Consider the following 68,078-nt stretch of genomic DNA (forward strand, 5'->3'; position numbering starts at 1 on the left):
AAGGGGGCGCCTTGTCGGATGTCCGGCGACCCGACGGCCGGGAACCCTCCTCAGGCTGCCGCACCCACACGCGGGCGCGACCCTTTCGGTCTTCGAGAGCGAGGCCTCCCCGAGATAGGCAGCTCGGCTTCAAGCCGGACTCTTGGAGGCAAGGCTCTGGTTCTCTCTCGCGTCGTGCAGGCTCAGGGTGGAGAAGGCCTCCTTCTCCGGGGGAGCGATGTGCGCGGGGACGGTGTGGGCATCGCACACTGACTTCGTTCTCCCAGGGAGGCAGAGGGACCTTACCTCCGGCCTTCACACACACTCTGAGGTAGCAGACCGCCGCTTCCCCGCGGACGGCAGCAGACGCCGAGCGGGCAGAGGCGGGCCGCTCCACCCGGGCGCTCGCCGACCCCCCACCCCCCCCAGCAAGCGGGCCGCTTCCTCTCTCATCCACGCTTCTCTCAACACGGACGCTGTTCGGGGGAGAACGTTTTCCCCGGAGAGCGGTGTTGCTCTGAACTCAGGGCCCCGTTGGCTCGATCGGCGTCCGAGCCCCTGTGCCAAACGACTCTGTCTCCCTGAAACCTGCTGCCGCCCCAGAGGTGCTGGCGGCAGGCACAGGTCCCTGAGGTGGAGGCCAAAGCTCTCGGGGTGGGTGAACCTTCGCCAGCCTCTGACGGGAGGCTTTTTGGCTGTCGGGGAAACCGGAGCTGACTGGGCCTCCTCCGTGATGCTCCTTCATGGAGCCGAGGCGTTCGCGCCTTGCTCTGTGCCTCTAGGTGTCAGGACTACCTCTCTCCTCACGGGACTGAGTGTGGCGTGCGGGGCAACTGCGTGGGCCCGAAGTGCTCCCGTGGCACTTCTTTGGGCCTCCCACCCCACCCCCGACCGCACCGGCCCCCGGCCCGTCTTGGGCAGGCCTCCCTGCTCAGGGCGCCTCCAAGGGTGTATGGATGCCCCAAGGAGGGCGTCGCCGTCCTGTCCTCTCTGCGAGACGGATATGCAGCCCGGTGCTATTCTAGTGCTTGCTCCGGGGGAGGGGGCCGACCGACGGCGAGGGTCCGGTGAGAGAAGCGGGGCTGCTGTCAGAAGGACTCCCGCGCCATCAGTCCTGGAGTGTGTGTGTTCTGCTGTGGGTTCCGCGGTCACGGTAGCGGCCGGACGGAGCCGGGTTCGCCGCCCTTGTGCGGGGCTCCTGGGAGGCCGAGGGAAGGGGCCGCCTTGTCGGTTGTCCGGCGACCCGACGGCTGGGAGCCTGCCTCGGGCTTCAACAGCAAGACGCGGGCGCGGCTCTTTCTCGCTTCGGAAGAGAGGCATGCACGCGAAAGGCAGCTCGGCTCCAAGCGTCACTCATGGAGGTAAGGCGCTGGTTCTCTCACGTGGTGTGCAGGCTCGGGTTGGGGAAGGCATCGTCCGTGGAGCGATGTGGGCAGGGATGGCGTGGGCATCCCACACCGACTTCTTTCTCACAGGGGCGGCAGAGGGACGTCACCTCGGGCGTTCACACACACTCTGAGGTAGCAGACCGCCGCTTCCCCGCGAACGGCAGCTGACGCCGAGCGGGCAGAGGCGGGCCGCTCCGCCCGGGCGCTCGCCCCTCGGGAAGCGGGCCGCTTCCTCTCTCACCCACGCTTCTCTCTCTGCGGACGCTGTTCGGGGGAGAACGCTCTTCCCGGAGAACGGCGTTGCTCTGAATTCAGGGCCCGGCTGGCTCGATCGGCGTCCGGGCCCCTGTACGAAACGACTCTGTGTCCCTGTAACCGGCTGTCGCACCAGAGGTGCTGGCGGCACCCACGGGTCCCTGCGGGTGGAGTCCAAAGTCCTCGGGGGTGTGCGTCCATTCGCCAGCGTCGGAGGGGAGGCCCCTTGCCTTCCGGGGGGGGGAGGGGTGTTGGGTAACAGGAGCTGAATGGGCCACCTCCGTGAGGCTCGTTCCTGGAGCCTTGCTCGGTGCTTCTGGGTGTCACGACTGCTTCTCTCTTCGCGGGACCGTGTGTGGCATGCCGGGCAGTGGCGTCGTCCGGAAGTTCTCCCGGGGCACGGGTTTTGCTCCTCCACCCCGAAGCCCCGCCGGCCCCGCGCACCGCCCTCCCAGGCTGGCCCCCCTGCCCAGGGCGCCTCCCAGGAGGTGTTCCTGAAGGAGGGCTTCGCCGTCCTGACCTCTGCGCGAGACCGGTATGCAACACGCTGTGTTCCTCATGCTTGCTCCAGTGGGGCCGACCGCCGGCGAGGGGCAGGCACAGAGAAGCGGGGCTGCGGTCAGAAGGACACCTGCGCCCTCAGACGTGCAGTGGGTGTGCGGCATGGGGCGCACGGTCCCGGTAGCAGCAGGAGCCCGTTTCGGCGCCCTTGTGCGGGGCTTCTGTGAGGCCGAGGGAAGGGGCGCCATCTGGGAAGTCCTCCGACGCGAGGGCCGGGAACCTTCCTCCGGCTGCAGCACCAACAGGCGGGCGCGCGACTCTTTCTCTCTTCGCGAGAGCGGCCTGCACGCCAAAGGCATCTCGGCTTCGGGTTTGTGGCTTGGAGGTAAGGCTCTGGCTCACTCTCGCCTTGTCCAGGCTCGACTCTGAGAAGGCATCCCCTTACGTGCAAGCGACCTTTGCGGTTAGGGCGTGTGCACGTCCCACCCTGACTTCTTTCTCACGGCGAGGCCGAGGGACTTGGGCTCAGGCGTTGACACACACACTCGGAGTCAGGAAACTGCTTCCCCGTGTACGGCGCCAGGTGCTGGGCAGGCAGAGGCCGCCCCCTCAGCCCGGGCGCTCCCCCGTCAGGAAGCGGGCCCCTTCCCCTCTCATGCACGCTTCTCTCTTCGCGGACGCTGTTCGGGGGAGAACGCTTTCCCCAGAGAACCGTGTTGCTTTTGAACTCAGGGCCCGCTCGCTCGACCGGCTTCCCAGCCCCTGTGCGGAAGGACTCTGTCTCCCTGAAACACGCTGTCGCCCCAGAGGTGCTGGCGGCGCCCACCTGTCCCTTGGGCGGAGGCCAAAGCCCTCGGGGTGTGTGTCCGTTCGCCAGCGCCGGCGTCTGGCGGAAGGCTCTTTGGCTTTAGGGCCCACGAGCTGACTGGGCCTCCTCCGTGGAGCTCGTTCCTGGAGCTGAGGAGTTTGTGCCTCGCTCTGTTGCTGCTGGGTGTCCCGACTGCTTCTCTCTCCACGGGCTGAGTATGGTGGGCGGGGCCAGGGCGTCGTGCCGAAGTGCTCCCGACGCACTTGTTTTGCGCTGCCTGCCCTCCCGGCTGCCCTCCCAGTCCCCACCCGGGTTCGGGAAGGCCTCCCTGCTCAGGGCGCCTCCGAGGACGGATGCCCCAAGAGGAGCGCGTCGCCGTCCGGTCCTCTCCGCGAGACGGGGGACGAAGCACCATGCTTTCGCGAAGCCTGCTCCGGGGGGGGGGGGCCGACCAACGGCCCCGTTCAGGCTGAGAGAAGCGGGCCTGCTGTCAAGAAGGACTCCGGTACAAACCGTCCTGGAGTGTGTGTTCCGCGGTGGGCCCCGCGGCCACGGTCGCAGCGGGAGCGGGTTTCGACGCCCTTGTGCGGGGCTCCTGGGAGGCCGAGGGAAGGGGGCGCCTTGTCGGATGTCCGGCGACCCGACGGCCGGGAACCCTCCTCAGGCTGCCGCACCCACACGCGGGCGCGACCCTTTCGGTCTTCGAGAGCGAGGCCTCCCCGAGATAGGCAGCTCGGCTTCAAGCCGGACTCTTGGAGGCAAGGCTCTGGTTCTCTCTCGCGTCGTGCAGGCTCAGGGTGGAGAAGGCCTCCTTCTCCGGGGGAGCGATGTGCGCGGGGACGGTGTGGGCATCGCACACTGACTTCGTTCTCCCAGGGAGGCAGAGGGACCTTACCTCCGGCCTTCACACACACTCTGAGGTAGCAGACCGCCGCTTCCCCGCGGACGGCAGCAGACGCCGAGCGGGCAGAGGCGGGCCGCTCCACCCGGGCGCTCGCCGACCCCCCACCCCCCCCAGCAAGCGGGCCGCTTCCTCTCTCATCCACGCTTCTCTCAACACGGACGCTGTTCGGGGGAGAACGTTTTCCCCGGAGAGCGGTGTTGCTCTGAACTCAGGGCCCCGTTGGCTCGATCGGCGTCCGAGCCCCTGTGCCAAACGACTCTGTCTCCCTGAAACCTGCTGCCGCCCCAGAGGTGCTGGCGGCAGGCACAGGTCCCTGAGGTGGAGGCCAAAGCTCTCGGGGTGGGTGAACCTTCGCCAGCCTCTGACGGGAGGCTTTTTGGCTGTCGGGGAAACCGGAGCTGACTGGGCCTCCTCCGTGATGCTCCTTCATGGAGCCGAGGCGTTCGCGCCTTGCTCTGTGCCTCTAGGTGTCAGGACTACCTCTCTCCTCACGGGACTGAGTGTGGCGTGCGGGGCAACTGCGTGGGCCCGAAGTGCTCCCGTGGCACTTCTTTGGGCCTCCCACCCCACCCCCGACCGCACCGGCCCCCGGCCCGTCTTGGGCAGGCCTCCCTGCTCAGGGCGCCTCCAAGGGTGTATGGATGCCCCAAGGAGGGCGTCGCCGTCCTGTCCTCTCTGCGAGACGGATATGCAGCCCGGTGCTATTCTAGTGCTTGCTCCGGGGGAGGGGGCCGACCGACGGCGAGGGTCCGGTGAGAGAAGCGGGGCTGCTGTCAGAAGGACTCCCGCGCCATCAGTCCTGGAGTGTGTGTGTTCTGCTGTGGGTTCCGCGGTCACGGTAGCGGCCGGACGGAGCCGGGTTCGCCGCCCTTGTGCGGGGCTCCTGGGAGGCCGAGGGAAGGGGCCGCCTTGTCGGTTGTCCGGCGACCCGACGGCTGGGAGCCTGCCTCGGGCTTCAACAGCAAGACGCGGGCGCGGCTCTTTCTCGCTTCGGAAGAGAGGCATGCACGCGAAAGGCAGCTCGGCTCCAAGCGTCACTCATGGAGGTAAGGCGCTGGTTCTCTCACGTGGTGTGCAGGCTCGGGTTGGGGAAGGCATCGTCCGTGGAGCGATGTGGGCAGGGATGGCGTGGGCATCCCACACCGACTTCTTTCTCACAGGGGCGGCAGAGGGACGTCACCTCGGGCGTTCACACACACTCTGAGGTAGCAGACCGCCGCTTCCCCGCGAACGGCAGCTGACGCCGAGCGGGCAGAGGCGGGCCGCTCCGCCCGGGCGCTCGCCCCTCGGGAAGCGGGCCGCTTCCTCTCTCACCCACGCTTCTCTCTCTGCGGACGCTGTTCGGGGGAGAACGCTCTTCCCGGAGAACGGCGTTGCTCTGAATTCAGGGCCCGGCTGGCTCGATCGGCGTCCGGGCCCCTGTACGAAACGACTCTGTGTCCCTGTAACCGGCTGTCGCACCAGAGGTGCTGGCGGCACCCACGGGTCCCTGCGGGTGGAGTCCAAAGTCCTCGGGGGTGTGCGTCCATTCGCCAGCGTCGGAGGGGAGGCCCCTTGCCTTCCGGGGGGGGGAGGGGTGTTGGGTAACAGGAGCTGAATGGGCCACCTCCGTGAGGCTCGTTCCTGGAGCCTTGCTCGGTGCTTCTGGGTGTCACGACTGCTTCTCTCTTCGCGGGACCGTGTGTGGCATGCCGGGCAGTGGCGTCGTCCGGAAGTTCTCCCGGGGCACGGGTTTTGCTCCTCCACCCCGAAGCCCCGCCGGCCCCGCGCACCGCCCTCCCAGGCTGGCCCCCCTGCCCAGGGCGCCTCCCAGGAGGTGTTCCTGAAGGAGGGCTTCGCCGTCCTGACCTCTGCGCGAGACCGGTATGCAACACGCTGTGTTCCTCATGCTTGCTCCAGTGGGGCCGACCGCCGGCGAGGGGCAGGCACAGAGAAGCGGGGCTGCGGTCAGAAGGACACCTGCGCCCTCAGACGTGCAGTGGGTGTGCGGCATGGGGCGCACGGTCCCGGTAGCAGCAGGAGCCCGTTTCGGCGCCCTTGTGCGGGGCTTCTGTGAGGCCGAGGGAAGGGGCGCCATCTGGGAAGTCCTCCGACGCGAGGGCCGGGAACCTTCCTCCGGCTGCAGCACCAACAGGCGGGCGCGCGACTCTTTCTCTCTTCGCGAGAGCGGCCTGCACGCCAAAGGCATCTCGGCTTCGGGTTTGTGGCTTGGAGGTAAGGCTCTGGCTCACTCTCGCCTTGTCCAGGCTCGACTCTGAGAAGGCATCCCCTTACGTGCAAGCGACCTTTGCGGTTAGGGCGTGTGCACGTCCCACCCTGACTTCTTTCTCACGGCGAGGCCGAGGGACTTGGGCTCAGGCGTTGACACACACACTCGGAGTCAGGAAACTGCTTCCCCGTGTACGGCGCCAGGTGCTGGGCAGGCAGAGGCCGCCCCCTCAGCCCGGGCGCTCCCCCGTCAGGAAGCGGGCCCCTTCCCCTCTCATGCACGCTTCTCTCTTCGCGGACGCTGTTCGGGGGAGAACGCTTTCCCCAGAGAACCGTGTTGCTTTTGAACTCAGGGCCCGCTCGCTCGACCGGCTTCCCAGCCCCTGTGCGGAAGGACTCTGTCTCCCTGAAACACGCTGTCGCCCCAGAGGTGCTGGCGGCGCCCACCTGTCCCTTGGGCGGAGGCCAAAGCCCTCGGGGTGTGTGTCCGTTCGCCAGCGCCGGCGTCTGGCGGAAGGCTCTTTGGCTTTAGGGCCCACGAGCTGACTGGGCCTCCTCCGTGGAGCTCGTTCCTGGAGCTGAGGAGTTTGTGCCTCGCTCTGTTGCTGCTGGGTGTCCCGACTGCTTCTCTCTCCACGGGCTGAGTATGGTGGGCGGGGCCAGGGCGTCGTGCCGAAGTGCTCCCGACGCACTTGTTTTGCGCTGCCTGCCCTCCCGGCTGCCCTCCCAGTCCCCACCCGGGTTCGGGAAGGCCTCCCTGCTCAGGGCGCCTCCGAGGACGGATGCCCCAAGAGGAGCGCGTCGCCGTCCGGTCCTCTCCGCGAGACGGGGGACGAAGCACCATGCTTTCGCGAAGCCTGCTCCGGGGGGGGGGGGCCGACCAACGGCCCCGTTCAGGCTGAGAGAAGCGGGCCTGCTGTCAAGAAGGACTCCGGTGCAAACCGTCCTGGAGTGTGTGTTCCGCGGTGGGCCCCGCGGCCACGGTCGCAGCGGGAGCGGGTTTCGACGCCCTTGTGCGGGGCTCCTGGGAGGCCGAGGGAAGGGGGCGCCTTGTCGGATGTCCGGCGACCCGACGGCCGGGAACCCTCCTCAGGCTGCCGCACCCACACGCGGGCGCGACCCTTTCGGTCTTCGAGAGCGAGGCCTCCCCGAGATAGGCAGCTCGGCTTCAAGCCGGACTCTTGGAGGCAAGGCTCTGGTTCTCTCTCGCGTCGTGCAGGCTCAGGGTGGAGAAGGCCTCCTTCTCCGGGGGAGCGATGTGCGCGGGGACGGTGTGGGCATCGCACACTGACTTCGTTCTCCCAGGGAGGCAGAGGGACCTTACCTCCGGCCTTCACACACACTCTGAGGTAGCAGACCGCCGCTTCCCCGCGGACGGCAGCAGACGCCGAGCGGGCAGAGGCGGGCCGCTCCACCCGGGCGCTCGCCGACCCCCCACCCCCCCCAGCAAGCGGGCCGCTTCCTCTCTCATCCACGCTTCTCTCAACACGGACGCTGTTCGGGGGAGAACGTTTTCCCCGGAGAGCGGTGTTGCTCTGAACTCAGGGCCCCGTTGGCTCGATCGGCGTCCGAGCCCCTGTGCCAAACGACTCTGTCTCCCTGAAACCTGCTGCCGCCCCAGAGGTGCTGGCGGCAGGCACAGGTCCCTGAGGTGGAGGCCAAAGCTCTCGGGGTGGGTGAACCTTCGCCAGCCTCTGACGGGAGGCTTTTTGGCTGTCGGGGAAACCGGAGCTGACTGGGCCTCCTCCGTGATGCTCCTTCATGGAGCCGAGGCGTTCGCGCCTTGCTCTGTGCCTCTAGGTGTCAGGACTACCTCTCTCCTCACGGGACTGAGTGTGGCGTGCGGGGCAACTGCGTGGGCCCGAAGTGCTCCCGTGGCACTTCTTTGGGCCTCCCACCCCACCCCCGACCGCACCGGCCCCCGGCCCGTCTTGGGCAGGCCTCCCTGCTCAGGGCGCCTCCAAGGGTGTATGGATGCCCCAAGGAGGGCGTCGCCGTCCTGTCCTCTCTGCGAGACGGATATGCAGCCCGGTGCTATTCTAGTGCTTGCTCCGGGGGAGGGGGCCGACCGACGGCGAGGGTCCGGTGAGAGAAGCGGGGCTGCTGTCAGAAGGACTCCCGCGCCATCAGTCCTGGAGTGTGTGTGTTCTGCTGTGGGTTCCGCGGTCACGGTAGCGGCCGGACGGAGCCGGGTTCGCCGCCCTTGTGCGGGGCTCCTGGGAGGCCGAGGGAAGGGGCCGCCTTGTCGGTTGTCCGGCGACCCGACGGCTGGGAGCCTGCCTCGGGCTTCAACAGCAAGACGCGGGCGCGGCTCTTTCTCGCTTCGGAAGAGAGGCATGCACGCGAAAGGCAGCTCGGCTCCAAGCGTCACTCATGGAGGTAAGGCGCTGGTTCTCTCACGTGGTGTGCAGGCTCGGGTTGGGGAAGGCATCGTCCGTGGAGCGATGTGGGCAGGGATGGCGTGGGCATCCCACACCGACTTCTTTCTCACAGGGGCGGCAGAGGGACGTCACCTCGGGCGTTCACACACACTCTGAGGTAGCAGACCGCCGCTTCCCCGCGAACGGCAGCTGACGCCGAGCGGGCAGAGGCGGGCCGCTCCGCCCGGGCGCTCGCCCCTCGGGAAGCGGGCCGCTTCCTCTCTCACCCACGCTTCTCTCTCTGCGGACGCTGTTCGGGGGAGAACGCTCTTCCCGGAGAACGGCGTTGCTCTGAATTCAGGGCCCGGCTGGCTCGATCGGCGTCCGGGCCCCTGTACGAAACGACTCTGTGTCCCTGTAACCGGCTGTCGCACCAGAGGTGCTGGCGGCACCCACGGGTCCCTGCGGGTGGAGTCCAAAGTCCTCGGGGGTGTGCGTCCATTCGCCAGCGTCGGAGGGGAGGCCCCTTGCCTTCCGGGGGGGGGGAGGGGTGTTGGGTAACAGGAGCTGAATGGGCCACCTCCGTGAGGCTCGTTCCTGGAGCCTTGCTCGGTGCTTCTGGGTGTCACGACTGCTTCTCTCTTCGCGGGACCGTGTGTGGCATGCCGGGCAGTGGCGTCGTCCGGAAGTTCTCCCGGGGCACGGGTTTTGCTCCTCCACCCCGAAGCCCCGCCGGCCCCGCGCACCGCCCTCCCAGGCTGGCCCCCCTGCCCAGGGCGCCTCCCAGGAGGTGTTCCTGAAGGAGGGCTTCGCCGTCCTGACCTCTGCGCGAGACCGGTATGCAACACGCTGTGTTCCTCATGCTTGCTCCAGTGGGGCCGACCGCCGGCGAGGGGCAGGCACAGAGAAGCGGGGCTGCGGTCAGAAGGACACCTGCGCCCTCAGACGTGCAGTGGGTGTGCGGCATGGGGCGCACGGTCCCGGTAGCAGCAGGAGCCCGTTTCGGCGCCCTTGTGCGGGGCTTCTGTGAGGCCGAGGGAAGGGGCGCCATCTGGGAAGTCCTCCGACGCGAGGGCCGGGAACCTTCCTCCGGCTGCAGCACCAACAGGCGGGCGCGCGACTCTTTCTCTCTTCGCGAGAGCGGCCTGCACGCCAAAGGCATCTCGGCTTCGGGTTTGTGGCTTGGAGGTAAGGCTCTGGCTCACTCTCGCCTTGTCCAGGCTCGACTCTGAGAAGGCATCCCCTTACGTGCAAGCGACCTTTGCGGTTAGGGCGTGTGCACGTCCCACCCTGACTTCTTTCTCACGGCGAGGCCGAGGGACTTGGGCTCAGGCGTTGACACACACACTCGGAGTCAGGAAACTGCTTCCCCGTGTACGGCGCCAGGTGCTGGGCAGGCAGAGGCCGCCCCCTCAGCCCGGGCGCTCCCCCGTCAGGAAGCGGGCCCCTTCCCCTCTCATGCACGCTTCTCTCTTCGCGGACGCTGTTCGGGGGAGAACGCTTTCCCCAGAGAACCGTGTTGCTTTTGAACTCAGGGCCCGCTCGCTCGACCGGCTTCCCAGCCCCTGTGCGGAAGGACTCTGTCTCCCTGAAACACGCTGTCGCCCCAGAGGTGCTGGCGGCGCCCACCTGTCCCTTGGGCGGAGGCCAAAGCCCTCGGGGTGTGTGTCCGTTCGCCAGCGCCGGCGTCTGGCGGAAGGCTCTTTGGCTTTAGGGCCCACGAGCTGACTGGGCCTCCTCCGTGGAGCTCGTTCCTGGAGCTGAGGAGTTTGTGCCTCGCTCTGTTGCTGCTGGGTGTCCCGACTGCTTCTCTCTCCACGGGCTGAGTATGGTGGGCGGGGCCAGGGCGTCGTGCCGAAGTGCTCCCGACGCACTTGTTTTGCGCTGCCTGCCCTCCCGGCTGCCCTCCCAGTCCCCACCCGGGTTCGGGAAGGCCTCCCTGCTCAGGGCGCCTCCGAGGACGGATGCCCCAAGAGGAGCGCGTCGCCGTCCGGTCCTCTCCGCGAGACGGGGGACGAAGCACCATGCTTTCGCGAAGCCTGCTCCGGGGGGGGGGGGGCCGACCAACGGCCCCGTTCAGGCTGAGAGAAGCGGGCCTGCTGTCAAGAAGGACTCCGGTGCAAACCGTCCTGGAGTGTGTGTTCCGCGGTGGGCCCCGCGGCCACGGTCGCAGCGGGAGCGGGTTTCGACGCCCTTGTGCGGGGCTCCCGGGAGGCCGAGGGAAGGGGGCGCCTTGTCGGATGTCCGGCGACCCGACGGCCGGGAACCCTCCTCAGGCTGCCGCACCCACACGCGGGCGCGACCCTTTCGGTCTTTGAGAGCGAGGCCTCCCCGAGATAGGCAGCTCGGCTTCAAGCCGGACTCTTGGAGGCAAGGCTCTGGTTCTCTCTCGCGTCGTGCAGGCTCAGGGTGGAGAAGGCCTCCTTCTCCGGGGGAGCGATGTGCGCGGGGACGGTGTGGGCATCGCACACTGACTTCGTTCTCCCAGGGAGGCAGAGGGACCTTACCTCCGGCCTTCACACACACTCTGAGGTAGCAGACCGCCGCTTCCCCGCGGACGGCAGCAGACGCCGAGCGGGCAGAGGCGGGCCGCTCCACCCGGGCGCTCGTCGCACCCCCACCCCCCCCAGCAAGCGGGCCGCTTCCTCTCTCATCCACGCTTCTCTCAACACGGACGCTGTTCGGGGGAGAACGTTTTCCCCGGAGAGCGGTGTTGCTCTGAACTCAGGGCCCCGTTGGCTCGATCGGCGTCCGAGCCCCTGTGCCAAACGACTCTGTCTCCCTGAAACCTGCTGCCGCCCCAGAGGTGCTGGTGGCAGGCACAGGTCCCTGAGGTGGAGGCCAAAGCTCTCGGGGTGGGTGAACCTTCGCCAGCCTCTGACGGGAGGCTTTTTGGCTGTCGGGGAAACCGGAGCTGACTGGGCCTCCTCCGTGATGCTCCTTCATGGAGCCGAGGCGTTCGCGCCTTGCTCTGTGCCTCTAGGTGTCAGGACTACCTCTCTCCTCACGGGACTGAGTGTGGCGTGCGGGGCAACTGCGTGGGCCCGAAGTGCTCCCGTGGCACTTCTTTGGGCCTCCCACCCCACCCCCGACCGCACCGGCCCCCGGCCCGTCTTGGGCAGGCCTCCCTGCTCAGGGCGCCTCCAAGGGTGTATGGATGCCCCAAGGAGGGCGTCGCCGTCCTGTCCTCTCTGCGAGACGGATATGCAGCCCGGTGCTATTCTAGTGCTTGCTCCGGGGGAGGGGGCCGACCGACGGCGAGGGTCCGGTGAGAGAAGCGGGGCTGCTGTCAGAAGGACTCCCGCGCCATCAGTCCTGGAGTGTGTGTGTTCTGCTGTGGGTTCCGCGGTCACGGTAGCGGCCGGACGGAGCCGGGTTCGCCGCCCTTGTGCGGGGCTCCTGGGAGGCCGAGGGAAGGGGCCGCCTTGTCGGTTGTCCGGCGACCCGACGGCTGGGAGCCTGCCTCGGGCTTCAACAGCAAGACGCGGGCGCGGCTCTTTCTCGCTTCGGAAGAGAGGCATGCACGCGAAAGGCAGCTCGGCTCCAAGCGTCACTCATGGAGGTAAGGCGCTGGTTCTCTCACGTGGTGTGCAGGCTCGGGTTGGGGAAGGCATCGTCCGTGGAGCGATGTGGGCAGGGATGGCGTGGGCATCCCACACCGACTTCTTTCTCACAGGGGCGGCAGAGGGACGTCACCTCGGGCGTTCACACACACTCTGAGGTAGCAGACCGCCGCTTCCCCGCGAACGGCAGCTGACGCCGAGCGGGCAGAGGCGGGCCGCTCCGCCCGGGCGCTCGCCCCTCGGGAAGCGGGCCGCTTCCTCTCTCACCCACGCTTCTCTCTCTGCGGACGCTGTTCGGGGGAGAACGCTCTTCCCGGAGAACGGCGTTGCTCTGAATTCAGGGCCCGGCTGGCTCGATCGGCGTCCGGACCCCTGTACGAAACGACTCTGTGTCCCTGTAACCGGCTGTCGCACCAGAGGTGCTGGCGGCACCCACGGGTCCCTGCGGGTGGAGTCCAAAGTCCTCGGGGGTGTGCGTCCATTCGCCAGCGTCGGAGGGGAGGCCCCTTGCCTTCCGGGGGGGGAGGGGTGTTGGGTAACAGGAGCTGAATGGGCCACCTCCGTGAGGCTCGTTCCTGGAGCCTTGCTCGGTGCTTCTGGGTGTCACGACTGCTTCTCTCTTCGCGGGACCGTGTGTGGCATGCCGGGCAGTGGCGTCGTCCGGAAGTTCTCCCGGGGCACGGGTTTTGCTCCTCCACCCCGAAGCCCCGCCGGCCCCGCGCACCGCCCTCCCAGGCTGGCCCCCCTGCCCAGGGCGCCTCCCAGGAGGTGTTCCTGAAGGAGGGCTTCGCCGTCCTGACCTCTGCGCGAGACCGGTATGCAACACGCTGTGTTCCTCATGCTTGCTCCAGTGGGGCCGACCGCCGGCGAGGGGCAGGCACAGAGAAGCGGGGCTGCGGTCAGAAGGACACCTGCGCCCTCAGACGTGCAGTGGGTGTGCGGCATGGGGCGCACGGTCCCGGTAGCAGCAGGAGCCCGTTTCGGCGCCCTTGTGCGGGGCTTCTGTGAGGCCGAGGGAAGGGGCGCCATCTGGGAAGTCCTCCGACGCGAGGGCCGGGAACCTTCCTCCGGCTGCAGCACCAACAGGCGGGCGCGCGACTCTTTCTCTCTTCGCGAGAGCGGCCTGCACGCCAAAGGCATCTCGGCTTCGGGTTTGTGGCTTGGAGGTAAGGCTCTGGCTCACTCTCGCCTTGTCCAGGCTCGACTCTGAGAAGGCATCCCCTTACGTGCAAGCGACCTTTGCGGTTAGGGCGTGTGCACGTCCCACCCTGACTTCTTTCTCACGGCGAGGCCGAGGGACTTGGGCTCAGGCGTTGACACACACACTCGGAGTCAGGAAACTGCTTCCCCGTGTACGGCGCCAGGTGCTGGGCAGGCAGAGGCCGCCCCCTCAGCCCGGGCGCTCCCCCGTCAGGAAGCGGGCCCCTTCCCCTCTCATGCACGCTTCTCTCTTCGCGGACGCTGTTCGGGGGAGAACGCTTTCCCCAGAGAACCGTGTTGCTTTTGAACTCAGGGCCCGCTCGCTCGACCGGCTTCCCAGCCCCTGTGCGGAAGGACTCTGTCTCCCTGAAACACGCTGTCGCCCCAGAGGTGCTGGCGGCGCCCACCTGTCCCTTGGGCGGAGGCCAAAGCCCTCGGGGTGTGTGTCCGTTCGCCAGCGCCGGCGTCTGGCGGAAGGCTCTTTGGCTTTAGGGCCCACGAGCTGACTGGGCCTCCTCCGTGGAGCTCGTTCCTGGAGCTGAGGAGTTTGTGCCTCGCTCTGTTGCTGCTGGGTGTCCCGACTGCTTCTCTCTCCACGGGCTGAGTATGGTGGGCGGGGCCAGGGCGTCGTGCCGAAGTGCTCCCGACGCACTTGTTTTGCGCTGCCTGCCCTCCCGGCTGCCCTCCCAGTCCCCACCCGGGTTCGGGAAGGCCTCCCTGCTCAGGGCGCCTCCGAGGACGGATGCCCCAAGAGGAGCGCGTCGCCGTCCGGTCCTCTCCGCGAGACGGGGGACGAAGCACCATGCTTTCGCGAAGCCTGCTCCGGGGGGGGGGGGCCGACCAACGGCCCCGTTCAGGCTGAGAGAAGCGGGCCTGCTGTCAAGAAGGACTCCGGTGCAAACCGTCCTGGAGTGTGTGTTCCGCGGTGGGCCCCGCGGCCACGGTCGCAGCGGGAGCGCGTTTCGACGCCCTTGTGCGGGGCTCCTGGGAGGCCGAGGGAAGGGGGCGCCTTGTCGGATGTCCGGCGACCCGACGGCCGGGAACCCTCCTCAGGCTGCCGCACCCACACGCGGGCGCGACCCTTTCGGTCTTCGAGAGCGAGGCCTCCCCGAGATAGGCAGCTCGGCTTCAAGCCGGACTCTTGGAGGCAAGGCTCTGGTTCTCTCTCGCGTCGTGCAGGCTCAGGGTGGAGAAGGCCTCCTTCTCCGGGGGAGCGATGTGCGCGGGGACGGTGTGGGCATCGCACACTGACTTCGTTCTCCCAGGGAGGCAGAGGGACCTTACCTCCGGCCTTCACACACACTCTGAGGTAGCAGACCGCCGCTTCCCCGCGGACGGCAGCAGACGCCGAGCGGGCAGAGGCGGGCCGCTCCACCCGGGCGCTCGCCGACCCCCCACCCCCCCCCAGCAAGCGGGCCGCTTCCTCTCTCATCCACGCTTCTCTCAACACGGACGCTGTTCGGGGGAGAACGTTTTCCCCGGAGAGCGGTGTTGCTCTGAACTCAGGGCCCCGTTGGCTCGATCGGCGTCCGAGCCCCTGTGCCAAACGACTCTGTCTCCCTGAAACCTGCTGCCGCCCCAGAGGTGCTGGCGGCAGGCACAGGTCCCTGAGGTGGAGGCCAAAGCTCTCGGGGTGGGTGAACCTTCGCCAGCCTCTGACGGGAGGCTTTTTGGCTGTCGGGGAAACCGGAGCTGACTGGGCCTCCTCCGTGATGCTCCTTCATGGAGCCGAGGCGTTCGCGCCTTGCTCTGTGCCTCTAGGTGTCAGGACTACCTCTCTCCTCACGGGACTGAGTGTGGCGTGCGGGGCAACTGCGTGGGCCCGAAGTGCTCCCGTGGCACTTCTTTGGGCCTCCCACCCCACCCCCGACCGCACCGGCCCCCGGCCCGTCTTGGGCAGGCCTCCCTGCTCAGGGCGCCTCCAAGGGTGTATGGATGCCCCAAGGAGGGCGTCGCCGTCCTGTCCTCTCTGCGAGACGGATATGCAGCCCGGTGCTATTCTAGTGCTTGCTCCGGGGGAGGGGGCCGACCGACGGCGAGGGTCCGGTGAGAGAAGCGGGGCTGCTGTCAGAAGGACTCCCGCGCCATCAGTCCTGGAGTGTGTGTGTTCTGCTGTGGGTTCCGCGGTCACGGTAGCGGCCGGACGGAGCCGGGTTCGCCGCCCTTGTGCGGGGCTCCTGGGAGGCCGAGGGAAGGGGCCGCCTTGTCGGTTGTCCGGCGACCCGACGGCTGGGAGCCTGCCTCGGGCTTCAACAGCAAGACGCGGGCGCGGCTCTTTCTCGCTTCGGAAGAGAGGCATGCACGCGAAAGGCAGCTCGGCTCCAAGCGTCACTCATGGAGGTAAGGCGCTGGTTCTCTCACGTGGTGTGCAGGCTCGGGTTGGGGAAGGCATCGTCCGTGGAGCGATGTGGGCAGGGATGGCGTGGGCATCCCACACCGACTTCTTTCTCACAGGGGCGGCAGAGGGACGTCACCTCGGGCGTTCACACACACTCTGAGGTAGCAGACCGCCGCTTCCCCGCGAACGGCAGCTGACGCCGAGCGGGCAGAGGCGGGCCGCTCCGCCCGGGCGCTCGCCCCTCGGGAAGCGGGCCGCTTCCTCTCTCACCCATGCTTCTCTCTCTGCGGACGCTGTTCGGGGGAGAACGCTCTTCCCGGAGAACGGCGTTGCTCTGAATTCAGGGCCCGGCTGGCTCGATCGGCGTCCGGGCCCCTGTACGAAACGACTCTGTGTCCCTGTAACCGGCTGTCGCACCAGAGGTGCTGGCGGCACCCACGGGTCCCTGGGGGTGGAGTCCAAAGTCCTCGGGGGTGTGCGTCCATTCGCCAGCGTCGGAGGGGAGGCCCCTTGCCTTCCGGGGGGGGAGGGGTGTTGGGTAACAGGAGCTGAATGGGCCACCTCCGTGAGGCTCGTTCCTGGAGCCTTGCTCGGTGCTTCTGGGTGTCACGACTGCTTCTCTCTTCGCGGGACCGTGTGTGGCATGCCGGGCAGTGGCGTCGTCCGGAAGTTCTCCCGGGGCACGGGTTTTGCTCCTCCACCCCGAAGCCCCGCCGGCCCCGCGCACCGCCCTCCCAGGCTGGCCCCCCTGCCCAGGGCGCCTCCCAGGAGGTGTTCCTGAAGGAGGGCTTCGCCGTCCTGACCTCTGCGCGAGACCGGTATGCAACACGCTGTGTTCCTCATGCTTGCTCCAGTGGGGCCGACCGCCGGCGAGGGGCAGGCACAGAGAAGCGGGGCTGCGGTCAGAAGGACACCTGCGCCCTCAGACGTGCAGTGGGTGTGCGGCATGGGGCGCACGGTCCCGGTAGCAGCAGGAGCCCGTTTCGGCGCCCTTGTGCGGGGCTTCTGTGAGGCCGAGGGAAGGGGCGCCATCTGGGAAGTCCTCCGACGCGAGGGCCGGGAACCTTCCTCCGGCTGCAGCACCAACAGGCGGGCGCGCGACTCTTTCTCTCTTCGCGAGAGCGGCCTGCACGCCAAAGGCATCTCGGCTTCGGGTTTGTGGCTTGGAGGTAAGGCTCTGGCTCACTCTCGCCTTGTCCAGGCTCGACTCTGAGAAGGCATCCCCTTACGTGCAAGCGACCTTTGCGGTTAGGGCGTGTGCACGTCCCACCCTGACTTCTTTCTCACGGCGAGGCCGAGGGACTTGGGCTCAGGCGTTGACACACACACTCGGAGTCAGGAAACTGCTTCCCCGTGTACGGCGCCAGGTGCTGGGCAGGCAGAGGCCGCCCCCTCAGCCCGGGCGCTCCCCCGTCAGGAAGCGGGCCCCTTCCCCTCTCATGCACGCTTCTCTCTTCGCGGACGCTGTTCGGGGGAGAACGCTTTCCCCAGAGAACCGTGTTGCTTTTGAACTCAGGGCCCGCTCGCTCGACCGGCTTCCCAGCCCCTGTGCGGAAGGACTCTGTCTCCCTGAAACACGCTGTCGCCCCAGAGGTGCTGGCGGCGCCCACCTGTCCCTTGGGCGGAGGCCAAAGCCCTCGGGGTGTGTGTCCGTTCGCCAGCGCCGGCGTCTGGCGGAAGGCTCTTTGGCTTTAGGGCCCACGAGCTGACTGGGCCTCCTCCGTGGAGCTCGTTCCTGGAGCTGAGGAGTTTGTGCCTCGCTCTGTTGCTGCTGGGTGTCCCGACTGCTTCTCTCTCCACGGGCTGAGTATGGTGGGCGGGGCCAGGGCGTCGTGCCGAAGTGCTCCCGACGCACTTGTTTTGCGCTGCCTGCCCTCCCGGCTGCCCTCCCAGTCCCCACCCGGGTTCGGGAAGGCCTCCCTGCTCAGGGCGCCTCCGAGGACGGATGCCCCAAGAGGAGCGCGTCGCCGTCCGGTCCTCTCCGCGAGACGGGGGACGAAGCACCATGCTTTCGCGAAGCCTGCTCCGGGGGGGGGGGGCCCACCAACGGCCCCGTTCAGGCTGAGAGAAGCGGGCCTGCTGTCAAGAAGGACTCCGGTGCAAACCGTCCTGGAGTGTGTGTTCCGCGGTGGGCCCCGCGGCCACGGTCGCAGCGGGAGCGGGTTTCGACGCCCTTGTGCGGGGCTCCTGGGAGGCCGAGGGAAGGGGGCGCCTTGTCGGATGTCCGGCGACCCGACGGCCGGGAACCCTCCTCAGGCTGCCGCACCCACACGCGGGCGCGACCCTTTCGGTCTTCGAGAGCGAGGCCTCCCCGAGATAGGCAGCTCGGCTTCAAGCCGGACTCTTGGAGGCAAGGCTCTGGTTCTCTCTCGCGTCGTGCAGGCTCAGGGTGGAGAAGGCCTCCTTCTCCGGGGGAGCGATGTGCGCGGGGACGGTGTGGGCATCGCACACTGACTTCGTTCTCCCAGGGAGGCAGAGGGACCTTACCTCCGGCCTTCACACACACTCTGAGGTAGCAGACCGCCGCTTCCCCGCGGACGCCAGCAGACGCCGAGCGGGCAGAGGCGGGCCGCTCCACCCGGGCGCTCGCCGACCCCCCACCCCCCCCAGCAAGCGGGCCGCTTCCTCTCTCATCCACGCTTCTCTCAACACGGACGCTGTTCGGGGGAGAACGTTTTCCCCGGAGAGCGGTGTTGCTCTGAACTCAGGGCCCCGTTGGCTCGATCGGCGTCCGAGCCCCTGTGCCAAACGACTCTGTCTCCCTGAAACCTGCTGCCGCCCCAGAGGTGCTGGCGGCAGGCACAGGTCCCTGAGGTGGAGGCCAAAGCTCTCGGGGTGGGTGAACCTTCGCCAGCCTCTGACGGGAGGCTTTTTGGCTGTCGGGGAAACCGGAGCTGACTGGGCCTCCTCCGTGATGCTCCTTCATGGAGCCGAGGCGTTCGCGCCTTGCTCTGTGCCTCTAGGTGTCAGGACTACCTCTCTCCTCACGGGACTGAGTGTGGCGTGCGGGGCAACTGCGTGGGCCCGAAGTGCTCCCGTGGCACTTCTTTGGGCCTCCCACCCCACCCCCGACCGCACCGGCCCCCGGCCCGTCTTGGGCAGGCCTCCCTGCTCAGGGCGCCTCCAAGGGTGTATGGATGCCCCAAGGAGGGCGTCGCCGTCCTGTCCTCTCTGCGAGACGGATATGCAGCCCGGTGCTATTCTAGTGCTTGCTCCGGGGGAGGGGGCCGACCGACGGCGAGGGTCCGGTGAGAGAAGCGGGGCTGCTGTCAGAAGGACTCCCGCGCCATCAGTCCTGGAGTGTGTGTGTTCTGCTGTGGGTTCCGCGGTCACGGTAGCGGCCGGACGGAGCCGGGTTCGCCGCCCTTGTGCGGGGCTCCTGGGAGGCCGAGGGAAGGGGCCGCCTTGTCGGTTGTCCGGCGACCCGACGGCTGGGAGCCTGCCTCGGGCTTCAACAGCAAGACGCGGGCGCGGCTCTTTCTCGCTTCGGAAGAGAGGCATGCACGCGAAAGGCAGCTCGGCTCCAAGCGTCACTCATGGAGGTAAGGCGCTGGTTCTCTCACGTGGTGTGCAGGCTCGGGTTGGGGAAGGCATCCTCCGTGGAGCGATGTGGGCAGGGATGGCGTGGGCATCCCACACCGACTTCTTTCTCACAGGGGCGGCAGAGGGACGTCACCTCGGGCGTTCACACACACTCTGAGGTAGCAGACCGCCGCTTCCCCGCGAACGGCAGCTGACGCCGAGCGGGCAGAGGCGGGCCGCTCCGCCCGGGCGCTCGCCCCTCGGGAAGCGGGCCGCTTCCTCTCTCACCCACGCTTCTCTCTCTGCGGACGCTGTTCGGGGGAGAACGCTCTTCCCGGAGAACGGCGTTGCTCTGAATTCAGGGCCCGGCTGGCTCGATCGGCGTCCGGGCCCCTGTACGAAACGACTCTGTGTCCCTGTAACCGGCTGTCGCACCAGAGGTGCTGGCGGCACCCACGGGTCCCTGGGGGTGGAGTCCAAAGTCCTCGGGGGTGTGCGTCCATTCGCCAGCGTCGGAGGGGAGGCCCCTTGCCTTCCGGGGGGGGGAGGGGTGTTGGGTAACAGGAGCTGAATGGGCCACCTCCGTGAGGCTCGTTCCTGGAGCCTTGCTCGGTGCTTCTGGGTGTCACGACTGCTTCTCTCTTCGCGGGACCGTGTGTGGCATGCCGGGCAGTGGCGTCGTCCGGAAGTTCTCCCGGGGCACGGGTTTTGCTCCTCCACCCCGAAGCCCCGCCGGCCCCGCGCACCGCCCTCCCAGGCTGGCCCCCCTGCCCAGGGCGCCTCCCAGGAGGTGTTCCTGAAGGAGCGCTTCGCCGTCCTGACCTCTGCGCGAGACCGGTATGCAACACGCTGTGTTCCTCATGCTTGCTCCAGTGGGGCCGACCGCCGGCGAGGGGCAGGCACAGAGAAGCGGGGCTGCGGTCAGAAGGACACCTGCGCCCTCAGACGTGCAGTGGGTGTGCGGCATGGGGCGCACGGTCCCGGTAGCAGCAGGAGCCCGTTTCGGCGCCCTTGTGCGGGGCTTCTGTGAGGCCGAGGGAAGGGGCGCCATCTGGGAAGTCCTCCGACGCGAGGGCCGGGAACCTTCCTCCGGCTGCAGCACCAACAGGCGGGCGCGCGACTCTTTCTCTCTTCGCGAGAGCGGCCTGCACGCCAAAGGCATCTCGGCTTCGGGTTTGTGGCTTGGAGGTAAGGCTCTGGCTCACTCTCGCCTTGTCCAGGCTCGACTCTGAGAAGGCATCCCCTTACGTGCAAGCGACCTTTGCGGTTAGGGCGTGTGCACGTCCCACCCTGACTTCTTTCTCACGGCGAGGCCGAGGGACTTGGGCTCAGGCGTTGACACACACACTCGGAGTCAGGAAACTGCTTCCCCGTGTACGGCGCCAGGTGCTGGGCAGGCAGAGGCCGCCCCCTCAGCCCGGGCGCTCCCCCGTCAGGAAGCGGGCCCCTTCCCCTCTCATGCACGCTTCTCTCTTCGCGGACGCTGTTCGGGGGAGAACGCTTTCCCCAGAGAACCGTGTTGCTTTTGAACTCAGGGCCCGCTCGCTCGACCGGCTTCCCAGCCCCTGTGCGGAAGGACTCTGTCTCCCTGAAACACGCTGTTGCCCCAGAGGTGCTGGCGGCGCCCACCTGTCCCTTGGGCGGAGGCCAAAGCCCTCGGGGTGTGTGTCCGTTCGCCAGCGCCGGCGTCTGGCGGAAGGCTCTTTGGCTTTAGGGCCCACGAGCTGACTGGGCCTCCTCCGTGGAGCTCGTTCCTGGAGCTGAGGAGTTTGTGCCTCGCTCTGTTGCTGCTGGGTGTCCCGACTGCTTCTCTCTCCACGGGCTGAGTATGGTGGGCGGGGCCAGGGCGTCGTGCCGAAGTGCTCCCGACGCACTTGTTTTGCGCTGCCTGCCCTCCCGGCTGCCCTCCCAGTCCCCACCCGGGTTCGGGAAGGCCTCCCTGCTCAGGGCGCCTCCGAGGACGGATGCCCCAAGAGGAGCGCGTCGCCGTCCGGTCCTCTCCGCGAGACGGGGGACGAAGCACCATGCTTTCGCGAAGCCTGCTCCGGGGGGGGGGGGCCGACCAACGGCCCCGTTCAGGCTGAGAGAAGCGGGCCTGCTGTCAAGAAGGACTCCGGTGCAAACCGTCCTGGAGTGTGTGTTCCGCGGTGGGCCCCGCGGCCACGGTCGCAGCGGGAGCGGGTTTCGACGCCCTTGTGCGGGGCTCCTGGGAGGCCGAGGGAAGGGGGCGCCTTGTCGGATGTCCGGCGACCCGACGGCCGGGAACCCTCCTCAGGCTGCCGCACCCACACGCGGGCGCGACCCTTTCGGTCTTCGAGAGCGAGGCCTCCCCGAGATAGGCAGCTCGGCTTCAAGCCGGACTCTTGGAGGCAAGGCTCTGGTTCTCTCTCGCGTCGTGCAGGCTCAGGGTGGAGAAGGCCTCCTTCTCCGGGGGAGCGATGTGCGCGGGGACGGTGTGGGCATCGCACACTGACTTCGTTCTCCCAGGGAGGCAGAGGGACCTTACCTCCGGCCTTCACACACACTCTGAGGTAGCAGACCGCCGCTTCCCGGCGGACGGCAGCAGACGCCGAGCGGGCAGAGGCGGGCCGCTCCACCCGGGCGCTCGCCGACCCCCCACCCCCCCCAGCAAGCGGGCCGCTTCCTCTCTCATCCACGCTTCTCTCAACACGGACGCTGTTCGGGGGAGAACGTTTTCCCCGGAGAGCGGTGTTGCTCTGAACTCAGGGCCCCGTTGGCTCGATCGGCGTCCGAGCCCCTGTGCCAAACGACTCTGTCTCCCTGAAACCTGCTGCCGCCCCAGAGGTGCTGGCGGCAGGCACAGGTCCCTGAGGTGGAGGCCAAAGCTCTCGGGGTGGGTGAACCTTCGCCAGCCTCTGACGGGAGGCTTTTTGGCTGTCGGGGAAACCGGAGCTGACTGGGCCTCCTCCGTGATGCTCCTTCATGGAGCCGAGGCGTTCGCGCCTTGCTCTGTGCCTCTAGGTGTCAGGACTACCTCTCTCCTCACGGGACTGAGTGTGGCGTGCGGGGCAACTGCGTGGGCCCGAAGTGCTCCCGTGGCACTTCTTTGGGCCTCCCACCCCACCCCCGACCGCACCGGCCCCCGGCCCGTCTTGGGCAGGCCTCCCTGCTCAGGGCGCCTCCAAGGGTGTATGGATGCCCCAAGGAGGGCGTCGCCGTCCTGTCCTCTCTGCGAGACGGATATGCAGCCCGGTGCTATTCTAGTGCTTGCTCCGGGGGAGGGGGCCGACCGACGGCGAGGGTCCGGTGAGAGAAGCGGGGCTGCTGTCAGAAGGACTCCCGCGCCATCAGTCCTGGAGTGTGTGTGTTCTGCTGTGGGTTCCGCGGTCACGGTAGCGGCCGGACGGAGCCGGGTTCGCCGCCCTTGTGCGGGGCTCCTGGGAGGCCGAGGGAAGGGGCCGCCTTGTCGGTTGTCCGGCGACCCGACGGCTGGGAGCCTGCCTCGGGCTTCAACAGCAAGACGCGGGCGCGGCTCTTTCTCGCTTCGGAAGAGAGGCATGCACGCGAAAGGCAGCTCGGCTCCAAGCGTCACTCATGGAGGTAAGGCGCTGGTTCTCTCACGTGGTGTGCAGGCTCGGGTTGGGGAAGGCATCGTCCGTGGAGCGATGTGGGCAGGGATGGCGTGGGCATCCCACACCGACTTCTTTCTCACAGGGGCGGCAGAGGGACGTCACCTCGGGCGTTCACACACACTCTGAGGTAGCAGACCGCCGCTTCCCCGCGAACGGCAGCTGACGCCGAGCGGGCAGAGGCGGGCCGCTCCGCCCGGGCGCTCGCCCCTCGGGAAGCGGGCCGCTTCCTCTCTCACCCACGCTTCTCTCTCTGCGGACGCTGTTCGGGGGAGAACGCTCTTCCCGGAGAACGGCGTTGCTCTGAATTCAGGGCCCGGCTGGCTCGATCGGCGTCCGGGCCCCTGTACGAAACGACTCTGTGTCCCTGTAACCGGCTGTCGCACCAGAGGTGCTGGCGGCACCCACGGGTCCCTGGGGGTGGAGTCCAAAGTCCTCGGGGGTGTGCGTCCATTCGCCAGCGTCGGAGGGGAGGCCCCTTGCCTTCCGGGGGGGGGAGGGGTGTTGGGTAACAGGAGCTGAATGGGCCACCTCCGTGAGGCTCGTTCCTGGAGCCTTGCTCGGTGCTTCTGGGTGTCACGACTGCTTCTCTCTTCGCGGGACCGTGTGTGGCATGCCGGGCAGTGGCGTCGTCCGGAAGTTCTCCCGGGGCACGGGTTTTGCTCCTCCACCCCGAAGCCCCGCCGGCCCCGCGCACCGCCCTCCCAGGCTGGCCCCCCTGCCCAGGGCGCCTCCCAGGAGGTGTTCCTGAAGGAGCGCTTCGCCGTCCTGACCTCTGCGCGAGACCGGTATGCAACACGCTGTGTTCCTCATGCTTGCTCCAGTGGGGCCGACCGCCGGCGAGGGGCAGGCACAGAGAAGCGGGGCTGCGGTCAGAAGGACACCTGCGCCCTCAGACGTGCAGTGGGTGTGCGGCATGGGGCGCACGGTCCCGGTAGCAGCAGGAGCCCGTTTCGGCGCCCTTGTGCGGGGCTTCTGTGAGGCCGAGGGAAGGGGCGCCATCTGGGAAGTCCTCCGACGCGAGGGCCGGGAACCTTCCTCCGGCTGCAGCACCAACAGGCGGGCGCGCGACTCTTTCTCTCTTCGCGAGAGCGGCCTGCACGCCAAAGGCATCTCGGCTTCGGGTTTGTGGCTTGGAGGTAAGGCTCTGGCTCACTCTCGCCTTGTCCAGGCTCGACTCTGAGAAGGCATCCCCTTACGTGCAAGCGACCTTTGCGGTTAGGGCGTGTGCACGTCCCACCCTGACTTCTTTCTCACGGCGAGGCCGAGGGACTTGGGCTCAGGCGTTGACACACACACTCGGAGTCAGGAAACTGCTTCCCCGTGTACGGCGCCAGGTGCTGGGCAGGCAGAGGCCGCCCCCTCAGCCCGGGCGCTCCCCCGTCAGGAAGCGGGCCCCTTCCCCTCTCATGCACGCTTCTCTCTTCGCGGACGCTGTTCAGGGGAGAACGCTTTCCCCAGAGAACCGTGTTGCTTTTGAACTCAGGGCCCGCTCGCTCGACCGGCTTCCCAGCCCCTGTGCGGAAGGACTCTGTCTCCCTGAAACACGCTGTCGCCCCAGAGGTGCTGGCGGCGCCCACCTGTCCCTTGGGCGGAGGCCAAAGCCCTCGGGGTGTGTGTCCGTTCGCCAGCGCCGGCGTCTGGCGGAAGGCTCTTTGGCTTTAGGGCCCACGAGCTGACTGGGCCTCCTCCGTGGAGCTCGTTCCTGGAGCTGAGGAGTTTGTGCCTCGCTCTGTTGCTGCTGGGTGTCCCGACTGCTTCTCTCTCCACGGGCTGAGTATGGTGGGCGGGGCCAGGGCGTCGTGCCGAAGTGCTCCCGACGCACTTGTTTTGCGCTGCCTGCCCTCCCGGCTGCCCTCCCAGTCCCCACCCGGGTTCGGGAAGGCCTCCCTGCTCAGGGCGCCTCCGAGGACGGATGCCCCAAGAGGAGCGCGTCGCCGTCCGGTCCTCTCCGCGAGACGGGGGACGAAGCACCATGCTTTCGCGAAGCCTGCTCCGGGGGGGGGGGGGGCCGACCAACGGCCCCGTTCAGGCTGAGAGAAGCGGGCCTGCTGTCAAGAAGGACTCCGGTGCAAACCGTCCTGGAGTGTGTGTTCCGCGGTGGGCCCCGCGGCCACGGTCGCAGCGGGAGCGGGTTTCGACGCCCTTGTGCGGGGCTCCCGGGAGGCCGAGGGAAGGGGGCGCCTTGTCGGATGTCCGGCGACCCGACGGCCGGGAACCCTCCTCAGGCTGCCGCACCCACACGCGGGCGCGACCCTTTCGGTCTTCGAGAGCGAGGCCTCCCCGAGATAGGCAGCTCGGCTTCAAGCCGGACTCTTGGAGGCAAGGCTCTGGTTCTCTCTCGCGTCGTGCAGGCTCAGGGTGGAGAAGGCCTCCTTCTCCGGGGGAGCGATGTGCGCGGGGACGGTGTGGGCATCGCACACTGACTTCGTTCTCCCAGGGAGGCAGAGGGACCTTACCTCCGGCCTTCACACACACTCTGAGGTAGCAGACCGCCGCTTCCCGGCGGACGGCAGCAGACGCCGAGCGGGCAGAGGCGGGCCGCTCCACCCGGGCGCTCGCCGACCCCCCACCCCCCCCAGCAAGCGGGCCGCTTCCTCTCTCATCCACGCTTCTCTCAACACGGACGCTGTTCGGGGGAGAACGTTTTCCCCGGAGAGCGGTGTTGCTCTGAACTCAGGGCCCCGTTGGCTCGATCGGCGTCCGAGCCCCTGTGCCAAACGACTCTGTCTCCCTGAAACCTGCTGCCGCCCCAGAGGTGCTGGCGGCAGGCACAGGTCCCTGAGGTGGAGGCCAAAGCTCTCGGGGTGGGTGAACCTTCGCCAGCCTCTGACGGGAGGCTTTTTGGCTGTTGGGGAAACCGGAGCTGACTGGGCCTCCTCCGTGATGCTCCTTCATGGAGCCGAGGCGTTCGCGCCTTGCTCTGTGCCTCTAGGTGTCAGGACTACCTCTCTCCTCACGGGACTGAGTGTGGCGTGCGGGGCAACTGCGTGGGCCCGAAGTGCTCCCGTGGCACTTCTTTGGGCCTCCCACCCCACCCCCGACCGCACCGGCCCCCGGCCCGTCTTGGGCAGGCCTCCCTGCTCAGGGCGCCTCCAAGGGTGTATGGATGCCCCAAGGAGGGCGTCGCCGTCCTGTCCTCTCTGCGAGACGGATATGCAGCCCGGTGCTATTCTAGTGCTTGCTCCGGGGGAGGGGGCCGACCGACGGCGAGGGTCCGGTGAGAGAAGCGGGGCTGCTGTCAGAAGGACTCCCGCGCCATCAGTCCTGGAGTGTGTGTGTTCTGCTGTGGGTTCCGCGGTCACGGTAGCGGCCGGACGGAGCCGGGTTCGCCGCCCTTGTGCGGGGCTCCTGGGAGGCCGAGGGAAGGGGCCGCCTTGTCGGCTGTCCGGCGACCCGACGGCTGGGAGCCTGCCTCGGGCTTCAACAGCAAGACGCGGGCGCGGCTCTTTCTCGCTTCGGAAGAGAGGCATGCACGCGAAAGGCAGCTCGGCTCCAAGCGTCACTCATGGAGGTAAGGCGCTGGTTCTCTCACGTGGTGTGCAGGCTCGGGTTGGGGAAGGCATCGTCCGTGGAGCGATGTGGGCAGGGATGGCGTGGGCATCCCACACCGACTTCTTTCTCACAGGGGCGGCAGAGGGACGTCACCTCGGGCGTTCACACACACTCTGAGGTAGCAGACCGCCGCTTCCCCGCGAACGGCAGCTGACGCCGAGCGGGCAGAGGCGGGCCGCTCCGCCCGGGCGCTCGCCCCTCGGGAAGCGGGCCGCTTCCTCTCTCACCCACGCTTCTCTCTCTGCGGACGCTGTTCGGGGGAGAACGCTCTTCCCGGAGAACGGCGTTGCTCTGAATTCAGGGCCCGGCTGGCTCGATCGGCGTCCGGGCCCCTGTACGAAACGACTCTGTGTCCCTGTAACCGGCTGTCGCACCAGAGGTGCTGGCGGCACCCACGGGTCCCTGGGGGTGGAGTCCAAAGTCCTCGGGGGTGTGCGTCCATTCGCCAGCGTCGGAGGGGAGGCCCCTTGCCTTCCGGGGGGGGGAGGGGTGTTGGGTAACAGGAGCTGAATGGGCCACCTCCGTGAGGCTCGTTCCTGGAGCCTTGCTCGGTGCTTCTGGGTGTCACGACTGCTTCTCTCTTCGCGGGACCGTGTGTGGCATGCCGGGCAGTGGCGTCGTCCGGAAGTTCTCCCGGGGCACGGGTTTTGCTCCTCCACCCCGAAGCCCCGCCGGCCCCGCGCACCGCCCTCCCAGGCTGGCCCCCCTGCCCAGGGCGCCTCCCAGGAGGTGTTCCTGAAGGAGGGCTTCGCCGTCCTGACCTCTGCGCGAGACCGGTATGCAACACGCTGTGTTCCTCATGCTTGCTCCAGTGGGGCCGACCGCCGGCGAGGGGCAGGCACAGAGAAGCGGGGCTGCGGTCAGAAGGACACCTGCGCCCTCAGACGTGCAGTGGGTGTGCGGCATGGGGCGCACGGTCCCGGTAGCAGCAGGAGCCCGTTTCGGCGCCCTTGTGCGGGGCTTCTGTGAGGCCGAGGGAAGGGGCGCCATCTGGGAAGTCCTCCGACGCGAGGGCCGGGAACCTTCCTCCGGCTGCAGCACCAACAGGCGGGCGCGCGACTCTTTCTCTCTTCGCGAGAGCGGCCTGCACGCCAAAGGCATCTCGGCTTCGGGTTTGTGGCTTGGAGGTAAGGCTCTGGCTCACTCTCGCCTTGTCCAGGCTCGACTCTGAGAAGGCATCCCCTTACGTGCAAGCGACCTTTGCGGTTAGGGCGTGTGCACGTCCCACCCTGACTTCTTTCTCACGGCGAGGCCGAGGGACTTGGGCTCAGGCGTTGACACACACACTCGGAGTCAGGAAACTGCTTCCCCGTGTACGGCGCCAGGTGCTGGGCAGGCAGAGGCCGCCCCCTCAGCCCGGGCGCTCCCCCGTCAGGAAGCGGGCCCCTTCCCCTCTCATGCACGCTTCTCTCTTCGCGGACGCTGTTCGGGGGAGAACGCTTTCCCCAGAGAACCGTGTTGCTTTTGAACTCAGGGCCCGCTCGCTCGACCGGCTTCCCAGCCCCTGTGCGGAAGGACTCTGTCTCCCTGAAACACGCTGTCGCCCCAGAGGTGCTGGCGGCGCCCACCTGTCCCTTGGGCGGAGGCCAAAGCCCTCGGGGTGTGTGTCCGTTCGCCAGCGCCGGCGTCTGGCGGAAGGCTCTTTGGCTTTAGGGCCCACGAGCTGACTGGGCCTCCTCCGTGGAGCTCGTTCCTGGAGCTGAGGAGTTTGTGCCTCGCTCTGTTGCTGCTGGGTGTCCCGACTGCTTCTCTCTCCACGGGCTGAGTATGGTGGGCGGGGCCAGGGCGTCGTGCCGAAGTGCTCCCGACGCACTTGTTTTGCGCTGCCTGCCCTCCCGGCTGCCCTCCCAGTCCCCACCCGGGTTCGGGAAGGCCTCCCTGCTCAGGGCGCCTCCGAGGACGGATGCCCCAAGAGGAGCGCGTCGCCGTCCGGTCCTCTCCGCGAGACGGGGGACGAAGCACCATGCTTTCGCGAAGCCTGCTCCGGGGGGGGGGGGCCGACCAACGGCCCCGTTCAGGCTGAGAGAAGCGGGCCTGCTGTCAAGAAGGACTCCGGTGCAAACCGTCCTGGAGTGTGTGTTCCGCGGTGGGCCCCGCGGCCACGGTCGCAGCGGGAGCGGGTTTCGACGCCCTTGTGCGGGGCTCCTGGGAGGCCGAGGGAAGGGGGCGCCTTGTCGGATGTCCGGCGACCCGACGGCCGGGAACCCTCCTCAGGCTGCCGCACCCACACGCGGGCGCGACCCTTTCGGTCTTCGAGAGCGAGGCCTCCCCGAGATAGGCAGCTCGGCTTCAAGCCGGACTCTTGGAGGCAAGGCTCTGGTTCTCTCTCGCGTCGTGCAGGCTCAGGGTGGAGAAGGCCTCCTTCTCCGGGGGAGCGATGTGCGCGGGGACGGTGTGGGCATCGCACACTGACTTCGTTCTCCCAGGGAGGCAGAGGGACCTTACCTCCGGCCTTCACACACACTCTGAGGTAGCAGACCGCCGCTTCCCCGCGGACGGCAGCAGACGCCGAGCGGGCAGAGGCGGGCCGCTCCACCCGGGCGCTCGTCGCACCCCCACCATCCCCAGCAAGCGGGCCGCTTCCTCTCTCATCCACGCTTCTCTCAACACGGACGCTGTTCGGGGGAGAACGTTTTCCCCGGAGAGCGGTGTTGCTCTGAACTCAGGGCCCCGTTGGCTCGATCGGCGTCCGAGCCCCTGTGCCAAACGACTCTGTCTCCCTGAAACCTGCTGCCGCCCCAGAGGTGCTGGCGGCAGGCACAGGTCCCTGAGGTGGAGGCCAAAGCTCTCGGGGTGGGTGAACCTTCGCCAGCCTCTGACGGGAGGCTTTTTGGCTGTCGGGGAAACCGGAGCTGACTGGGCCTCCTCCGTGATGCTCCTTCATGGAGCCGAGGCGTTCGCGCCTTGCTCTGTGCCTCTAGGTGTCAGGACTACCTCTCTCCTCACGGGACTGAGTGTGGCGTGCGGGGCAACTGCGTGGGCCCGAAGTGCTCCCGTGGCACTTCTTTGGGCCTCCCACCCCACCCCCGACCGCACCGGCCCCCGGCCCGTCTTGGGCAGGCCTCCCTGCTCAGGGCGCCTCCAAGGGTGTATGGATGCCCCAAGGAGGGCGTCGCCGTCCTGTCCTCTCTGCGAGACGGATATGCAGCCCGGTGCTATTCTAGTGCTTGCTCCGGGGGAGGGGGCCGACCGACGGCGAGGGTCCGGTGAGAGAAGCGGGGCTGCTGTCAGAAGGACTCCCGCGCCATCAGTCCTGGAGTGTGTGTGTTCTGCTGTGGGTTCCGCGGTCACGGTAGCGGCCGGACGGAGCCGGGTTCGCCGCCCTTGTGCGGGGCTCCTGGGAGGCCGAGGGAAGGGGCCGCCTTGTCGGTTGTCCGGCGACCCGACGGCTGGGAGCCTGCCTCGGGCTTCAACAGCAAGACGCGGGCGCGGCTCTTTCTCGCTTCGGAAGAGAGGCATGCACGCGAAAGGCAGCTCGGCTCCAAGCGTCACTCATGGAGGTAAGGCGCTGGTTCTCTCACGTGGTGTGCAGGCTCGGGTTGGGGAAGGCATCGTCCGTGGAGCGATGTGGGCAGGGATGGCGTGGGCATCCCACACCGACTTCTTTCTCACAGGGGCGGCAGAGGGACGTCACCTCGGGCGTTCACACACACTCTGAGGTAGCAGACCGCCGCTTCCCCGCGAACGGCAGCTGACGCCGAGCGGGCAGAGGCGGGCCGCTCCGCCCGGGCGCTCGCCCCTCGGGAAGCGGGCCGCTTCCTCTCTCACCCACGCTTCTCTCTCTGCGGACGCTGTTCGGGGGAGAACGCTCTTCCCGGAGAACGGCGTTGCTCTGAATTCAGGGCCCGGCTGGCTCGATCGGCGTCCGGGCCCCTGTACGAAACGACTCTGTGTCCCTGTAACCGGCTGTCGCACCAGAGGTGCTGGCGGCACCCACGGGTCCCTGGGGGTGGAGTCCAAAGTCCTCGGGGGTGTGCGTCCATTCGCCAGCGTCGGAGGGGAGGCCCCTTGCCTTCCGGGGGGGGGAGGGGTGTTGGGTAACAGGAGCTGAATGGGCCACCTCCGTGAGGCTCGTTCCTGGAGCCTTGCTCGGTGCTTCTGGGTGTCACGACTGCTTCTCTCTTCGCGGGACCGTGTGTGGCATGCCGGGCAGTGGCGTCGTCCGGAAGTTCTCCCGGGGCACGGGTTTTGCTCCTCCACCCCGAAGCCCCGCCGGCCCCGCGCACCGCCCTCCCAGGCTGGCCCCCCTGCCCAGGGCGCCTCCCAGGAGGTGTTCCTGAAGGAGCGCTTCGCCGTCCTGACCTCTGCGCGAGACCGGTATGCAACACGCTGTGTTCCTCATGCTTGCTCCAGTGGGGCCGACCGCCGGCGAGGGGCAGGCACAGAGAAGCGGGGCTGCGGTCAGAAGGACACCTGCGCCCTCAGACGTGCAGTGGGTGTGCGGCATGGGGCGCACGGTCCCGGTAGCAGCAGGAGCCCGTTTCGGCGCCCTTGTGCGGGGCTTCTGTGAGGCCGAGGGAAGGGGCGCCATCTGGGAAGTCCTCCGACGCGAGGGCCGGGAACCTTCCTCCGGCTGCAGCACCAACAGGCGGGCGCGCGACTCTTTCTCTCTTCGCGAGAGCGGCCTGCACGCCAAAGGCATCTCGGCTTCGGGTTTGTGGCTTGGAGGTAAGGCTCTGGCTCACTCTCGCCTTGTCCAGGCTCGACTCTGAGAAGGCATCCCCTTACGTGCAAGCGACCTTTGCGGTTAGGGCGTGTGCACGTCCCACCCTGACTTCTTTCTCACGGCGAGGCCGAGGGACTTGGGCTCAGGCGTTGACACACACACTCGGAGTCAGGAAACTGCTTCCCCGTGTACGGCGCCAGGTGCTGGGCAGGCAGAGGCCGCCCCCTCAGCCCGGGCGCTCCCCCGTCAGGAAGCGGGCCCCTTCCCCTCTCATGCACGCTTCTCTCTTCGCGGACGCTGTTCGGGGGAGAACGCTTTCCCCAGAGAACCGTGTTGCTTTTGAACTCAGGGCCCGCTCGCTCGACCGGCTTCCCAGCCCCTGTGCGGAAGGACTCTGTCTCCCTGAAACACGCTGTCGCCCCAGAGGTGCTAGCGGCGCCCACCTGTCCCTTGGGCGGAGGCCAAAGCCCTCGGGGTGTGTGTCCGTTCGCCAGCGCCGGCGTCTGGCGGAAGGCTCTTTGGCTTTAGGGCCCACGAGCTGACTGGGCCTCCTCCGTGGAGCTCGTTCCTGGAGCTGAGGAGTTTGTGCCTCGCTCTGTTGCTGCTGGGTGTCCCGACTGCTTCTCTCTCCACGGGCTGAGTATGGTGGGCGGGGCCAGGGCGTCGTGCCGAAGTGCTCCCGACGCACTTGTTTTGCGCTGCCTGCCCTCCCGGCTGCCCTCCCAGTCCCCACCCGGGTTCGGGAAGGCCTCCCTGCTCAGGGCGCCTCCGAGGACGGATGCCCCAAGAGGAGCGCGTCGCCGTCCGGTCCTCTCCGCGAGACGGGGGACGAAGCACCATGCTTTCGCGAAGCCTGCTCCGGGGGGGGGGGGGCGACCAACGGCCCCGTTCAGGCTGAGAGAAGCGGGCCTGCTGTCAAGAAGGACTCCGGTGCAAACCGTCCTGGAGTGTGTGTTCCGCGGTGGGCCCCGCGGCCACGGTCGCAGCGGGAGCGGGTTTCGACGCCCTTGTGCGGGGCTCCTGGGAGGCCGAGGGAAGGGGGCGCCTTGTCGGATGTCCGGCGACCCGACGGCCGGGAACCCTCCTCAGGCTGCCGCACCCACACGCGGGCGCGACCCTTTCGGTCTTCGAGAGCGAGGCCTCCCCGAGATAGGCAGCTCGGCTTCAAGCCGGACTCTTGGAGGCAAGGCTCTGGTTCTCTCTCGCGTCGTGCAGGCTCAGGGTGGAGAAGGCCTCCTTCTCCGGGGGAGCGATGTGCGCGGGGACGGTGTGGGCATCGCACACTGACTTCGTTCTCCCAGGGAGGCAGAGGGACCTTACCTCCGGCCTTCACACACACTCTGAGGTAGCAGACCGCCGCTTCCCCGCGGACGGCAGCAGACGCCGAGCGGACAGAGGCGGGCCGCTCCACCCGGGCGCTCGCCGACCCCCCACCCCCCCCAGCAAGCGGGCCGCTTCCTCTCTCATCCACGCTTCTCTCAACACGGACGCTGTTCGGGGGAGAACGTTTTCCCCGGAGAGCGGTGTTGCTCTGAACTCAGGGCCCCGTTGGCTCGATCGGCGTCCGAGCCCCTGTGCCAAACGACTCTGTCTCCCTGAAACCTGCTGCCGCCCCAGAGGTGCTGGCGGCAGGCACAGGTCCCTGAGGTGGAGGCCAAAGCTCTCGGGGTGGGTGAACCTTCGCCAGCCTCTGACGGGAGGCTTTTTGGCTGTCGGGGAAACCGGAGCTGACTGGGCCTCCTCCGTGATGCTCCTTCATGGAGCCGAGGCGTTCGCGCCTTGCTCTGTGCCTCTAGGTGTCAGGACTACCTCTCTCCTCACGGGACTGAGTGTGGCGTGCGGGGCAACTGCGTGGGCCCGAAGTGCTCCCGTGGCACTTCTTTGGGCCTCCCACCCCACCCCCGACCGCACCGGCCCCCGGCCCGTCTTGGGCAGGCCTCCCTGCTCAGGGCGCCTCCAAGGGTGTATGGATGCCCCAAGGAGGGCGTCGCCGTCCTGTCCTCTCTGCGAGACGGATATGCAGCCCGGTGCTATTCTAGTGCTTGCTCCGGGGGAGGGGGCCGACCGACGGCGAGGGTCCGGTGAGAGAAGCGGGGCTGCTGTCAGAAGGACTCCCGCGCCATCAGTCCTGGAGTGTGTGTGTTCTGCTGTGGGTTCCGCGGTCACGGTAGCGGCCGGACGGAGCCGGGTTCGCCGCCCTTGTGCGGGGCTCCTGGGAGGCCGAGGGAAGGGGCCGCCTTGTCGGTTGTCCGGCGACCCGACGGCTGGGAGCCTGCCTCGGGCTTCAACAGCAAGACGCGGGCGCGGCTCTTTCTCGCTTCGGAAGAGAGGCATGCACGCGAAAGGCAGCTCGGCTCCAAGCGTCACTCATGGAGGTAAGGCGCTGGTTCTCTCACGTGGTGTGCAGGCTCGGGTTGGGGAAGGCATCGTCCGTGGAGCGATGTGGGCAGGGATGGCGTGGGCATCCCACACCGACTTCTTTCTCACAGGGGCGGCAGAGGGACGTCACCTCGGGCGTTCACACACACTCTGAGGTAGCAGACCGCCGCTTCCCCGCGAACGGCAGCTGACGCCGAGCGGGCAGAGGCGGGCCGCTCCGCCCGGGCGCTCGCCCCTCGGGAAGCGGGCCGCTTCCTCTCTCACCCACGCTTCTCTCTCTGCGGACGCTGTTCGGGGGAGAACGCTCTTCCCGGAGAACGGCGTTGCTCTGAATTCAGGGCCCGGCTGGCTCGATCGGCGTCCGGGCCCCTGTACGAAACGACTCTGTGTCCCTGTAACCGGCTGTCGCACCAGAGGTGCTGGCGGCACCCACGGGTCCCTGCGGGTGGAGTCCAAAGTCCTCGGGGGTGTGCGTCCATTCGCCAGCGTCGGAGGGGAGGCCCCTTGCCTTCCGGGGGGGGAGGGGTGTTGGGTAACAGGAGCTGAATGGGCCACCTCCGTGAGGCTCGTTCCTGGAGCCTTGCTCGGTGCTTCTGGGTGTCACGACTGCTTCTCTCTTCGCGGGACCGTGTGTGGCATGCCGGGCAGTGGCGTCGTCCGGAAGTTCTCCCGGGGCACGGGTTTTGCTCCTCCACCCCGAAGCCCCGCCGGCCCCGCGCACCGCCCTCCCAGGCTGGCCCCCCTGCCCAGGGCGCCTCCCAGGAGGTGTTCCTGAAGGAGGGCTTCGCCGTCCTGACCTCTGCGCGAGACCGGTATGCAACACGCTGTGTTCCTCATGCTTGCTCCAGTGGGGCCGACCGCCGGCGAGGGGCAGGCACAGAGAAGCGGGGCTGCGGTCAGAAGGACACCTGCGCCCTCAGACGTGCAGTGGGTGTGCGGCATGGGGCGCACGGTCCCGGTAGCAGCAGGAGCCCGTTTCGGCGCCCTTGTGCGGGGCTTCTGTGAGGCCGAGGGAAGGGGCGCCATCTGGGAAGTCCTCCGACGCGAGGGCCGGGAACCTTCCTCCGGCTGCAGCACCAACAGGCGGGCGCGCGACTCTTTCTCTCTTCGCGAGAGCGGCCTGCACGCCAAAGGCATCTCGGCTTCGGGTTTGTGGCTTGGAGGTAAGGCTCTGGCTCACTCTCGCCTTGTCCAGGCTCGACTCTGAGAAGGCATCCCCTTACGTGCAAGCGACCTTTGCGGTTAGGGCGTGTGCACGTCCCACCCTGACTTCTTTCTCACGGCGAGGCCGAGGGACTTGGGCTCAGGCGTTGACACACACACTCGGAGTCAGGAAACTGCTTCCCCGTGTACGGCGCCAGGTGCTGGGCAGGCAGAGGCCGCCCCCTCAGCCCGGGCGCTCCCCCGTCAGGAAGCGGGCCCCTTCCCCTCTCATGCACGCTTCTCTCTTCGCGGACGCTGTTCGGGGGAGAACGCTTTCCCCAGAGAACCGTGTTGCTTTTGAACTCAGGGCCCGCTTGCTCGACCGGCTTCCCAGCCCCTGTGCGGAAGGACTCTGTCTCCCTGAAACACGCTGTCGCCCCAGAGGTGCTGGCGGCGCCCACCTGTCCCTTGGGCGGAGGCCAAAGCCCTCGGGGTGTGTGTCCGTTCGCCAGCGCCGGCGTCTGGCGGAAGGCTCTTTGGCTTTAGGGCCCACGAGCTGACTGGGCCTCCTCCGTGGAGCTCGTTCCTGGAGCTGAGGAGTTTGTGCCTCGCTCTGTTGCTGCTGGGTGTCCCGACTGCTTCTCTCTCCACGGGCTGAGTATGGTGGGCGGGGCCAGGGCGTCGTGCCGAAGTGCTCCCGACGCACTTGTTTTGCGCTGCCTGCCCTCCCGGCTGCCCTCCCAGTCCCCACCCGGGTTCGGGAAGGCCTCCCTGCTCAGGGCGCCTCCGAGGACGGATGCCCCAAGAGGAGCGCGTCGCCGTCCGGTCCTCTCCGCGAGACGGGGGACGAAGCACCATGCTTTCGCGAAGCCTGCTCCGGGGGGGGGGGGCCGACCAACGGCCCCGTTCAGGCTGAGAGAAGCGGGCCTGCTGTCAAGAAGGACTCCGGTGCAAACCGTCCTGGAGTGTGTGTTCCGCGGTGGGCCCCGCGGCCACGGTCGCAGCGGGAGCGGGTTTCGACGCCCTTGTGCGGGGCTCCTGGGAGGCCGAGGGAAGGGGGCGCCTTGTCGGATGTCCGGCGACCCGACGGCCGGGAACCCTCCTCAGGCTGCCGCACCCACACGCGGGCGCGACCCTTTCGGTCTTCGAGAGCGAGGCCTCCCCGAGATAGGCAGCTCGGCTTCAAGCCGGACTCTTGGAGGCAAGGCTCTGGTTCTCTCTCGCGTCGTGCAGGCTCAGGGTGGAGAAGGCCTCCTTCTCCGGGGGAGCGATGTGCGCGGGGACGGTGTGGGCATCGCACACTGACTTCGTTCTCCCAGGGAGGCAGAGGGACCTTACCTCCGGCCTTCACACACACTCTGAGGTAGCAGACCGCCGCTTCCCCGCGGACGGCAGCAGACGCCGAGCGGGCAGAGGCGGGCCGCTCCACCCGGGCGCTCGCCGACCCCCCACCCCCCCCAGCAAGCGGGCCGCTTCCTCTCTCATCCACGCTTCTCTCAACACGGACGCTGTTCGGGGGAGAACGTTTTCCCCGGAGAGCGGTGTTGCTCTGAACTCAGGGCCCCGTTGGCTCGATCGGCGTCCGAGCCCCTGTGCCAAACGACTCTGTCTCCCTGAAACCTGCTGCCGCCCCAGAGGTGCTGGCGGCAGGCACAGGTCCCTGAGGTGGAGGCCAAAGCTCTCGGGGTGGGTGAACCTTCGCCAGCCTCTGACGGGAGGCTTTTTGGCTGTCGGGGAAACCGGAGCTGACTGGGCCTCCTCCGTGATGCTCCTTCATGGAGCCGAGGCGTTCGCGCCTTGCTCTGTGCCTCTAGGTGTCAGGACTACCTCTCTCCTCACGGGACTGAGTGTGGCGTGCGGGGCAACTGCGTGGGCCCGAAGTGCTCCCGTGGCACTTCTTTGGGCCTCCCACCCCACCCCCGACCGCACCGGCCCCCGGCCCGTCTTGGGCAGGCCTCCCTGCTCAGGGCGCCTCCAAGGGTGTATGGATGCCCCAAGGAGGGCGTCGCCGTCCTGTCCTCTCTGCGAGACGGATATGCAGCCCGGTGCTATTCTAGTGCTTGCTCCGGGGGAGGGGGCCGACCGACGGCGAGGGTCCGGTGAGAGAAGCGGGGCTGCTGTCAGAAGGACTCCCGCGCCATCAGTCCTGGAGTGTGTGTGTTCTGCTGTGGGTTCCGCGGTCACGGTAGCGGCCGGACGGAGCCGGGTTCGCCGCCCTTGTGCGGGGCTCCTGGGAGGCCGAGGGAAGGGGCCGCCTTGTCGGTTGTCCGGCGACCCGACGGCTGGGAGCCTGCCTCGGGCTTCAACAGCAAGACGCGGGCGCGGCTCTTTCTCGCTTCGGAAGAGAGGCATGCACGCGAAAGGCAGCTCGGCTCCAAGCGTCACTCATGGAGGTAAGGCGCTGGTTCTCTCACGTGGTGTGCAGGCTCGGGTTGGGGAAGGCATCGTCCGTGGAGCGATGTGGGCAGGGATGGCGTGGGCATCCCACACCGACTTCTTTCTCACAGGGGCGGCAGAGGGACGTCACCTCGGGCGTTCACACACACTCTGAGGTAGCAGACCGCCGCTTCCCCGCGAACGGCAGCTGACGCCGAGCGGGCAGAGGCGGGCCGCTCCGCCCGGGCGCTCGCCCCTCGGGAAGCGGGCCGCTTCCTCTCTCACCCACGCTTCTCTCTCTGCGGACGCTGTTCGGGGGAGAACGCTCTTCCCGGAGAACGGCGTTGCTCTGAATTCAGGGCCCGGCTGGCTCGATCGGCGTCCGGGCCCCTGTACGAAACGACTCTGTGTCCCTGTAACCGGCTGTCGCACCAGAGGTGCTGGCGGCACCCACGGGTCCCTGCGGGTGGAGTCCAAAGTCCTCGGGGGTGTGCGTCCATTCGCCAGCGTCGGAGGGGAGGCCCCTTGCCTTCCGGGGGGGGAGGGGTGTTGGGTAACAGGAGCTGAATGGGCCACCTCCGTGAGGCTCGTTCCTGGAGCCTTGCTCGGTGCTTCTGGGTGTCACGACTGCTTCTCTCTTCGCGGGACCGTGTGTGGCATGCCGGGCAGTGGCGTCGTCCGGAAGTTCTCCCGGGGCACGGGTTTTGCTCCTCCACCCCGAAGCCCCGCCGGCCCCGCGCACCGCCCTCCCAGGCTGGCCCCCCTGCCCAGGGCGCCTCCCAGGAGGTGTTCCTGAAGGAGGGCTTCGCCGTCCTGACCTCTGCGCGAGACCGGTATGCAACACGCTGTGTTCCTCATGCTTGCTCCAGTGGGGCCGACCGCCGGCGAGGGGCAGGCACAGAGAAGCGGGGCTGCGGTCAGAAGGACACCTGCGCCCTCAGACGTGCAGTGGGTGTGCGGCATGGGGCGCACGGTCCCGGTAGCAGCAGGAGCCCGTTTCGGCGCCCTTGTGCGGGGCTTCTGTGAGGCCGAGGGAAGGGGCGCCATCTGGGAAGTCCTCCGACGCGAGGGCCGGGAACCTTCCTCCGGCTGCAGCACCAACAGGCGGGCGCGCGACTCTTTCTCTCTTCGCGAGAGCGGCCTGCACGCCAAAGGCATCTCGGCTTCGGGTTTGTGGCTTGGAGGTAAGGCTCTGGCTCACTCTCGCCTTGTCCAGGCTCGACTCTGAGAAGGCATCCCCTTACGTGCAAGCGACCTTTGCGGTTAGGGCGTGTGCACGTCCCACCCTGACTTATTTCTCACGGCGAGGCCGAGGGACTTGGGCTCAGGCGTTGACACACACACTCGGAGTCAGGAAACTGCTTCCCCGTGTACGGCGCCAGGTGCTGGGCAGGCAGAGGCCGCCCCCTCAGCCCGGGCGCTCCCCCGTCAGGAAGCGGGCCCCTTCCCCTCTCATGCACGCTTCTCTCTTCGCGGACGCTGTTCGGGGGAGAACGCTTTCCCCAGAGAACCGTGTTGCTTTTGAACTCAGGGCCCGCTCGCTCGACCGGCTTCCCAGCCCCTGTGCGGAAGGACTCTGTCTCCCTGAAACACGCTGTCGCCCCAGAGGTGCTGGCGGCGCCCACCTGTCCCTTGGGCGGAGGCCAAAGCCCTCGGGGTGTGTGTCCGTTCGCCAGCGCCGGCGTCTGGCGGAAGGCTCTTTGGCTTTAGGGCCCACGAGCTGACTGGGCCTCCTCCGTGGAGCTCGTTCCTGGAGCTGAGGAGTTTGTGCCTCGCTCTGTTGCTGCTGGGTGTCCCGACTGCTTCTCTCTCCACGGGCTGAGTATGGTGGGCGGGGCCACGGCGTCGTGCCGAAGTGCTCCCGACGCACTTGTTTTGCGCTGCCTGCCCTCCCGGCTGCCCTCCCAGTCCCCACCCGGGTTCGGGAAGGCCTCCCTGCTCAGGGCGCCTCCGAGGACGGATGCCCCAAGAGGAGCGCGTCGCCGTCCGGTCCTCTCCGCGAGACGGGGGACGAAGCACCATGCTTTCGCGAAGCCTGCTCCGGGGGGGGGGGGCCGACCAACGGCCCCGTTCAGGCTGAGAGAAGCGGGCCTGCTGTCAAGAAGGACTCCGGTGCAAACCGTCCTGGAGTGTGTGTTCCGCGGTGGGCCCCGCGGCCACGGTCGCAGCGGGAGCGGGTTTCGACGCCCTTGTGCGGGGCTCCTGGGAGGCCGAGGGAAGGGGGCGCCTTGTCGGATGTCCGGCGACCCGACGGCCGGGAACCCTCCTCAGGCTGCCGCACCCACACGCGGGCGCGACCCTTTCGGTCTTCGAGAGCGAGGCCTCCCCGAGATAGGCAGCTCGGCTTCAAGCCGGACTCTTGGAGGCAAGGCTCTGGTTCTCTCTCGCGTCGTGCAGGCTCAGGGTGGAGAAGGCCTCCTTCTCCGGGGGAGCGATGTGCGCGGGGACGGTGTGGGCATCGCACACTGACTTCGTTCTCCCAGGGAGGCAGAGGGACCTTACCTCCGGCCTTCACACACACTCTGAGGTAGCAGACCGCCGCTTCCCCGCGGACGCCAGCAGACGCCGAGCGGGCAGAGGCGGGCCGCTCCACCCGGGCGCTCGCCGACCCCCCACCCCCCCCAGCAAGCGGGCCGCTTCCTCTCTCATCCACGCTTCTCTCAACACGGACGCTGTTCGGGGGAGAACGTTTTCCCCGGAGAGCGGTGTTGCTCTGAACTCAGGGCCCCGTTGGCTCGATCGGCGTCCGAGCCCCTGTGCCAAACGACTCTGTCTCCCTGAAACCTGCTGCCGCCCCAGAGGTGCTGGCGGCAGGCACAGGTCCCTGAGGTGGAGGCCAAAGCTCTCGGGGTGGGTGAACCTTCGCCAGCCTCTGACGGGAGGCTTTTTGGCTGTCGGGGAAACCGGAGCTGACTGGGCCTCCTCCGTGATGCTCCTTCATGGAGCCGAGGCGTTCGCGCCTTGCTCTGTGCCTCTAGGTGTCAGGACTACCTCTCTCCTCACGGGACTGAGTGTGGCGTGCGGGGCAACTGCGTGGGCCCGAAGTGCTCCCGTGGCACTTCTTTGGGCCTCCCACCCCACCCCCGACCGCACCGGCCCCCGGCCCGTCTTGGGCAGGCCTCCCTGCTCAGGGCGCCTCCAAGGGTGTATGGATGCCCCAAGGAGGGCGTCGCCGTCCTGTCCTCTCTGCGAGACGGATATGCAGCCCGGTGCTATTCTAGTGCTTGCTCCGGGGGAGGGGGCCGACCGACGGCGAGGGTCCGGTGAGAGAAGCGGGGCTGCTGTCAGAAGGACTCCCGCGCCATCAGTCCTGGAGTGTGTGTGTTCTGCTGTGGGTTCCGCGGTCACGGTAGCGGCCGGACGGAGCCGGGTTCGCCGCCCTTGTGCGGGGCTCCTGGGAGGCCGAGGGAAGGGGCCGCCTTGTCGGTTGTCCGGCGACCCGACGGCTGGGAGCCTGCCTCGGGCTTCAACAGCAAGACGCGGGCGCGGCTCTTTCTCGCTTCGGAAGAGAGGCATGCACGCGAAAGGCAGCTCGGCTCCAAGCGTCACTCATGGAGGTAAGGCGCTGGTTCTCTCACGTGGTGTGCAGGCTCGGGTTGGGGAAGGCATCGTCCGTGGAGCGATGTGGGCAGGGATGGCGTGGGCATCCCACACCGACTTCTTTCTCACAGGGGCGGCAGAGGGACGTCACCTCGGGCGTTCACACACACTCTGAGGTAGCAGACCGCCGCTTCCCCGCGAACGGCAGCTGACGCCGAGCGGGCAGAGGCGGGCCGCTCCGCCCGGGCGCTCGCCCCTCGGGAAGCGGGCCGCTTCCTCTCTCACCCACGCTTCTCTCTCTGCGGACGCTGTTCGGGGGAGAACGCTCTTCCCGGAGAACGGCGTTGCTCTGAATTCAGGGCCCGGCTGGCTCGATCGGCGTCCGGGCCCCTGTACGAAACGACTCTGTGTCCCTGTAACCGGCTGTCGCACCAGAGGTGCTGGCGGCACCCACGGGTCCCTGCGGGTGGAGTCCAAAGTCCTCGGGGGTGTGCGTCCATTCGCCAGCGTCGGAGGGGAGGCCCCTTGCCTTCCGGGGGGGGAGGGGTGTTGGGTAACAGGAGCTGAATGGGCCACCTCCGTGAGGCTCGTTCCTGGAGCCTTGCTCGGTGCTTCTGGGTGTCACGACTGCTTCTCTCTTCGCGGGACCGTGTGTGGCATGCCGGGCAGTGGCGTCGTCCGGAAGTTCTCCCGGGGCACGGGTTTTGCTCCTCCACCCCGAAGCCCCGCCGGCCCCGCGCACCGCCCTCCCAGGCTGGCCCCCCTGCCCAGGGCGCCTCCCAGGAGGTGTTCCTGAAGGAGGGCTTCGCCGTCCTGACCTCTGCGCGAGACCGGTATGCAACACGCTGTGTTCCTCATGCTTGCTCCAGTGGGGCCGACCGCCGGCGAGGGGCAGGCACAGAGAAGCGGGGCTGCGGTCAGAAGGACACCTGCGCCCTCAGACGTGCAGTGGGTGTGCGGCATGGGGCGCACGGTCCCGGTAGCAGCAGGAGCCCGTTTCGGCGCCCTTGTGCGGGGCTTCTGTGAGGCCGAGGGAAGGGGCGCCATCTGGGAAGTCCTCCGACGCGAGGGCCGGGAACCTTCCTCCGGCTGCAGCACCAACAGGCGGGCGCGCGACTCTTTCTCTCTTCGCGAGAGCGGCCTGCACGCCAAAGGCATCTCGGCTTCGGGTTTGTGGCTTGGAGGTAAGGCTCTGGCTCACTCTCGCCTTGTCCAGGCTCGACTCTGAGAAGGCATCCCCTTACGTGCAAGCGACCTTTGCGGTTAGGGCGTGTGCACGTCCCACCCTGACTTCTTTCTCACGGCGAGGCCGAGGGACTTGGGCTCAGGCGTTGACACACACACTCGGAGTCAGGAAACTGCTTCCCCGTGTACGGCGCCAGGTGCTGGGCAGGCAGAGGCCGCCCCCTCAGCCCGGGCGCTCCCCCGTCAGGAAGCGGGCCCCTTCCCCTCTCATGCACGCTTCTCTCTTCGCGGACGCTGTTCGGGGGAGAACGCTTTCCCCAGAGAACCGTGTTGCTTTTGAACTCAGGGCCCGCTCGCTCGACCGGCTTCCCAGCCCCTGTGCGGAAGGACTCTGTCTCCCTGAAACACGCTGTCGCCCCAGAGGTGCTGGCGGCGCCCACCTGTCCCTTGGGCGGAGGCCAAAGCCCTCGGGGTGTGTGTCCGTTCGCCAGCGCCGGCGTCTGGCGGAAGGCTCTTTGGCTTTAGGGCCCACGAGCTGACTGGGCCTCCTCCGTGGAGCTCGTTCCTGGAGCTGAGGAGTTTGTGCCTCGCTCTGTTGCTGCTGGGTGTCCCGACTGCTTCTCTCTCCACGGGCTGAGTATGGTGGGCGGGGCCAGGGCGTCGTGCCGAAGTGCTCCCGACGCACTTGTTTTGCGCTGCCTGCCCTCCCGGCTGCCCTCCCAGTCCCCACCCGGGTTCGGGAAGGCCTCCCTGCTCAGGGCGCCTCCGAGGACGGATGCCCCAAGAGGAGCGCGTCGCCGTCCGGTCCTCTCCGCGAGACGGGGGACGAAGCACCATGCTTTCGCGAAGCCTGCTCCGGGGGGGGGGGGCCGACCAACGGCCCCGTTCAGGCTGAGAGAAGCGGGCCTGCTGTCAAGAAGGACTCCGGTGCAAACCGTCCTGGAGTGTGTGTTCCGCGGTGGGCCCCGCGGCCACGGTCGCAGCGGGAGCGGGTTTCGACGCCCTTGTGCGGGGCTCCTGGGAGGCCGAGGGAAGGGGGCGCCTTGTCGGATGTCCGGCGACCCGACGGCCGGGAACCCTCCTCAGGCTGCCGCACCCACACGCGGGCGCGACCCTTTCGGTCTTCGAGAGCGAGGCCTCCCCGAGATAGGCAGCTCGGCTTCAAGCCGGACTCTTGGAGGCAAGGCTCTGGTTCTCTCTCGCGTCGTGCAGGCTCAGGGTGGAGAAGGCCTCCTTCTCCGGGGGAGCGATGTGCGCGGGGACGGTGTGGGCATCGCACACTGACTTCGTTCTCCCAGGGAGGCAGAGGGACCTTACCTCCGGCCTTCACACACACTCTGAGGTAGCAGACCGCCGCTTCCCCGCGGACGCCAGCAGACGCCGAGCGGGCAGAGGCGGGCCGCTCCACCCGGGCGCTCGCCGACCCCCCACCCCCCCCAGCAAGCGGGCCGCTTCCTCTCTCATCCACGCTTCTCTCAACACGGACGCTGTTCGGGGGAGAACGTTTTCCCCGGAGAGCGGTGTTGCTCTGAACTCAGGGCCCCGTTGGCTCGATCGGCGTCCGAGCCCCTGTGCCAAACGACTCTGTCTCCCTGAAACCTGCTGCCGCCCCAGAGGTGCTGGCGGCAGGCACAGGTCCCTGAGGTGGAGGCCAAAGCTCTCGGGGTGGGTGAACCTTCGCCAGCCTCTGACGGGAGGCTTTTTGGCTGTCGGGGAAACCGGAGCTGACTGGGCCTCCTCCGTGATGCTCCTTCATGGAGCCGAGGCGTTCGCGCCTTGCTCTGTGCCTCTAGGTGTCAGGACTACCTCTCTCCTCACGGGACTGAGTGTGGCGTGCGGGGCAACTGCGTGGGCCCGAAGTGCTCCCGTGGCACTTCTTTGGGCCTCCCACCCCACCCCCGACCGCACCGGCCCCCGGCCCGTCTTGGGCAGGCCTCCCTGCTCAGGGCGCCTCCAAGGGTGTATGGATGCCCCAAGGAGGGCGTCGCCGTCCTGTCCTCTCTGCGAGACGGATATGCAGCCCGGTGCTATTCTAGTGCTTGCTCCGGGGGAGGGGGCCGACCGACGGCGAGGGTCCGGTGAGAGAAGCGGGGCTGCTGTCAGAAGGACTCCCGCGCCATCAGTCCTGGAGTGTGTGTGTTCTGCTGTGGGTTCCGCGGTCACGGTAGCGGCCGGACGGAGCCGGGTTCGCCGCCCTTGTGCGGGGCTCCTGGGAGGCCGAGGGAAGGGGCCGCCTTGTCGGTTGTCCGGCGACCCGACGGCTGGGAGCCTGCCTCGGGCTTCAACAGCAAGACGCGGGCGCGGCTCTTTCTCGCTTCGGAAGAGAGGCATGCACGCGAAAGGCAGCTCGGCTCCAAGCGTCACTCATGGAGGTAAGGCGCTGGTTCTCTCACGTGGTGTGCAGGCTCGGGTTGGGGAAGGCATCGTCCGTGGAGCGATGTGGGCAGGGATGGCGTGGGCATCCCACACCGACTTCTTTCTCACAGGGGCGGCAGAGGGACGTCACCTCGGGCGTTCACACACACTCTGAGGTAGCAGACCGCCGCTTCCCCGCGAACGGCAGCTGACGCCGAGCGGGCAGAGGCGGGCCGCTCCGCCCGGGCGCTCGCCCCTCGGGAAGCGGGCCGCTTCCTCTCTCACCCACGCTTCTCTCTCTGCGGACGCTGTTCGGGGGAGAACGCTCTTCCCGGAGAACGGCGTTGCTCTGAATTCAGGGCCCGGCTGGCTCGATCGGCGTCCGGGCCCCTGTACGAAACGACTCTGTGTCCCTGTAACCGGCTGTCGCACCAGAGGTGCTGGCGGCACCCACGGGTCCCTGCGGGTGGAGTCCAAAGTCCTCGGGGGTGTGCGTCCATTCGCCAGCGTCGGAGGGGAGGCCCCTTGCCTTCCGGGGGGGGGAGGGGTGTTGGGTAACAGGAGCTGAATGGGCCACCTCCGTGAGGCTCGTTCCTGGAGCCTTGCTCGGTGCTTCTGGGTGTCACGACTGCTTCTCTCTTCGCGGGACCGTGTGTGGCATGCCGGGCAGTGGCGTCGTCCGGAAGTTCTCCCGGGGCACGGGTTTTGCTCCTCCACCCCGAAGCCCCGCCGGCCCCGCGCACCGCCCTCCCAGGCTGGCCCCCCTGCCCAGGGCGCCTCCCAGGAGGTGTTCCTGAAGGAGGGCTTCGCCGTCCTGACCTCTGCGCGAGACCGGTATGCAACACGCTGTGTTCCTCATGCTTGCTCCAGTGGGGCCGACCGCCGGCGAGGGGCAGGCACAGAGAAGCGGGGCTGCGGTCAGAAGGACACCTGCACCCTCAGACGTGCAGTGGGTGTGCGGCATGGGGCGCACGGTCCCGGTAGCAGCAGGAGCCCGTTTCGGCGCCCTTGTGCGGGGCTTCTGTGAGGCCGAGGGAAGGGGCGCCATCTGGGAAGTCCTCCGACGCGAGGGCCGGGAACCTTCCTCCGGCTGCAGCACCAACAGGCGGGCGCGCGACTCTTTCTCTCTTCGCGAGAGCGGCCTGCACGCCAAAGGCATCTCGGCTTCGGGTTTGTGGCTTGGAGGTAAGGCTCTGGCTCACTCTCGCCTTGTCCAGGCTCGACTCTGAGAAGGCATCCCCTTACGTGCAAGCGACCTTTGCGGTTAGGGCGTGTGCACGTCCCACCCTGACTTCTTTCTCACGGCGAGGCCGAGGGACTTGGGCTCAGGCGTTGACACACACACTCGGAGTCAGGAAACTGCTTCCCCGTGTACGGCGCCAGGTGCTGGGCAGGCAGAGGCCGCCCCCTCAGCCCGGGCGCTCCCCCGTCAGGAAGCGGGCCCCTTCCCCTCTCATGCACGCTTCTCTCTTCGCGGACGCTGTTCGGGGGAGAACGCTTTCCCCAGAGAACCGTGTTGCTTTTGAACTCAGGGCCCGCTCGCTCGACCGGCTTCCCAGCCCCTGTGCGGAAGGACTCTGTCTCCCTGAAACACGCTGTCGCCCCAGAGGTGCTGGCGGCGCCCACCTGTCCCTTGGGCGGAGGCCAAAGCCCTCGGGGTGTGTGTCCGTTCGCCAGCGCCGGCGTCTGGCGGAAGGCTCTTTGGCTTTAGGGCCCACGAGCTGACTGGGCCTCCTCCGTGGAGCTCGTTCCTGGAGCTGAGGAGTTTGTGCCTCGCTCTGTTGCTGCTGGGTGTCCCGACTGCTTCTCTCTCCACGGGCTGAGTATGGTGGGCGGGGCCAGGGCGTCGTGCCGAAGTGCTCCCGACGCACTTGTTTTGCGCTGCCTGCCCTCCCGGCTGCCCTCCCAGTCCCCACCCGGGTTCGGGAAGGCCTCCCTGCTCAGGGCGCCTCCGAGGACGGATGCCCCAAGAGGAGCGCGTCGCCGTCCGGTCCTCTCCGCGAGACGGGGGACGAAGCACCATGCTTTCGCGAAGCCTGCTCCGGGGGGGGGGGGCCGACCAACGGCCCCGTTCAGGCTGAGAGAAGCGGGCCTGCTGTCAAGAAGGACTCCGGTGCAAACCGTCCTGGAGTGTGTGTTCCGCGGTGGGCCCCGCGGCCACGGTCGCAGCGGGAGCGGGTTTCGACGCCCTTGTGCGGGGCTCCTGGGAGGCCGAGGGAAGGGGGCGCCTTGTCGGATGTCCGGCGACCCGACGGCCGGGAACCCTCCTCAGGCTGCCGCACCCACACGCGGGCGCGACCCTTTCGGTCTTCGAGAGCGAGGCCTCCCCGAGATAGGCAGCTCGGCTTCAAGCCGGACTCTTGGAGGCAAGGCTCTGGTTCTCTCTCGCGTCGTGCAGGCTCAGGGTGGAGAAGGCCTCCTTCTCCGGGGGAGCGATGTGCGCGGGGACGGTGTGGGCATCGCACACTGACTTCGTTCTCCCAGGGAGGCAGAGGGACCTTACCTCCGGCCTTCACACACACTCTGAGGTAGCAGACCGCCGCTTCCCCGTGGACGCCAGCAGACGCCGAGCGGGCAGAGGCGGGCCGCTCCACCCGGGCGCTCGCCGACCCCCCACCCCCCCCAGCAAGCGGGCCGCTTCCTCTCTCATCCACGCTTCTCTCAACACGGACGCTGTTCGGGGGAGAACGTTTTCCCCGGAGAGCGGTGTTGCTCTGAACTCAGGGCCCCGTTGGCTCGATCGGCGTCCGAGCCCCTGTGCCAAACGACTCTGTCTCCCTGAAACCTGCTGCCGCCCCAGAGGTGCTGGCGGCAGGCACAGGTCCCTGAGGTGGAGGCCAAAGCTCTCGGGGTGGGTGAACCTTCGCCAGCCTCTGACGGGAGGCTTTTTGGCTGTCGGGGAAACCGGAGCTGACTGGGCCTCCTCCGTGATGCTCCTTCATGGAGCCGAGGCGTTCGCGCCTTGCTCTGTGCCTCTAGGTGTCAGGACTACCTCTCTCCTCACGGGACTGAGTGTGGCGTGTGGGGCAACTGCGTGGGCCCGAAGTGCTCCCGTGGCACTTCTTTGGGCCTCCCACCCCACCCCCGACCGCACCGGCCCCCGGCCCGTCTTGGGCAGGCCTCCCTGCTCAGGGCGCCTCCAAGGGTGTATGGATGCCCCAAGGAGGGCGTCGCCGTCCTGTCCTCTCTGCGAGACGGATATGCAGCCCGGTGCTATTCTAGTGCTTGCTCCGGGGGAGGGGGCCGACCGACGGCGAGGGTCCGGTGAGAGAAGCGGGGCTGCTGTCAGAAGGACTCCCGCGCCATCAGTCCTGGAGTGTGTGTGTTCTGCTGTGGGTTCCGCGGTCACGGTAGCGGCCGGACGGAGCCGGGTTCGCCGCCCTTGTGCGGGGCTCCTGGGAGGCCGAGGGAAGGGGCCGCCTTGTCGGTTGTCCGGCGACCCGACGGCTGGGAGCCTGCCTCGGGCTTCAACAGCAAGACGCGGGCGCGGCTCTTTCTCGCTTCGGAAGAGAGGCATGCACGCGAAAGGCAGCTCGGCTCCAAGCGTCACTCATGGAGGTAAGGCGCTGGTTCTCTCACGTGGTGTGCAGGCTCGGGTTGGGGAAGGCATCGTCCGTGGAGCGATGTGGGCAGGGATGGCGTGGGCATCCCACACCGACTTCTTTCTCACAGGGGCGGCAGAGGGACGTCACCTCGGGCGTTCACACACACTCTGAGGTAGCAGACCGCCGCTTCCCCGCGAACGGCAGCTGACGCCGAGCGGGCAGAGGCGGGCCGCTCCGCCCGGGCGCTCGCCCCTCGGGAAGCGGGCCGCTTCCTCTCTCACCCACGCTTCTCTCTCTGCGGACGCTGTTCGGGGGAGAACGCTCTTCCCGGAGAACGGCGTTGCTCTGAATTCAGGGCCCGGCTGGCTCGATCGGCGTCCGGGCCCCTGTACGAAACGACTCTGTGTCCCTGTAACCGGCTGTCGCACCAGAGGTGCTGGCGGCACCCACGGGTCCCTGGGGGTGGAGTCCAAAGTCCTCGGGGGTGTGCGTCCATTCGCCAGCGTCGGAGGGGAGGCCCCTTGCCTTCCGGGGGGGGGAGGGGTGTTGGGTAACAGGAGCTGAATGGGCCACCTCCGTGAGGCTCGTTCCTGGAGCCTTGCTCGGTGCTTCTGGGTGTCACGACTGCTTCTCTCTTCGCGGGACCGTGTGTGGCATGCCGGGCAGTGGCGTCGTCCGGAAGTTCTCCCGGGGCACGGGTTTTGCTCCTCCACCCCGAAGCCCCGCCGGCCCCGCGCACCGCCCTCCCAGGCTGGCCCCCCTGCCCAGGGCGCCTCCCAGGAGGTGTTCCTGAAGGAGCGCTTCGCCGTCCTGACCTCTGCGCGAGACCGGTATGCAACACGCTGTGTTCCTCATGCTTGCTCCAGTGGGGCCGACCGCCGGCGAGGGGCAGGCACAGAGAAGCGGGGCTGCGGTCAGAAGGACACCTGCGCCCTCAGACGTGCAGTGGGTGTGCGGCATGGGGCGCACGGTCCCGGTAGCAGCAGGAGCCCGTTTCGGCGCCCTTGTGCGGGGCTTCTGTGAGGCCGAGGGAAGGGGCGCCATCTGGGAAGTCCTCCGACGCGAGGGCCGGGAACCTTCCTCCGGCTGCAGCACCAACAGGCGGGCGCGCGACTCTTTCTCTCTTCGCGAGAGCGGCCTGCACGCCAAAGGCATCTCGGCTTCGGGTTTGTGGCTTGGAGGTAAGGCTCTGGCTCACTCTCGCCTTGTCCAGGCTCGACTCTGAGAAGGCATCCCCTTACGTGCAAGCGACCTTTGCGGTTAGGGCGTGTGCACGTCCCACCCTGACTTCTTTCTCACGGCGAGGCCGAGGGACTTGGGCTCAGGCGTTGACACACACACTCGGAGTCAGGAAACTGCTTCCCCGTGTACGGCGCCAGGTGCTGGGCAGGCAGAGGCCGCCCCCTCAGCCCGGGCGCTCCCCCGTCAGGAAGCGGGCCCCTTCCCCTCTCATGCACGCTTCTCTCTTCGCGGACGCTGTTCGGGGGAGAACGCTTTCCCCAGAGAACCGTGTTGCTTTTGAACTCAGGGCCCGCTCGCTCGACCGGCTTCCCAGCCCCTGTGCGGAAGGACTCTGTCTCCCTGAAACACGCTGTCGCCCCAGAGGTGCTGGCGGCGCCCACCTGTCCCTTGGGCGGAGGCCAAAGCCCTCGGGGTGTGTGTCCGTTCGCCAGCGCCGGCGTCTGGCGGAAGGCTCTTTGGCTTTAGGGCCCACGAGCTGACTGGGCCTCCTCCGTGGAGCTCGTTCCTGGAGCTGAGGAGTTTGTGCCTCGCTCTGTTGCTGCTGGGTGTCCCGACTGCTTCTCTCTCCACGGGCTGAGTATGGTGGGCGGGGCCAGGGCGTCGTGCCGAAGTGCTCCCGACGCACTTGTTTTGCGCTGCCTGCCCTCCCGGCTGCCCTCCCAGTCCCCACCCGGGTTCGGGAAGGCCTCCCTGCTCAGGGCGCCTCCGAGGACGGATGCCCCAAGAGGAGCGCGTCGCCGTCCGGTCCTCTCCGCGAGACGGGGGACGAAGCACCATGCTTTCGCGAAGCCTGCTCCGGGGGGGGGGGGGGCCGACCAACGGCCCCGTTCAGGCTGAGAGAAGCGGGCCTGCTGTCAAGAAGGACTCCGGTGCAAACCGTCCTGGAGTGTGTGTTCCGCGGTGGGCCCCGCGGCCACGGTCGCAGCGGGAGCGGGTTTCGACGCCCTTGTGCGGGGCTCCCGGGAGGCCGAGGGAAGGGGGCGCCTTGTCGGATGTCCGGCGACCCGACGGCCGGGAACCCTCCTCAGGCTGCCGCACCCACACGCGGGCGCGACCCTTTCGGTCTTCGAGAGCGAGGCCTCCCCGAGATAGGCAGCTCGGCTTCAAGCCGGACTCTTGGAGGCAAGGCTCTGGTTCTCTCTCGCGTCGTGCAGGCTCAGGGTGGAGAAGGCCTCCTTCTCCGGGGGAGCGATGTGCGCGGGGACGGTGTGGGCATCGCACACTGACTTCGTTCTCCCAGGGAGGCAGAGGGACCTTACCTCCGGCCTTCACACACACTCTGAGGTAGCAGACCGCCGCTTCCCCGCGGACGGCAGCAGACGCCGAGCGGGCAGAGGCGGGCCGCTCCACCCGGGCGCTCGTCGCACCCCCACCCCCCCCAGCAAGCGGGCCGCTTCCTCTCTCATCCACGCTTCTCTCAACACGGACGCTGTTCGGGGGAGAACGTTTTCCCCGGAGAGCGGTGTTGCTCTGAACTCAGGGCCCCGTTGGCTCGATCGGCGTCCGAGCCCCTGTGCCAAACGACTCTGTCTCCCTGAAACCTGCTGCCGCCCCAGAGGTGCTGGCGGCAGGCACAGGTCCCTGAGGTGGAGGCCAAAGCTCTCGGGGTGGGTGAACCTTCGCCAGCCTCTGACGGGAGGCTTTTTGGCTGTCGGGGAAACCGGAGCTGACTGGGCCTCCTCCGTGATGCTCCTTCATGGAGCCGAGGCGTTCGCGCCTTGCTCTGTGCCTCTAGGTGTCAGGACTACCTCTCTCCTCACGGGACTGAGTGTGGCGTGCGGGGCAACTGCGTGGGCCCGAAGTGCTCCCGTGGCACTTCTTTGGGCCTCCCACCCCACCCCCGACCGCACCGGCCCCCGGCCCGTCTTGGGCAGGCCTCCCTGCTCAGGGCGCCTCCAAGGGTGTATGGATGCCCCAAGGAGGGCGTCGCCGTCCTGTCCTCTCTGCGAGACGGATATGCAGCCCGGTGCTATTCTAGTGCTTGCTCCGGGGGAGGGGGCCGACCGACGGCGAGGGTCCGGTGAGAGAAGCGGGGCTGCTGTCAGAAGGACTCCCGCGCCATCAGTCCTGGAGTGTGTGTGTTCTGCTGTGGGTTCCGCGGTCACGGTAGCGGCCGGACGGAGCCGGGTTCGCCGCCCTTGTGCGGGGCTCCTGGGAGGCCGAGGGAAGGGGCCGCCTTGTCGGCTGTCCGGCGACCCGACGGCTGGGAGCCTGCCTCGGGCTTCAACAGCAAGACGCGGGCGCGGCTCTTTCTCGCTTCGGAAGAGAGGCATGCACGCGAAAGGCAGCTCGGCTCCAAGCGTCACTCATGGAGGTAAGGCGCTGGTTCTCTCACGTGGTGTGCAGGCTCGGGTTGGGGAAGGCATCGTCCGTGGAGCGATGTGGGCAGGGATGGCGTGGGCATCCCACACCGACTTCTTTCTCACAGGGGCGGCAGAGGGACGTCACCTCGGGCGTTCACACACACTCTGAGGTAGCAGACCGCCGCTTCCCCGCGAACGGCAGCTGACGCCGAGCGGGCAGAGGCGGGCCGCTCCGCCCGGGCGCTCGCCCCTCGGGAAGCGGGCCGCTTCCTCTCTCACCCACGCTTCTCTCTCTGCGGACGCTGTTCGGGGGAGAACGCTCTTCCCGGAGAACGGCGTTGCTCTGAATTCAGGGCCCGGCTGGCTCGATCGGCGTCCGGGCCCCTGTACGAAACGACTCTGTGTCCCTGTAACCGGCTGTCGCACCAGAGGTGCTGGCGGCACCCACGGGTCCCTGGGGGTGGAGTCCAAAGTCCTCGGGGGTGTGCGTCCATTCGCCAGCGTCGGAGGGGAGGCCCCTTGCCTTCCGGGGGGGGGAGGGGTGTTGGGTAACAGGAGCTGAATGGGCCACCTCCGTGAGGCTCGTTCCTGGAGCCTTGCTCGGTGCTTCTGGGTGTCACGACTGCTTCTCTCTTCGCGGGACCGTGTGTGGCATGCCGGGCAGTGGCGTCGTCCGGAAGTTCTCCCGGGGCACGGGTTTTGCTCCTCCACCCCGAAGCCCCGCCGGCCCCGCGCACCGCCCTCCCAGGCTGGCCCCCCTGCCCAGGGCGCCTCCCAGGAGGTGTTCCTGAAGGAGCGCTTCGCCGTCCTGACCTCTGCGCGAGACCGGTATGCAACACGCTGTGTTCCTCATGCTTGCTCCAGTGGGGCCGACCGCCGGCGAGGGGCAGGCACAGAGAAGCGGGGCTGCGGTCAGAAGGACACCTGCGCCCTCAGACGTGCAGTGGGTGTGCGGCATGGGGCGCACGGTCCCGGTAGCAGCAGGAGCCCGTTTCGGCGCCCTTGTGCGGGGCTTCTGTGAGGCCGAGGGAAGGGGCGCCATCTGGGAAGTCCTCCGACGCGAGGGCCGGGAACCTTCCTCCGGCTGCAGCACCAACAGGCGGGCGCGCGACTCTTTCTCTCTTCGCGAGAGCGGCCTGCACGCCAAAGGCATCTCGGCTTCGGGTTTGTGGCTTGGAGGTAAGGCTCTGGCTCACTCTCGCCTTGTCCAGGCTCGACTCTGAGAAGGCATCCCCTTACGTGCAAGCGACCTTTGCGGTTAGGGCGTGTGCACGTCCCACCCTGACTTCTTTCTCACGGCGAGGCCGAGGGACTTGGGCTCAGGCGTTGACACACACACTCGGAGTCAGGAAACTGCTTCCCCGTGTACGGCGCCAGGTGCTGGGCAGGCAGAGGCCGCCCCCTCAGCCCGGGCGCTCCCCCGTCAGGAAGCGGGCCCCTTCCCCTCTCATGCACGCTTCTCTCTTCGCGGACGCTGTTCGGGGGAGAACGCTTTCCCCAGAGAACCGTGTTGCTTTTGAACTCAGGGCCCGCTCGCTCGACCGGCTTCCCAGCCCCTGTGCGGAAGGACTCTGTCTCCCTGAAACACGCTGTCGCCCCAGAGGTGCTGGCGGCGCCCACCTGTCCCTTGGGCGGAGGCCAAAGCCCTCGGGGTGTGTGTCCGTTCGCCAGCGCCGGCGTCTGGCGGAAGGCTCTTTGGCTTTAGGGCCCACGAGCTGACTGGGCCTCCTCCGTGGAGCTCGTTCCTGGAGCTGAGGAGTTTGTGCCTCGCTCTGTTGCTGCTGGGTGTCCCGACTGCTTCTCTCTCCACGGGCTGAGTATGGTGGGCGGGGCCAGGGCGTCGTGCCGAAGTGCTCCCGACGCACTTGTTTTGCGCTGCCTGCCCTCCCGGCTGCCCTCCCAGTCCCCACCCGGGTTCGGGAAGGCCTCCCTGCTCAGGGCGCCTCCGAGGACGGATGCCCCAAGAGGAGCGCGTCGCCGTCCGGTCCTCTCCGCGAGACGGGGGACGAAGCACCATGCTTTCGCGAAGCCTGCTCCGGGGGGGGGGGGGCCGACCAACGGCCCCGTTCAGGCTGAGAGAAGCGGGCCTGCTGTCAAGAAGGACTCCGGTGCAAACCGTCCTGGAGTGTGTGTTCCGCGGTGGGCCCCGCGGCCACGGTCGCAGCGGGAGCGGGTTTCGACGCCCTTGTGCGGGGCTCCTGGGAGGCCGAGGGAAGGGGGCGCCTTGTCGGATGTCCGGCGACCCGACGGCCGGGAACCCTCCTCAGGCTGCCGCACCCACACGCGGGCGCGACCCTTTCGGTCTTCGAGAGCGAGGCCTCCCCGAGATAGGCAGCTCGGCTTCAAGCCGGACTCTTGGAGGCAAGGCTCTGGTTCTCTCTCGCGTCGTGCAGGCTCAGGGTGGAGAAGGCCTCCTTCTCCGGGGGAGCGATGTGCGCGGGGACGGTGTGGGCATCGCACACTGACTTCGTTCTCCCAGGGAGGCAGAGGGACCTTACCTCCGGCCTTCACACACACTCTGAGGTAGCAGACCGCCGCTTCCCCGCGGACGGCAGCAGACGCCGAGCGGGCAGAGGCGGGCCGCTCCACCCGGGCGCTCGTCGCACCCCCACCCCCCCCAGCAAGCGGGCCGCTTCCTCTCTCATCCACGCTTCTCTCAACACGGACGCTGTTCGGGGGAGAACGTTTTCCCCGGAGAGCGGTGTTGCTCTGAACTCAGGGCCCCGTTGGCTCGATCGGCGTCCGAGCCCCTGTGCCAAACGACTCTGTCTCCCTGAAACCTGCTGCCGCCCCAGAGGTGCTGGCGGCAGGCACAGGTCCCTGAGGTGGAGGCCAAAGCTCTCGGGGTGGGTGAACCTTCGCCAGCCTCTGACGGGAGGCTTTTTGGCTGTCGGGGAAACCGGAGCTGACTGGGCCTCCTCCGTGATGCTCCTTCATGGAGCCGAGGCGTTCGCGCCTTGCTCTGTGCCTCTAGGTGTCAGGACTACCTCTCTCCTCACGGGACTGAGTGTGGCGTGCGGGGCAACTGCGTGGGCCCGAAGTGCTCCCGTGGCACTTCTTTGGGCCTCCCACCCCACCCCCGACCGCACCGGCCCCCGGCCCGTCTTGGGCAGGCCTCCCTGCTCAGGGCGCCTCCAAGGGTGTATGGATGCCCCAAGGAGGGCGTCGCCGTCCTGTCCTCTCTGCGAGACGGATATGCAGCCCGGTGCTATTCTAGTGCTTGCTCCGGGGGAGGGGGCCGACCGACGGCGAGGGTCCGGTGAGAGAAGCGGGGCTGCTGTCAGAAGGACTCCCGCGCCATCAGTCCTGGAGTGTGTGTGTTCTGCTGTGGGTTCCGCGGTCACGGTAGCGGCCGGACGGAGCCGGGTTCGCCGCCCTTGTGCGGGGCTCCTGGGAGGCCGAGGGAAGGGGCCGCCTTGTCGGTTGTCCGGCGACCCGACGGCTGGGAGCCTGCCTCGGGCTTCAACAGCAAGACGCGGGCGCGGCTCTTTCTCGCTTCGGAAGAGAGGCATGCACGCGAAAGGCAGCTCGGCTCCAAGCGTCACTCATGGAGGTAAGGCGCTGGTTCTCTCACGTGGTGTGCAGGCTCGGGTTGGGGAAGGCATCGTCCGTGGAGCGATGTGGGCAGGGATGGCGTGGGCATCCCACACCGACTTCTTTCTCACAGGGGCGGCAGAGGGACGTCACCTCGGGCGTTCACACACACTCTGAGGTAGCAGACCGCCGCTTCCCCGCGAACGGCAGCTGACGCCGAGCGGGCAGAGGCGGGCCGCTCCGCCCGGGCGCTCGCCCCTCGGGAAGCGGGCCGCTTCCTCTCTCACCCACGCTTCTCTCTCTGCGGACGCTGTTCGGGGGAGAACGCTCTTCCCGGAGAACGGCGTTGCTCTGAATTCAGGGCCCGGCTGGCTCGATCGGCGTCCGGGCCCCTGTACGAAACGACTCTGTGTCCCTGTAACCGGCTGTCGCACCAGAGGTGCTGGCGGCACCCACGGGTCCCTGCGGGTGGAGTCCAAAGTCCTCGGGGGTGTGCGTCCATTCGCCAGCGTCAGAGGGGAGGCCCCTTGCCTTCCGGGGGGGGGAGGGGTGTTGGGTAACAGGAGCTGAATGGGCCACCTCCGTGAGGCTCGTTCCTGGAGCCTTGCTCGGTGCTTCTGGGTGTCACGACTGCTTCTCTCTTCGCGGGACCGTGTGTGGCATGCCGGGCAGTGGCGTCGTCCGGAAGTTCTCCCGGGGCACGGGTTTTGCTCCTCCACCCCGAAGCCCCGCCGGCCCCGCGCACCGCCCTCCCAGGCTGGCCCCCCTGCCCAGGGCGCCTCCCAGGAGGTGTTCCTGAAGGAGGGCTTCGCCGTCCTGACCTCTGCGCGAGACCGGTATGCAACACGCTGTGTTCCTCATGCTTGCTCCAGTGGGGCCGACCGCCGGCGAGGGGCAGGCACAGAGAAGCGGGGCTGCGGTCAGAAGGACACCTGCGCCCTCAGACGTGCAGTGGGTGTGCGGCATGGGGCGCACGGTCCCGGTAGCAGCAGGAGCCCGTTTCGGCGCCCTTGTGCGGGGCTTCTGTGAGGCCGAGGGAAGGGGCGCCATCTGGGAAGTCCTCCGACGCGAGGGCCGGGAACCTTCCTCCGGCTGCAGCACCAACAGGCGGGCGCGCGACTCTTTCTCTCTTCGCGAGAGCGGCCTGCACGCCAAAGGCATCTCGGCTTCGGGTTTGTGGCTTGGAGGTAAGGCTCTGGCTCACTCTCGCCTTGTCCAGGCTCGACTCTGAGAAGGCATCCCCTTACGTGCAAGCGACCTTTGCGGTTAGGGCGTGTGCACGTCCCACCCTGACTTCTTTCTCACGGCGAGGCCGAGGGACTTGGGCTCAGGCGTTGACACACACACTCGGAGTCAGGAAACTGCTTCCCCGTGTACGGCGCCAGGTGCTGGGCAGGCAGAGGCCGCCCCCTCAGCCCGGGCGCTCCCCCGTCAGGAAGCGGGCCCCTTCCCCTCTCATGCACGCTTCTCTCTTCGCGGACGCTGTTCGGGGGAGAACGCTTTCCCCAGAGAACCGTGTTGCTTTTGAACTCAGGGCCCGCTCGCTCGACCGGCTTCCCAGCCCCTGTGCGGAAGGACTCTGTCTCCCTGAAACACGCTGTCGCCCCAGAGGTGCTGGCGGCGCCCACCTGTCCCTTGGGCGGAGGCCAAAGCCCTCGGGGTGTGTGTCCGTTCGCCAGCGCCGGCGTCTGGCGGAAGGCTCTTTGGCTTTAGGGCCCACGAGCTGACTGGGCCTCCTCCGTGGAGCTCGTTCCTGGAGCTGAGGAGTTTGTGCCTCGCTCTGTTGCTGCTGGGTGTCCCGACTGCTTCTCTCTCCACGGGCTGAGTATGGTGGGCGGGGCCAGGGCGTCGTGCCGAAGTGCTCCCGACGCACTTGTTTTGCGCTGCCTGCCCTCCCGGCTGCCCTCCCAGTCCCCACCCGGGTTCGGGAAGGCCTCCCTGCTCAGGGCGCCTCCGAGGACGGATGCCCCAAGAGGAGCGCGTCGCCGTCCGGTCCTCTCCGCGAGACGGGGGACGAAGCACCATGCTTTCGCGAAGCCTGCTCCGGGGGGGGGGGGGCCGACCAACGGCCCCGTTCAGGCTGAGAGAAGCGGGCCTGCTGTCAAGAAGGACTCCGGTGCAAACCGTCCTGGAGTGTGTGTTCCGCGGTGGGCCCCACGGCCACGGTCGCAGCGGGAGCGGGTTTCGACGCCCTTGTGCGGGGCTCCTGGGAGGCCGAGGGAAGGGGGCGCCTTGTCGGATGTCCGGCGACCCGACGGCCGGGAACCCTCCTCAGGCTGCCGCACCCACACGCGGGCGCGACCCTTTCGGTCTTCGAGAGCGAGGCCTCCCCGAGATAGGCAGCTCGGCTTCAAGCCGGACTCTTGGAGGCAAGGCTCTGGTTCTCTCTCGCGTCGTGCAGGCTCAGGGTGGAGAAGGCCTCCTTCTCCGGGGGAGCGATGTGCGCGGGGACGGTGTGGGCATCGCACACTGACTTCGTTCTCCCAGGGAGGCAGAGGGACCTTACCTCCGGCCTTCACACACACTCTGAGGTAGCAGACCGCCGCTTCCCCGCGGACGGCAGCAGACGCCGAGCGGGCAGAGGCGGGCCGCTCCACCCGGGCGCTCGCCGACCCCCCACCCCCCCCAGCAAGCGGGCCGCTTCCTCTCTCATCCACGCTTCTCTCAACACGGACGCTGTTCGGGGGAGAACGTTTTCCCCGGAGAGCGGTGTTGCTCTGAACTCAGGGCCCCGTTGGCTCGATCGGCGTCCGAGCCCCTGTGCCAAACGACTCTGTCTCCCTGAAACCTGCTGCCGCCCCAGAGGTGCTGGCGGCAGGCACAGGTCCCTGAGGTGGAGGCCAAAGCTCTCGGGGTGGGTGAACCTTCGCCAGCCTCTGACGGGAGGCTTTTTGGCTGTCGGGGAAACCGGAGCTGACTGGGCCTCCTCCGTGATGCTCCTTCATGGAGCCGAGGCGTTCGCGCCTTGCTCTGTGCCTCTAGGTGTCAGGACTACCTCTCTCCTCACGGGACTGAGTGTGGCGTGCGGGGCAACTGCGTGGGCCCGAAGTGCTCCCGTGGCACTTCTTTGGGCCTCCCACCCCACCCCCGACCGCACCGGCCCCCGGCCCGTCTTGGGCAGGCCTCCCTGCTCAGGGCGCCTCCAAGGGTGTATGGATGCCCCAAGGAGGGCGTCGCCGTCCTGTCCTCTCTGCGAGACGGATATGCAGCCCGGTGCTATTCTAGTGCTTGCTCCGGGGGAGGGGGCCGACCGACGGCGAGGGTCCGGTGAGAGAAGCGGGGCTGCTGTCAGAAGGACTCCCGCGCCATCAGTCCTGGAGTGTGTGTGTTCTGCTGTGGGTTCCGCGGTCACGGTAGCGGCCGGACGGAGCCGGGTTCGCCGCCCTTGTGCGGGGCTCCTGGGAGGCCGAGGGAAGGGGCCGCCTTGTCGGTTGTCCGGCGACCCGACGGCTGGGAGCCTGCCTCGGGCTTCAACAGCAAGACGCGGGCGCGGCTCTTTCTCGCTTCGGAAGAGAGGCATGCACGCGAAAGGCAGCTCGGCTCCAAGCGTCACTCATGGAGGTAAGGCGCTGGTTCTCTCACGTGGTGTGCAGGCTCGGGTTGGGGAAGGCATCGTCCGTGGAGCGATGTGGGCAGGGATGGCGTGGGCATCCCACACCGACTTCTTTCTCACAGGGGCGGCAGAGGGACGTCACCTCGGGCGTTCACACACACTCTGAGGTAGCAGACCGCCGCTTCCCCGCGAACGGCAGCTGACGCCGAGCGGGCAGAGGCGGGCCGCTCCGCCCGGGCGCTCGCCCCTCGGGAAGCGGGCCGCTTCCTCTCTCACCCACGCTTCTCTCTCTGCGGACGCTGTTCGGGGGAGAACGCTCTTCCCGGAGAACGGCGTTGCTCTGAATTCAGGGCCCGGCTGGCTCGATCGGCGTCCGGGCCCCTGTACGAAACGACTCTGTGTCCCTGTAACCGGCTGTCGCACCAGAGGTGCTGGCGGCACCCACGGGTCCCTGGGGGTGGAGTCCAAAGTCCTCGGGGGTGTGCGTCCATTCGCCAGCGTCGGAGGGGAGGCCCCTTGCCTTCCGGGGGGGGGAGGGGTGTTGGGTAACAGGAGCTGAATGGGCCACCTCCGTGAGGCTCGTTCCTGGAGCCTTGCTCGGTGCTTCTGGGTGTCACGACTGCTTCTCTCTTCGCGGGACCGTGTGTGGCATGCCGGGCAGTGGCGTCGTCCGGAAGTTCTCCCGGGGCACGGGTTTTGCTCCTCCACCCCGAAGCCCCGCCGGCCCCGCGCACCGCCCTCCCAGGCTGGCCCCCCTGCCCAGGGCGCCTCCCAGGAGGTGTTCCTGAAGGAGGGCTTCGCCGTCCTGACCTCTGCGCGAGACCGGTATGCAACACGCTGTGTTCCTCATGCTTGCTCCAGTGGGGCCGACCGCCGGCGAGGGGCAGGCACAGAGAAGCGGGGCTGCGGTCAGAAGGACACCTGCGCCCTCAGACGTGCAGTGGGTGTGCGGCATGGGGCGCACGGTCCCGGTAGCAGCAGGAGCCCGTTTCGGCGCCCTTGTGCGGGGCTTCTGTGAGGCCGAGGGAAGGGGCGCCATCTGGGAAGTCCTCCGACGCGAGGGCCGGGAACCTTCCTCCGGCTGCAGCACCAACAGGCGGGCGCGCGACTCTTTCTCTCTTCGCGAGAGCGGCCTGCACGCCAAAGGCATCTCGGCTTCGGGTTTGTGGCTTGGAGGTAAGGCTCTGGCTCACTCTCGCCTTGTCCAGGCTCGACTCTGAGAAGGCATCCCCTTACGTGCAAGCGACCTTTGCGGTTAGGGCGTGTGCACGTCCCACCCTGACTTCTTTCTCACGGCGAGGCCGAGGGACTTGGGCTCAGGCGTTGACACACACACTCGGAGTCAGGAAACTGCTTCCCCGTGTACGGCGCCAGGTGCTGGGCAGGCAGAGGCCGCCCCCTCAGCCCGGGCGCTCCCCCGTCAGGAAGCGGGCCCCTTCCCCTCTCATGCACGCTTCTCTCTTCGCGGACGCTGTTCGGGGGAGAACGCTTTCCCCAGAGAACCGTGTTGCTTTTGAACTCAGGGCCCGCTCGCTCGACCGGCTTCCCAGCCCCTGTGCGGAAGGACTCTGTCTCCCTGAAACACGCTGTCGCCCCAGAGGTGCTGGCGGCGCCCACCTGTCCCTTGGGCGGAGGCCAAAGCCCTCGGGGTGTGTGTCCGTTCGCCAGCGCCGGCGTCTGGCGGAAGGCTCTTTGGCTTTAGGGCCCACGAGCTGACTGGGCCTCCTCCGTGGAGCTCGTTCCTGGAGCTGAGGAGTTTGTGCCTCGCTCTGTTGCTGCTGGGTGTCCCGACTGCTTCTCTCTCCACGGGCTGAGTATGGTGGGCGGGGCCAGGGCGTCGTGCCGAAGTGCTCCCGACGCACTTGTTTTGCGCTGCCTGCCCTCCCGGCTGCCCTCCCAGTCCCCACCCGGGTTCGGGAAGGCCTCCCTGCTCAGGGCGCCTCCGAGGACGGATGCCCCAAGAGGAGCGCGTCGCCGTCCGGTCCTCTCCGCGAGACGGGGGACGAAGCACCATGCTTTCGCGAAGCCTGCTCCGGGGGGGGGGGGCCGACCAACGGCCCCGTTCAGGCTGAGAGAAGCGGGCCTGCTGTCAAGAAGGACTCCGGTGCAAACCGTCCTGGAGTGTGTGTTCCGCGGTGGGCCCCGCGGCCACGGTCGCAGCGGGAGCGGGTTTCGACGCCCTTGTGCGGGGCTCCTGGGAGGCCGAGGGAAGGGGGCGCCTTGTCGGATGTCCGGCGACCCGACGGCCGGGAACCCTCCTCAGGCTGCCGCACCCACACGCGGGCGCGACCCTTTCGGTCTTCGAGAGCGAGGCCTCCCCGAGATAGGCAGCTCGGCTTCAAGCCGGACTCTTGGAGGCAAGGCTCTGGTTCTCTCTCGCGTCGTGCAGGCTCAGGGTGGAGAAGGCCTCCTTCTCCGGGGGAGCGATGTGCGCGGGGACGGTGTGGGCATCGCACACTGACTTCGTTCTCCCAGGGAGGCAGAGGGACCTTACCTCCGGCCTTCACACACACTCTGAGGTAGCAGACCGCCGCTTCCCCGCGGACGGCAGCAGACGCCGAGCGGGCAGAGGCGGGCCGCTCCACCCGGGCGCTCGCCGACCCCCCACCCCCCCCAGCAAGCGGGCCGCTTCCTCTCTCATCCACGCTTCTCTCAACACGGACGCTGTTCGGGGGAGAACGTTTTCCCCGGAGAGCGGTGTTGCTCTGAACTCAGGGCCCCGTTGGCTCGATCGGCGTCCGAGCCCCTGTGCCAAACGACTCTGTCTCCCTGAAACCTGCTGCCGCCCCAGAGGTGCTGGCGGCAGGCACAGGTCCCTGAGGTGGAGGCCAAAGCTCTCGGGGTGGGTGAACCTTCGCCAGCCTCTGACGGGAGGCTTTTTGGCTGTCGGGGAAACCGGAGCTGACTGGGCCTCCTCCGTGATGCTCCTTCATGGAGCCGAGGCGTTCGCGCCTTGCTCTGTGCCTCTAGGTGTCAGGACTACCTCTCTCCTCACGGGACTGAGTGTGGCGTGCGGGGCAACTGCGTGGGCCCGAAGTGCTCCCGTGGCACTTCTTTGGGCCTCCCACCCCACCCCCGACCGCACCGGCCCCCGGCCCGTCTTGGGCAGGCCTCCCTGCTCAGGGCGCCTCCAAGGGTGTATGGATGCCCCAAGGAGGGCGTCGCCGTCCTGTCCTCTCTGCGAGACGGATATGCAGCCCGGTGCTATTCTAGTGCTTGCTCCGGGGGAGGGGGCCGACCGACGGCGAGGGTCCGGTGAGAGAAGCGGGGCTGCTGTCAGAAGGACTCCCGCGCCATCAGTCCTGGAGTGTGTGTGTTCTGCTGTGGGTTCCGCGGTCACGGTAGCGGCCGGACGGAGCCGGGTTCGCCGCCCTTGTGCGGGGCTCCTGGGAGGCCGAGGGAAGGGGCCGCCTTGTCGGTTGTCCGGCGACCCGACGGCTGGGAGCCTGCCTCGGGCTTCAACAGCAAGACGCGGGCGCGGCTCTTTCTCGCTTCGGAAGAGAGGCATGCACGCGAAAGGCAGCTCGGCTCCAAGCGTCACTCATGGAGGTAAGGCGCTGGTTCTCTCACGTGGTGTGCAGGCTCGGGTTGGGGAAGGCATCGTCCGTGGAGCGATGTGGGCAGGGATGGCGTGGGCATCCCACACCGACTTCTTTCTCACAGGGGCGGCAGAGGGACGTCACCTCGGGCGTTCACACACACTCTGAGGTAGCAGACCGCCGCTTCCCCGCGAACGGCAGCTGACGCCGAGCGGGCAGAGGCGGGCCGCTCCGCCCGGGCGCTCGCCCCTCGGGAAGCGGGCCGCTTCCTCTCTCACCCACGCTTCTCTCTCTGCGGACGCTGTTCGGGGGAGAACGCTCTTCCCGGAGAACGGCGTTGCTCTGAATTCAGGGCCCGGCTGGCTCGATCGGCGTCCGGGCCCCTGTACGAAACGACTCTGTGTCCCTGTAACCGGCTGTCGCACCAGAGGTGCTGGCGGCACCCACGGGTCCCTGCGGGTGGAGTCCAAAGTCCTCGGGGGTGTGCGTCCATTCGCCAGCGTCGGAGGGGAGGCCCCTTGCCTTCCGGGGGGGGGAGGGGTGTTGGGTAACAGGAGCTGAATGGGCCACCTCCGTGAGGCTCGTTCCTGGAGCCTTGCTCGGTGCTTCTGGGTGTCACGACTGCTTCTCTCTTCGCGGGACCGTGTGTGGCATGCCGGGCAGTGGCGTCGTCCGGAAGTTCTCCCGGGGCACGGGTTTTGCTCCTCCACCCCGAAGCCCCGCCGGCCCCGCGCACCGCCCTCCCAGGCTGGCCCCCCTGCCCAGGGCGCCTCCCAGGAGGTGTTCCTGAAGGAGGGCTTCGCCGTCCTGACCTCTGCGCGAGACCGGTATGCAACACGCTGTGTTCCTCATGCTTGCTCCAGTGGGGCCGACCGCCGGCGAGGGGCAGGCACAGAGAAGCGGGGCTGCGGTCAGAAGGACACCTGCGCCCTCAGACGTGCAGTGGGTGTGCGGCATGGGGCGCACGGTCCCGGTAGCAGCAGGAGCCCGTTTCGGCGCCCTTGTGCGGGGCTTCTGTGAGGCCGAGGGAAGGGGCGCCATCTGGGAAGTCCTCCGACGCGAGGGCCGGGAACCTTCCTCCGGCTGCAGCACCAACAGGCGGGCGCGCGACTCTTTCTCTCTTCGCGAGAGCGGCCTGCACGCCAAAGGCATCTCGGCTTCGGGTTTGTGGCTTGGAGGTAAGGCTCTGGCTCACTCTCGCCTTGTCCAGGCTCGACTCTGAGAAGGCATCCCCTTACGTGCAAGCGACCTTTGCGGTTAGGGCGTGTGCACGTCCCACCCTGACTTCTTTCTCACGGCGAGGCCGAGGGACTTGGGCTCAGGCGTTGACACACACACTCGGAGTCAGGAAACTGCTTCCCCGTGTACGGCGCCAGGTGCTGGGCAGGCAGAGGCCGCCCCCTCAGCCCGGGCGCTCCCCCGTCAGGAAGCGGGCCCCTTCCCCTCTCATGCACGCTTCTCTCTTCGCGGACGCTGTTCGGGGGAGAACGCTTTCCCCAGAGAACCGTGTTGCTTTTGAACTCAGGGCCCGCTCGCTCGACCGGCTTCCCAGCCCCTGTGCGGAAGGACTCTGTCTCCCTGAAACACGCTGTCGCCCCAGAGGTGCTGGCGGCGCCCACCTGTCCCTTGGGCGGAGGCCAAAGCCCTCGGGGTGTGTGTCCGTTCGCCAGCGCCGGCGTCTGGCGGAAGGCTCTTTGGCTTTAGGGCCCACGAGCTGACTGGGCCTCCTCCGTGGAGCTCGTTCCTGGAGCTGAGGAGTTTGTGCCTCGCTCTGTTGCTGCTGGGTGTCCCGACTGCTTCTCTCTCCACGGGCTGAGTATGGTGGGCGGGGCCAGGGCGTCGTGCCGAAGTGCTCCCGACGCACTTGTTTTGCGCTGCCTGCCCTCCCGGCTGCCCTCCCAGTCCCCACCCGGGTTCGGGAAGGCCTCCCTGCTCAGGGCGCCTCCGAGGACGGATGCCCCAAGAGGAGCGCGTCGCCGTCCGGTCCTCTCCGCGAGACGGGGGACGAAGCACCATGCTTTCGCGAAGCCTGCTCCGGGGGGGGGGGGCCGACCAACGGCCCCGTTCAGGCTGAGAGAAGCGGGCCTGCTGTCAAGAAGGACTCCGGTACAAACCGTCCTGGAGTGTGTGTTCCGCGGTGGGCCCCGCGGCCACGGTCGCAGCGGGAGCGGGTTTCGACGCCCTTGTGCGGGGCTCCTGGGAGGCCGAGGGAAGGGGGCGCCTTGTCGGATGTCCGGCGACCCGACGGCCGGGAACCCTCCTCAGGCTGCCGCACCCACACGCGGGCGCGACCCTTTCGGTCTTCGAGAGCGAGGCCTCCCCGAGATAGGCAGCTCGGCTTCAAGCCGGACTCTTGGAGGCAAGGCTCTGGTTCTCTCTCGCGTCGTGCAGGCTCAGGGTGGAGAAGGCCTCCTTCTCCGGGGGAGCGATGTGCGCGGGGACGGTGTGGGCATCGCACACTGACTTCGTTCTCCCAGGGAGGCAGAGGGACCTTACCTCCGGCCTTCACACACACTCTGAGGTAGCAGACCGCCGCTTCCCCGCGGACGGCAGCAGACGCCGAGCGGGCGGAGGCGGGCCGCTCCACCCGGGCGCTCGCCGACCCCCCACCCCCCCCAGCAAGCGGGCCGCTTCCTCTCTCATCCACGCTTCTCTCAACACGGACGCTGTTCGGGGGAGAACGTTTTCCCCGGAGAGCGGTGTTGCTCTGAACTCAGGGCCCCGTTGGCTCGATCGGCGTCCGAGCCCCTGTGCCAAACGACTCTGTCTCCCTGAAACCTGCTGCCGCCCCAGAGGTGCTGGCGGCAGGCACAGGTCCCTGAGGTGGAGGCCAAAGCTCTCGGGGTGGGTGAACCTTCGCCAGCCTCTGACGGGAGGCTTTTTGGCTGTCGGGGAAACCGGAGCTGACTGGGCCTCCTCCGTGATGCTCCTTCATGGAGCCGAGGCGTTCGCGCCTTGCTCTGTGCCTCTAGGTGTCAGGACTACCTCTCTCCTCACGGGACTGAGTGTGGCGTGCGGGGCAACTGCGTGGGCCCGAAGTGCTCCCGTGGCACTTCTTTGGGCCTCCCACCCCACCCCCGACCGCACCGGCCCCCGGCCCGTCTTGGGCAGGCCTCCCTGCTCAGGGCGCCTCCAAGGGTGTATGGATGCCCCAAGGAGGGCGTCGCCGTCCTGTCCTCTCTGCGAGACGGATATGCAGCCCGGTGCTATTCTAGTGCTTGCTCCGGGGGAGGGGGCCGACCGACGGCGAGGGTCCGGTGAGAGAAGCGGGGCTGCTGTCAGAAGGACTCCCGCGCCATCAGTCCTGGAGTGTGTGTGTTCTGCTGTGGGTTCCGCGGTCACGGTAGCGGCCGGACGGAGCCGGGTTCGCCGCCCTTGTGCGGGGCTCCTGGGAGGCCGAGGGAAGGGGCCGCCTTGTCGGTTGTCCGGCGACCCGACGGCTGGGAGCCTGCCTCGGGCTTCAACAGCAAGACGCGGGCGCGGCTCTTTCTCGCTTCGGAAGAGAGGCATGCACGCGAAAGGCAGCTCGGCTCCAAGCGTCACTCATGGAGGTAAGGCGCTGGTTCTCTCACGTGGTGTGCAGGCTCGGGTTGGGGAAGGCATCGTCCGTGGAGCGATGTGGGCAGGGATGGCGTGGGCATCCCACACCGACTTCTTTCTCACAGGGGCGGCAGAGGGACGTCACCTCGGGCGTTCACACACACTCTGAGGTAGCAGACCGCCGCTTCCCCGCGAACGGCAGCTGACGCCGAGCGGGCAGAGGCGGGCCGCTCCGCCCGGGCGCTCGCCCCTCGGGAAGCGGGCCGCTTCCTCTCTCACCCACGCTTCTCTCTCTGCGGACGCTGTTCGGGGGAGAACGCTCTTCCCGGAGAACGGCGTTGCTCTGAATTCAGGGCCCGGCTGGCTCGATCGGCGTCCGGGCCCCTGTACGAAACGACTCTGTGTCCCTGTAACCGGCTGTCGCACCAGAGGTGCTGGCGGCACCCACGGGTCCCTGCGGGTGGAGTCCAAAGTCCTCGGGGGTGTGCGTCCATTCGCCAGCGTCAGAGGGGAGGCCCCTTGCCTTCCGGGGGGGGGAGGGGTGTTGGGTAACAGGAGCTGAATGGGCCACCTCCGTGAGGCTCGTTCCTGGAGCCTTGCTCGGTGCTTCTGGGTGTCACGACTGCTTCTCTCTTCGCGGGACCGTGTGTGGCATGCCGGGCAGTGGCGTCGTCCGGAAGTTCTCCCGGGGCACGGGTTTTGCTCCTCCACCCCGAAGCCCCGCCGGCCCCGCGCACCGCCCTCCCAGGCTGGCCCCCCTGCCCAGGGCGCCTCCCAGGAGGTGTTCCTGAAGGAGGGCTTCGCCGTCCTGACCTCTGCGCGAGACCGGTATGCAACACGCTGTGTTCCTCATGCTTGCTCCAGTGGGGCCGACCGCCGGCGAGGGGCAGGCACAGAGAAGCGGGGCTGCGGTCAGAAGGACACCTGCGCCCTCAGACGTGCAGTGGGTGTGCGGCATGGGGCGCACGGTCCCGGTAGCAGCAGGAGCCCGTTTCGGCGCCCTTGTGCGGGGCTTCTGTGAGGCCGAGGGAAGGGGCGCCATCTGGGAAGTCCTCCGACGCGAGGGCCGGGAACCTTCCTCCGGCTGCAGCACCAACAGGCGGGCACGCGACTCTTTCTCTCTTCGCGAGAGCGGCCTGCACGCCAAAGGCATCTCGGCTTCGGGTTTGTGGCTTGGAGGTAAGGCTCTGGCTCACTCTCGCCTTGTCCAGGCTCGACTCTGAGAAGGCATCCCCTTACGTGCAAGCGACCTTTGCGGTTAGGGCGTGTGCACGTCCCACCCTGACTTCTTTCTCACGGCGAGGCCGAGGGACTTGGGCTCAGGCGTTGACACACACACTCGGAGTCAGGAAACTGCTTCCCCGTGTACGGCGCCAGGTGCTGGGCAGGCAGAGGCCGCCCCCTCAGCCCGGGCGCTCCCCCGTCAGGAAGCGGGCCCCTTCCCCTCTCATGCACGCTTCTCTCTTCGCGGACGCTGTTCGGGGGAGAACGCTTTCCCCAGAGAACCGTGTTGCTTTTGAACTCAGGGCCCGCTCGCTCGACCGGCTTCCCAGCCCCTGTGCGGAAGGACTCTGTCTCCCTGAAACACGCTGTCGCCCCAGAGGTGCTGGCGGCGCCCACCTGTCCCTTGGGCGGAGGCCAAAGCCCTCGGGGTGTGTGTCCGTTCGCCAGCGCCGGCGTCTGGCGGAAGGCTCTTTGGCTTTAGGGCCCACGAGCTGACTGGGCCTCCTCCGTGGAGCTCGTTCCTGGAGCTGAGGAGTTTGTGCCTCGCTCTGTTGCTGCTGGGTGTCCCGACTGCTTCTCTCTCCACGGGCTGAGTATGGTGGGCGGGGCCAGGGCGTCGTGCCGAAGTGCTCCCGACGCACTTGTTTTGCGCTGCCTGCCCTCCCGGCTGCCCTCCCAGTCCCCACCCGGGTTCGGGAAGGCCTCCCTGCTCAGGGCGCCTCCGAGGACGGATGCCCCAAGAGGAGCGCGTCGCCGTCCGGTCCTCTCCGCGAGACGGGGGACGAAGCACCATGCTTTCGCGAAGCCTGCTCCGGGGGGGGGGGGCCGACCAACGGCCCCGTTCAGGCTGAGAGAAGCGGGCCTGCTGTCAAGAAGGACTCCGGTGCAAACCGTCCTGGAGTGTGTGTTCCGCGGTGGGCCCCGCGGCCACGGTCGCAGCGGGAGCGGGTTTCGACGCCCTTGTGCGGGGCTCCTGGGAGGCCGAGGGAAGGGGGCGCCTTGTCGGATGTCCGGCGACCCGACGGCCGGGAACCCTCCTCAGGCTGCCGCACCCACACGCGGGCGCGACCCTTTCGGTCTTCGAGAGCGAGGCCTCCCCGAGATAGGCAGCTCGGCTTCAAGCCGGACTCTTGGAGGCAAGGCTCTGGTTCTCTCTCGCGTCGTGCAGGCTCAGGGTGGAGAAGGCCTCCTTCTCCGGGGGAGCGATGTGCGCGGGGACGGTGTGGGCATCGCACACTGACTTCGTTCTCCCAGGGAGGCAGAGGGACCTTACCTCCGGCCTTCACACACACTCTGAGGTAGCAGACCGCCGCTTCCCCGCGGACGGCAGCAGACGCCGAGCGGGCAGAGGCGGGCCGCTCCACCCGGGCGCTCGCCGACCCCCCACCCCCCCCAGCAAGCGGGCCGCTTCCTCTCTCATCCACGCTTCTCTCAACACGGACGCTGTTCGGGGGAGAACGTTTTCCCCGGAGAGCGGTGTTGCTCTGAACTCAGGGCCCCGTTGGCTCGATCGGCGTCCGAGCCCCTGTGCCAAACGACTCTGTCTCCCTGAAACCTGCTGCCGCCCCAGAGGTGCTGGCGGCAGGCACAGGTCCCTGAGGTGGAGGCCAAAGCTCTCGGGGTGGGTGAACCTTCGCCAGCCTCTGACGGGAGGCTTTTTGGCTGTCGGGGAAACCGGAGCTGACTGGGCCTCCTCCGTGATGCTCCTTCATGGAGCCGAGGCGTTCGCGCCTTGCTCTGTGCCTCTAGGTGTCAGGACTACCTCTCTCCTCACGGGACTGAG

This window comes from Martes martes (assembly GCF_963455335.1).
Source record: "Martes martes genome assembly, chromosome: 3".
NCBI classification, from domain to species: Eukaryota; Metazoa; Chordata; class Mammalia; order Carnivora; family Mustelidae; genus Martes; species Martes martes.